Source organism: Dromiciops gliroides, chromosome 5, assembly GCF_019393635.1.
Source record: "Dromiciops gliroides isolate mDroGli1 chromosome 5, mDroGli1.pri, whole genome shotgun sequence".
Taxonomy (NCBI): Eukaryota; Metazoa; Chordata; class Mammalia; order Microbiotheria; family Microbiotheriidae; genus Dromiciops; species Dromiciops gliroides.
Window position 1 is genome coordinate 181078432 of NC_057865.1, and position 72089 is coordinate 181150520.

At 36.5% G+C, this 72089-nt stretch overlaps 1 protein-coding gene across 9 annotated transcripts; it reads right to left on the reverse strand.

Moving 5' to 3' along the window:
• Positions 1-3981: 3981 nt before the first annotated feature.
• Positions 3982-58093, reverse strand: SLCO1A2 (solute carrier organic anion transporter family member 1A2). Of its 9 annotated transcripts, none has more exons than XM_043964971.1 (15): positions 57948-58093; positions 56969-57084; positions 53069-53210; positions 51743-51875; positions 50832-50938; positions 46871-47017; positions 30476-30574; positions 28127-28336; positions 24155-24319; positions 20046-20241; positions 18220-18385; positions 16531-16703; positions 10776-10840; positions 7671-7788; positions 3982-4732 (listed from the first exon to the last, which is right to left on the reverse strand). In XM_043964971.1, the coding sequence occupies exons 2-15, from the start codon at positions 57026-57028 to the stop codon at positions 4531-4533; spliced, it is 1983 nt and encodes a 660-aa protein (XP_043820906.1). In that variant the 5' UTR covers positions 57029-57084; positions 57948-58093; the 3' UTR covers positions 3982-4530. The 9 variants fall into 9 exon arrangements, with proteins under 9 accessions (XP_043820906.1, XP_043820907.1, XP_043820909.1 ...); XM_043964972.1 differs by lacking the exon at positions 57948-58093 and adding an exon at positions 57521-57777; XM_043964974.1 differs by lacking the exon at positions 57948-58093 and adding an exon at positions 57414-57777 and having other exon boundaries at positions 20046-20091.
• Between the last annotated feature and the right edge of the window lie 13996 nt (positions 58094-72089).

Below are 72089 nucleotides of genomic sequence, written 5' to 3' on the forward strand. Positions count from 1 at the left end.
TCAGTTCAGTTCAGATAGAGATATTTTATTTATTTTACATTTTAGTTTGCTCTGTCATTTAAGTGGCAACATGTGTTAAACTTCTTCAGATGTACTGTTCTGTGTTGCCATAGATGACTTATTATTTACTATAAATGACTTAATTTCATCTTGCAATATAAAGGTTTCCTCATATGACAGGCATTCAAACTGATCAAAAGTTATCTTTTCCAGAATGGTGTTTTCATGGATTCTTCAATTCCTGGTATGTTTTTCCTATGTTCAAATCAAGACAGTGCATCCATCCTTCACCATGGATATTTTTGGACTTGTTGTGGTGAAATGCCACGTGCATGGCATTTCCTGAAGTCTTGATTACTTGGATTTGTAACATAGCTTCCAAGCTTTTGGATACGTTAAGCACATTTCAACATTTTGCTCTTTTTAAAATTCTTTTTTCTTTCCTATTATGCCCTTTAGAATTAGTCCAACACTTCACACAGCTATTGCCATCTACCTCTTCATTATCAGTGATAAGCATAAGAATCACCACCTTGTTTTTGTATAATTTAAATGCAGACTACATCTGTACTCTTTCAAGAACCAATAACAAGCCAAGTTCATAAGCATTTGTTAAATACTTATGTGCAGGTACTGTGCTAAGTTTTGAGGGGTGTGGTAGGTTGGAGGGTACAGAAAAAGCCCCCAGATTAACTCCTCTCAACCATAAACAACCTCTGCCTTTAAGGAACTCACTGTCTAATGGGGAAGACAAGATGTAAATAACTAGTTATGGATAAGATATAGAGAGAGTAAATTTGAGATAATTGAATATGATCAATATAGGGAAGTAACTACCTTTAAACAGGATCTGGAAAGGCTTCCTGTGGAAAGTGAAATTTTATTTGGGACTTGAAGAAAGCCAGGGAAGCCAGGAGAAGGAGGTCAGAAGGGAAAGAATTCCTGGCATGGGAATTCACTCCATGCTAATCACAATCATTACCTTTATAATGTAAAAATAATTATTTCTTTTTGAAAGAGACCCCAATACATTTTCACTGCTCAGACAGTCATATGAATTATTTTCATTGGTACCAATTACTTCTACACACCTGTTGCTTTCTTTTGATTGTTACAAGATGTGCAGCTGCTTTCCGCAAAGTCTGTTCCTTCCCTTGGCTTATTTATATCCCTTTCATCTGGTTCTTGCAAGGGTGCAGAAATCTCCTACTCACATTAATTTTTCCATTTATTTTCTTCTTCTTCTTCTTCTTCTTCTTCTTCTTCTTCTTCTTCTTCTTCTTCTTCAGTATACTTCTCCTTTGAACCATTTACTAAGTTGTTTCAGTCATTTAATATTTTGTATTTTTCCCACAGCCAACTCAAAAATCTTTTGTAAAGCACCAAAAAGATGGAAAGAATCTACTATGTCTGTTCTTTAGCCTGCATTTTTTTGGCCAGATTTAATATAGTCATTCATAAAAATGGATGCCCAGATAGGTAAAAACTTCTTGGGCCTATGACCTCTTGCCTGGACTATTATGATAGCTTCTTGACTCTGTTTTCTCTACTTAGCAATCTATCCTCTATAGGGTTGCCAAATTGAAATTCCTAAAACATAGATCTGATTATGTCACCATCCGAATCAAAAACCTTCAATGGCTACCTCATAGCCTCAAGGCAAATACCTCAGCCTGAAATTGAAAAGTTTCCATCATCTGGATCCCATCCACATCTCCATTCCTATTTTATATCTCTATCCTTTATTCTGGTTGACCTGTCCTGCCTGATGTTCCCTATACACAGCATTCATTCTCCCACTTCTGTGTCTTTATGAAAGCAATTTCATGTGTCTGGAAGGTATTTTTTCCCCATCTCTGGCTCATAGAATCCCTAGATTTTATAAAAACACGGATCTGATGCTGCCTCCAAAATACAGCATTTTTTCATACTTCCCCCAATTATTAGCATTCTCTCTTATGGCAACTAAGTGGCATAGTGGGTAGACCACTGACCTTGAAGTTGAGAAGAGCTACTTCAAATTTCACCTCAGACACTTTCTAACTGTGTGACCCTGGGCTAGTCACTTAATCTCAATTACCTTAAACATCTGGGGCCATCTCTAGTCATCCTGATATATATCTTCCCACTGGACCCAGGCAGCTCTGGAAGAGAGGATAAGGTATGTAACCCTGCACAGCCTTATTACACTTAAATCCAATTCACTGTAAATCATAACATCTTCCCAATGTTATAGCTCTTTTCAAGAATAAAGGACAAATAGCAACAATAAACACTCTCTTCCTCTTGAAATTATTGCTATTACCTAGTACATATGCTATATTATATTGATTAACTTGTGTATATGTTGCATACATCCAATAGGAGGCAAGTTCCTTGAAGGCAGGGACTATTTCATTTTTGTCTTTGGATTTCTATTCCCTAGTACAATGCCTTCCACATTGCCAATGAATCACTGTTTGTTGAATGAATTTGTCATGGGGCACAGAGCACCCCAGAATTTCTCTGGGGTACACCAAGGAATCTTCTCCTTGAGAATCTAAACCAGAGGACAGATAACGCCTAGAGAGATAAACTGAACCAAATCAGACTGAGCTAGCTTGGGATTCCTACCCTTCATTCTGGTCTCCCTTACCCTGGAGAGATAAATTTGGGTGTGGCTGCGGCCTTTGTGTTCTGAAGAGGGATCCCCAATTCCTCTAGTCACTACCAGTGGGGGATGGTCCTCCACTCCTCACCCAATTCCCCCAGCTACCACCAGTGGGGGATGTTCCTCCCTCACTAAAGGAACTTTTCATGGGCAGATGGTCCACCCCCATCAGTCCTCTATAAAAGTACCTTCCAGTCTCCTGTTCGAGGAGATTTGGTACCTCTGAGCCATGTGCTTTATGCCAATCTCCCCATGAAAAAGTCCAAGGATTTCTTTCATGGTTTCCCTCCCCCCACCCTTCCTTTCCCTTGCTCCTAAATAAACTATCACCTTATTCTAACTACTTTTTGTGTGCAAGAGGGTGTAATTCTTTTTGGTTGTTTTTTGTTTGTTTGTTTTGTTTTGTTTTTTTGCAGGGCAATGGGGGTTAAGTGACTTGCCCAGGGTCACATAGCTAGTAAGTGTCAAATGTCTGAGGCCAGATTTGAACTCTGAATCCAGGGCTGGTGCTTTATCCACTGCACCACCTAGCCGCTCCCTGGTGTAATTCTCTAAAGAGGAATTCCTAAGAACCCCAACCCCTAACCCTCAACCTGTACCCCATTTCCCCCATTACAAATTGAGTCTCTACCACTATCCCAGTGAGAGGCTAAGGCTACAGCTTTTAATGGTGTCAGTCTTGGTAATAGACATTCTCTCTCCTCAACAGCAGCATCTTCAACATGTATCAGCCCTTGGAAATGATAGAGGCCTCATTAGGTACTGTTTTTAAGGATGACAATTATATTCAGTGATGCAGTATAGGAAAGTAGAATAGATGCCACCTCTACGGATGGCAAAGAGAGCCAGGAGTGCCATGTGGTAAGGATACCGTAATCACTACAAAAGGTCAGTCCCTGAAAGAAACTAGAACTTAGGCCCTTAGGACTTTCTGGAATATGTAATCAAAGAGGGCAAAGTAGGTACCAGGGCAGTGGCAGTACTATCGCTATCAGCAACACCTCTGTTTTCTTCAGTAGTTACATCCCTGCTTACCTGGATCATTGGTGGTGATGGATGAGGTCTCAGTAGGTGCTAACCTTGAAGATAGAAAAAGTAGACCATCCATAGTATGACAGTAAGAGGACTAGACATTGGTTTACAAATGTGAATATTATATGTGTTTTGGGTATAATTAGAATGAACTGCATATTTTTGATTGGAAGAAGAAAACTATCAGGTACTATCTCTTATTTTTTTCTTCTGAGATAGAAACAAAGCACCATAAGATATCAAAGTATTCATTGCAGTATTTTTTTTTTGTATTGCAAAGAAATAGAAACAAAGTGGGTGACCATCAATTGAAAAATGGTTGAGAAATTGCATTATTTGAATGTAATTAAATATTATTATCCAGTTAGAAATGAGAAATTCAGAGAAATGGGAAGATTTTAAAAAGTGATGCAGAATGACATAAGTGAAATACACAACGACTACCATGATATAAATTAAAAAAAAATCACTAAAAGGAAGATGAGCTCTGAGTAATAGAAAAATCAGTAATGATTCTGGAGAAAAAATAATGAAACATATCCTCCTCTCAGCAGAGAGGAGAGGGACTATATGGGTAGAATGTTGTATACGATTCTCAGATTTGGTCATTACTTAATTTTTTGAATATCATGTTATTATAACAGAGAATTACATTTCCATTTGGGCAGTGGGTGTATTTCCAGAAGGGACTGTAATTTAAAAACAAAAAAGCACCAATAAAACATGTTAAAAAGGAAAAACATCCTAGTATATTATCATTAAATGAAAACAAAATTATGATAAATTTTGATAGTAAATAAATTGTTCAGTGTGGTCTCCCACTCTGAGAAATAGAATCTAGCTAAATATTAAAATTTTGTTTGTATTTCATCATCTTTCAAATATACAGATTGCTTGTTTATTTCTTTGTCTTCATTTTCCTTCCTTTTAACAACCATTTCCATCATATTTTCAGCTGGCTGAATATGCTTCCTCAAAATAAATACAATGAGTGAGGCTGGGACATAGCTCACTCCTCGTAAGATGGTTGACAATCCAAGATAGATAGTCCTGTGAAGAAATGTAAACCCATAAGATCTTATGCAGTTATGCAGTGCACTGAACACCCACCTATTCTCAAAAGCTGATTTGTCTATGCATGAGCATAGTATATATACTTTAAAAATATTTTGAAAAATTTTTATTTTTTTCATAGTATATATCCTTGCTGCAGTTTTGTTAATCTCTCTCTCTCTCTCTCTCTCTCTCTCTCTCTCTCTCTCTCTCTTTTTTTTTTGCGGGGCAATGGGGGTTAAGTGACTTGCCCATGGTCACACAGCTAGTAAGTGTCAAGTGTCTGAGGCTGGATTTGAACTCAGGTATTCCTGAATCCAGGGACGGTGCTTATCCACTGTGACACCTAGCCGCCCCCAATGTCTCATTTTTTCATGGGAATTATAGTTGGGAGAGATCTTAGAGATCAACTAGTCCAACACCCTCATTATACAAATGAAGAAGGGGAGGTCCAGAGAAGTGGAATGCCCTTACCAAGGTCACACTATTAGTAAGTGGCAGAACCCAGGTTTTAACCCAGGTCATCTGACTCTCCATCTTGTGCTCTATCCATTATACTACAATGCTTCTATTACTTTTGTGGATAAGGGATAATATTAGGAACTTGGTAGAATCACAAAGATAAACAAGACTTATCCCTGCTTGCAAGGAAATTACAATCTAATAATTGCACATAATGACTAACATATACATACATTTATATATTTTATATATAATTTATACACATATACATGTTTATATTTGTATATAGATACATGTTTATGTGTATTTATATGTATACACATACACACATAAATATTTTGTGGTTAATTAAAAATGCATCTGTGTCCTCTCTGAAACAGGAGGGGTATAGTGGAAAGGTCACTGGATTTTGAGTCAGAAGACCTAGATCTAAGTCCTGCATTCATTATTTATGTGACTTTGGGCAAGTCCCTTAACCTCCTATCCTCTGTAACATGAGGAAGTTGGACTCAATAACTTTTCAAATTCCCTTCTAATGCTAACGATCTCTTATACTACATCTATTTGTTTGAGTGACCCAAAACAAGACACTTGATTGAAAAGAGATAGGCCTCTATTGGTGGCATTGAGATTTGCAAACCAAAGAGAAATCAGTATGTCATGTGTCCCAAGATGGATGAGCAAAGTAGTCAGTGTCATCATGCTCAATAATTATTGCTCAATAATTACATGCTCAATAATAACTATGAAACTAGAACTAAGTAAAAACAATGCATCATTCATCATTCAACAGAGATTGGCTTACTCTTTGTCAGGGTTGTTATTAAAAAGAGCCATGCTCAAGTGTGGGCTGTATTAGATGGCCTTCTTCAGGTCATTAAGAGGCAGCTAGGTGACACAGTGGATAGAGCACTGGGATTGGAGTCAGAAAGACCTGAGTTCAAATCCTGCCTCAGACACTTAATAGCTGTGTGTCACTGGGCAAATAACATAACCTTTCTCAGCCTCTGCCTTAATTAACTCATTTATAAAATGGGAATAATAATGGTACCTGCCTCCTAGGGTTATTATAAGAATCAAATCTTATTTCTAACCTGACTATGCTACATGATCCTAGAGAAAAGATAATAATAATGATAACTTCTCTAACTTTTCCACCATGCCTGGACATCAGATACTTCCTAACCTTCCCTGGACATTTTTCAGCTTCCCCTTATGCATTGTCTTCCATCATTAGATTGTAAGTTCCTTCATGTCAGGGACAGTCATATATGTATGTGTATGTGCCTGTGCATGAACGTCTACATTCATGTGCACTTATGTATGTGTCACAGCACACACATGTGTATACGCATAGATATATGTGTGTATGCATGTATACACATATTTGTATTACCAGCACTTAACACATGATAGACACTTAATAAATGTTTATCTACTGACTGACAAATGAGATTTATATACACACATATACACATTTATTTACATGCATGTATAAATATATATATGTATACGTATATGCGTGTGCATATATATATGTATATATATACACACATACACATATATGTAGTTTTGGAAAACTTGACTTTCTAAGTGATATAAATGCTAGCTATTATTTAAACCCTAGTTATATGATTCTGTGAATTTTATGACCGTTTATGTAATATTTTATATACCTTCATTGATCATGATTTGTGATCTGGATTCCAAAAAACTATGAAATAATGCAAGTAAAGCTCTTTGCAAACCTTGAAGAACTATGTAAATGCTAGGTATTATTCTTATTTTGAAAAGAGAGAAAGAAAATGACACGACATAAATACCTATGGGAAATATTTCATTTAAAGCAATTGAAAAAATGCCATAGAAAAATTAGAGTCACTTAAAGGAAAGTTTAGATAAGACTAGTACTACTATATCTTTATTTAAATAGTTCAGGAATGCATGCTTTCACCACTATAGGTACTTGCTTCACCAATACAGATCATGTCAGCATTGCATAATAGAATGAATGCTCGATTTGGAGTGTGGAGGCCTGTGTTCAAATCCTAACTCTGCAACTTACCTACCCAAGTGACTTTGAGTAAGTTATTTTACCTTTGTGGGCCTCAGTTTCCTCATCTATTAAAATGAGGAAATTGGACTAAATCACCTCTGAAGTTCCTTCCAACACCAAATCCAGAATCCTGTGATCCTGTGTCATATTGTGCTGAACCTCCTTGAAGTTCCTCTAATTTCAGATATAAGGTCTATCATCTGACCCATAATTGAAACCTTTCCAGCTGGGAAGACCTAGTACAGTTTGTATTCCTTTGGAAGAGCTTTTAGAACACACACACACACACACACACACACACACACACACACAATTGCTTTCAAGACACAATGAGGCATTAGTGTAGGACTTTATTGAAGGTATACCTCAGTAGAGGGCCTTTTACTCAGTGATCCAGTAAATAACAGTTATTATTACCTGAAGTTCATGGAATCATATATCCTGCAGGCTCCTGACTTCCCACACCGCAAAGTTCCCCAGTGCAAACATGTGTAATCTATTAAAACTCCAAAGTAAATGGGAGCTGGAATTCCAGCTAAGAGGAAAAACAATTGGTTAATAAGATTAAATCATGTCTTATAATATTGTTTCCATGTTTTTTTCTCACCATTATAGATTAGTTTTGCAGTCTGAGGCAGTCAAACATATGGCCAGCCTCAACACTGCCCAAAACACTCCTGAATGTGCAGAACCAGATTAAAATGCAATCATGTCGGGGCAGCTAGGTGGCGCAGTGGATAAAGCACCAGCCCTGGATTCAGGAGTTCCTGAGTTCAAATCCAGCCTCAGACACTTGACACTTACTAGCTGTGTGACCCTGGGCAAGTCACTTAACCCCAACTGCCTCACTAAAAAAAAAAAATGCAATCATGTAATATTTAAGAAAATAAATAGAAATACTATAAAACAGATAATATTAATATGTGGTTTTCTAAGTCAATGTGTAGTTCAGATAGATCTTTTATGTATAGTTAGTGGCTCCCATTTCTTTTTATCTATCTATCTATCTATCTATCTATCTATCTATCTATCTATCTATCTATCTATCTATCTATCTATCTATCTATTTATTTTGTGACTCCCATTTCTATTTGAGTTTGATACCACTGGTGTAGTGGATAGAAGGTCAGCCTTAGGAAGACCTGGGTTCAAGTTCTGCCTCTGAGACAAAGTGGCTATGTGACCCTGGGCAATTTAAACTCCAGTTTTAACCTCTTAGTGTATCTCAAGCAGACTAGATGGTGCCAACCTGAACTGGTGGAGGGAGTTTCCTCATTGGGGAGTTCCTTGTTGTTGTCGAGTCATCTTTCAGTCATATGTGATGCCATATGAGGTTTTCTTGGTGAAGATACTAGAGTGGTTTGCATTTTTTTCTCCAGTGAATTACCCTATTTTATAAAGTCAATATGGTATCATAGGAAATTTTCTTTACTGGAGAATTAGGAAGATCATATTGCTTTGGGGTGTTAACCTGCTAAACCCACAAGACAGGTTTTTTTTCTAAAGGAGAAAAAATTTAACTCAAAGATGATGAGTGATTCAAATAGAAATACATTAGGATCTTTTGGCAGTGGGATAGGGGATAGAGCATTGGGAATGGAGTCAGGAAGACCCAATTCAAATTCAGGAAGACCTAATTTCAAATACACTAGCTGTATGACCCTGGGCAAATCACTTATCCTCTGTCTGCCTTAGTTTTCTCAACTGTAAACAGGAATAACAATGCCACATACCTCTCAAGATTGTCGTGAGGGTCAAATGAGATAATATTTGTAAAGCACTTAGCACCACGATGACTGGCACACAGATTTTATGATGTGTTTGGCTAATTTGATGAATAAATTTTTCTGTCTTTCCAAACCCTTTAGTAGCTGAGAGAAGGGTATGGGATAGAGAGGGGAATTTTGTTTTTAAGAGAAAAAAGGAGGGGGCAGCTAGGTGGCACAGTGGATAAAGCGCCAACCCTGGATTCAGGAGGACCTGAGTTGAAATCTGGCCTCAGACACTTGACACTTACTAGCTGTGTGACCCTGGGAAACCCTCATTGCCGAGAGAGAGAGAGAGAGAGAGAGAGAGAGAGAGAGAGAGAGAGAGAGAGAGAGAGAGAGAGAGAGAGAGAGAGAGAGAGAGAGAGAGGTATTACATGGCATACAGAAGCAAATGAACATAGTACATAGTATTTATTAAACCCAAAGGCTTCACTTGCTAGAGTAAGGACTCACTATTTGACAAAAATTTCTAGGAAAAATGGAGAGAAGTCTGGAAAAAATTAGGTATCAACTAATATTTTATATCATATACCACAATAAGTCCCAAAAGAGCATATGACTTAGACACAAAATATGGTGTCATAAAGAAATTAGGTCAAGGAAGAAAATACCTTTCATATTTATGGATAGGGGAAGATTTCATGACAAAATACAAGATAGAGATGATCACAGGAATTAAAATGGACAATTTTGATTTTATAAAATTTAAAAATTTTTGCATAAGTAAAACCAATGAAGTTAAAATTAAAAGGGAGACAGGACTTCGGCTTGGCAGCAGGGACAGGGAGAATAGGGAGAGTAGATAGATCTCATATTTTATCCACATGTTTCTCTTTACTAACTCCTAACATACTTTATTATTGTTATTATTATTATTATTTTGGGGGGGCAGGGCAATGAGGGTTAAGTGACTTGCCCAGGGTCACCCAGCTAGTAAGTATCAAGTGTCTGAGGCTAGATTTGAACTCTGGTCCTCCTGAATCCAGGGCCAGTGCTTTATCCACTGTGCCACCTGGCTGCTCCCCCCCAATATACTTTAATAAATACTTAATGCCCAAAGATTGGTGCTATATGTTTCTAATTTAAGGTGACCATTCATTAGATTTTAGATATCACAGCTAGAATTTTAGACCTTATACCTGGAAATAAATTATATGACCAACAATTGGGGAATGGCTTAATAAAATATTCCATATGAATGTTATTCTTGGGAAATAATGAATGCAGAGAAATAAAAAAGTGAAAATATGAAATGAAAGAAGTAGGAGCAAAAGAATGTTATATAAAGGTTGATTTCAAGCAACAATACAACTCATGATAAAGACAAAGGATATTGATGTTACCTTGTTAATGCCCGCAATTTCTGTTATCAAGATTAAATAAGGGGTATTTTTACATGTGTAATCACTTGAAATTACTTTTTATACTGTTTATATGAATTGTTTAAGTTAGGAATTTTATTTTCTTTTGCTTATACTATGAGTGTATTTTTTGAATGTCTTTTTCTTCTTTGTGGTTTTCCTTGCTTATTTTACCTTTTTTGTCTTTGTATGTGTACACGTTTGAATATGTGCATATGTTGATAGAAGATAAAATGAAATTATCAATTAAAAATAAAGCAACATCAACATACAGAAGGGAAGTATTTACTAAATTTTACTCTGATGAAACTAGATAATTTATATAACCTTCAGTTTTTGCTTCATTTGTATTTATATTATGTTGGAGAGGGAACAAATAACTTATTTTTTACCAAGTATCCTTGTGCATAACATGTGTAGACCCACACCAAGAGCTTTCTCATTGGGCTTGATGCTCCTGGGGGGGAAAAGAAAGAAATAAAATCATACTGTCAGTAGAAAAAAGGTTTGAAAAGACTTCCTACAAATCATTCATCTCTGTTCAGACAACTTTACACACCTGAGAAACCTGCAAGGATGATTAGTATCAACCATCTTCTAATTATTCAGGGAGTGGTTATATTGTTTGTGACTAGATTGCTATTTTTATTACTTTCATCCTTCTGTTTCCTCCTTTGTGGTCTTAATAGCTCATTTTTATTTTGTTATCACAACATTTCTCTCATGTATTCCCATTTTGCCACCCAAGTATGCTTTATTACCATTCCTGAAATATTTCAATAACCTCTAAACACATCTTCTTGTATCAAATTGACTCTTTCCTTCCTCTAAACCTTTTGTTCTTTTCACTACCACACTAATCTTTCTTATCCATAGATGTCATCATGTCAGCCCTGCAAGTCAAAAAATTTTAGTTCTCTATTATCTCCCAAGCAAAGTTAAAATTCCTTTGTTATTTAAAGTTCTCCACAATCTAGACCTCTTCACTTTTCCTACCTACCTTCTCAAATGACCTCCCTCTCTACCCTGTGTTGCTGCAGATAGGACTTTTTTTTTTTGGTGGAGCAATGAGGGTTAAGTGACTTGCCCAGGGCCACACAGCTAAGTGTCACAGTAAGTGTCAAGTGTCTGAGGCTGGATTTTAACTCAGGTCTTCCTGAATCCAAGGCTGGTGTTTTATCCACTGTGCCACTTAGCAGCCCATATATAATATATATATATGTATGTGTATATACATGTATGTATGTATGTATACACACATACATACATATACACATTACACTAAGCAGGACTTTTCACTTTTCTGTACTGTGTTTTCATTTTTTCTTAAAGTTCTGTTATTACCTTCAACCCCCAATTCTGTCCCTAAACTAGAGTTGTTTCCAGATACGCAACCACTTAAAACCTCCTTAGTATAAAAGAGAGTCTGATGATCACATTATGAACCTATAGTCTCCTACCTCTCTAAGGAGATGAGGGAGGTGTCCTGTCCTTCACTTTTCTAGCTCATTCATAGTCTTTCCTCAATCTAGTCTCTATGTCTGGAATGTTTTAACTCCACTCCTCTCCCCTTTTTACTCAATGAATTGTTTTCCTTAAAAAATATTTTTTATTTATATTTTTGTATGTACACTGCCAGATATCCTCACCTCCTCACCCCATTCCCCAGAGAACTGTTCCTTATAGCAAAAGCTTTTTGTTTTTTTAAATAAACAAAGGAAGAAGAGGAAAAAAAGATAAATAAAACTGATAAACACACTGGAAAAAATGTTATAGTGATGACACAGTTCATGGTATAGAAGAACTGCTTAATAAATGCTTTTTGATTGCTTGATTGATGTTCACAATTCCTTTGTACTTATGCATAATGGTTTTGTACTTCTCAAAAGCAATTGTCATATATTATTGTGCAATAATTATCTGTGTTCATTTCTTATTCCTCAACTAGATGGAACTCTATGAAGGGAGGATCCTCTCTTATGTACCTCTTTAGTAAACCTTTACCTAATATGTATTTAAGGGGTTAATGTATGTATCTAAGGGGTTAACAAACATTCATTCACTGGAAATGGTTTGAAAGTTAACAAAGGAAAAGATGCCAATCTTGTCACCTGGCTCCAGGCTTGCTAGGGGATTGTTTCGAAGATCAAAATTGTGTATGTTCAGAATAATAGCATTTTAGCAGCTTAAACTCTAGGAGAGTTACAGAACATAATTTTTTTGAAGTCAAACTGTGAAGGAAAGGAAGAACAAATTAAAGAATACCCAAGAAGCTACCTGAAAGGACTAATCAAGGTATTCTGATTTTAAGGGATATAAAAAACAGAATAACATTTTGGTCAAAGTGCTTTTCTCAAAATAACCTGATAGAGTTACTGCAAGTACTATTTTCTCATTTTATTTTAAGGAGAGAAGCAATTTGAATATTACTTACAAGAGAATGGTTATCAGCTCTTTCCTGTGTTGTTATTTAGTAAATAAATCACCATAGTAATCTTTGAGAATTTAGGCTATTTGAAAGGGTCATGGAAGGATTTGGATTGACTATATTCACACTAATATCATGCAAATATCAGGTTGGCTTGAGGGTGTTGCCTTAAGGAAGTTTCAAAGTTAGATGTAACCTGAAGCACTCTCTGAATAGCTAATATGGTGGTTGGGTCTGATTGAGTAACTAGTGAATGAGGCTATCTATGCAGTGTCACTACAGCCTCCTAACTGGTTTGTGGGAGAGTATTCCCAGGTGTGTCTGAGGGATTTTTCCCTTATTATTTCCTTTCCTATTCTATTTATTTATGTGCCTTTTCTTTGAGTTAATGTGTTCTCAGGGTTGATCTGACAAAAAGAAGCATGAGATGGGGATTGAACAGATGCTGACCCAAAGCATGACCTGAACCTGGGAGTAACTTTTCAGGGATTCATGTTTGAAAAGGACTCAGACTTTGTTACAGATGAGGAAACTGAGGTTTGAAGAAGATAAATAACATGGTCATGCAGCTAGAATGTAAGGGAACTAGGACTTTAAAAACTCTGAGTCCAGTTCTCTTCCTATAACACCTTCCCCTAAGAAAGTGGAAAAAGCCAAGTTATTGTTGTAAAGATGTATCTTCTTAATATCTTTGTGCTTATTAGTGCTCAGCTCAATCAGAGACCCCAGCCAGTACATTGATATATTTTATGTACATGTATTGATATATATGTATGTGTTTATATGTATGAGTTTGTGTATGTATATGTAGATGTATATGTAGATGTATCTGTATCATCTGTATATGTATATGTGTATATATGACTGCCAATAGGGTCCATGATACCAAAAACGTGAAGCACCTCTTTTCCATAAGAATCATCTCTATGTCTTCCTGATGAGCTTAAGGCCTTTACACTTTCCAGTTTATTAATGACTCCATGAGTCCATCTCTTTGATTAAACAATTAGATATCTATGCATAAACTCCAGAAGAAAAATGGCTCTCGATGAACAAAAATTCCTCAGTTTTACTTTCTTGGACCCATTTGGCAAGTAATAGTTCTTCACATTCATGGAGAATTGACTGGCTCTAGAAAGATGAAATTCTAAATGAATGGGCCATGAAACCAGCAAAATAAGACAACTTCAGTAATTAAGGCAGTTAGTGTTGGCATAATAAAAAACAACAATAATATGTTATCCTTTGACAAAGGATTTCTAGACATGGCAAATGCTCTCTTAAATGGAATTTAGATCTCTCTTTTTCCAAAGGGGAAGACTGAAGAACACTAAAGCCAATTCTCCAGAAAATGCAAAGACCAGTTCTTGAGATTTAAATCCCCTTCTTCTAAAAAGGGAAGGAAAACCAGAGAAAGACAATGCCTGTAAATATTAAAAGAAGGATTTTATTAAACTGGGAAGAAAATCTAGCATGATCATGGGTAATATTCAGCCTGTTGCCTAATAGGACACCATGCAATAGATTGCAAGAATTTTTATACAGTTTAAACAAATACAGGTAAGGAATTTGGAGGAAAAATGGGCTTTAAAAGGCCCACTTCCAAGGGGAGGGTGTGTGTGTGTGTGTGTGTGTGTGTGTGTGTGTGTGAGGAATTCTAGGTGTAACGATTGGAATAACGCCACCTGCTGGATACTTACTGTAGAGGAGTTCTGCCCATGAAGGGAAGGTCTTTGAGGGCAAGACCAGGAGTCAGGAAGTGACGCGGGCTAGTGGGAGGAGGAAGGAAGAGACTGGCGCTCAGTCTCTTTCTTTTTTCCTCTGGACTCTGGTGGAGAAGGGAGCTAGAAATGTGCTCTCCCTTTAATAGATAGAAATCTAGGCCTTTTTCTCTCTCTTTACCAAATTCTTATTCTCCTTAATAAATGCTTAAAAGTCTAACTCTTGCTAAAGCTTATAATTTATTGGCGACCACTCATTAGATATTTTAGACAGTTTAGCTAGAGTTAGACTTTTAAGCATTTATTAAGGAGAATAAGAATTTGGTAAAGAGAGAGAAAAAGGCCTAGATTTCTATCTATTAAAGGGAGAGCACATTTCTAGCTCCCTTCTCCACCAGAGTCCAGAGGAAAAAAGAAAGAGACTGAGCGCCAGTCTCTTCCTTCCTCCTCCCACTAGCCCGCGTCACTTCCTGACTCCTGGTCTTGCCCTCAAAGACCTTCCCTTCATGGGCAGAACTCCTCTACAGTAAGTATCCAGCAGGTGGCGTTATTCCAATCGTTACAGTTGGCAATTGGGGTTAAGTGACTTGCCCAGGGTCACATAGCTAGTAAGTGTTAAGTGTCTAAGGCTGGATTTGAACTCAGGTCCTCCTGACTCCAGGGCTGGTGCTCTATCCACTGCGCCACCTAGCTGCCCCTGAGGCAATTGGGGTTAAGTGACTTGCCCAGGGTCACACAGCTAGTAAGTGTTAAGTGTCTGAGGCTGGATTTGAACTCAGGTCCTCCTGAGTCCAGGGCTGGTGCTCTATCCACTGCGCCACCTAGCCGCCCCCTGTCTAAAATATCTAATGAGTGGTCGCCAATAAATTATAAGCTTTAGCAAGAGTTAGACTTTTAAGCATTTATTAAGGAGAATAAGAATTTGGTAAAGAGAGAGAAAAAGGCCTAGATTTCTATCTATTAAAGGGAGAGCACATTTCTAGCTCCCTTCTCCACCAGAGTCCAGAGGAAAAAAGAAAGAGACTGAGCGCCAGTCTCTTCCTTCCTCCTCCCACTAGCCCGCGTCACTTCCTGACTCCTGGTCTTGCCCTCAAAGACCTTCCCTTCATGGGCAGAACTCCTCTACAGTAAGTATCCAGCAGGTGGCGTTATTCCAATCGTTACATAGGGGTGGAGGATGTGACTTTTTTGGGGGGGGGGAGGGAAACAGGACAATGAAGGTTAAGTGACTTGCTGAGGGACATACAGCTAGTAAGTGTCAAGTATCTGAGGCCAGATTCAAACTCAGGCCCTCCTGAATCCAGGGCTGGTGCTTTATCCACTTCACCACCTAGCCACCCCCAAAACGGATACGTTACTCTGATGATTACTCCATGGAGATGTTCTTTGTGTTTTGTTTTGTTTTTCTTTTTCTTTTTGTTTTTCCAGGGCAATGGGGGTTAAGTGACTTGTCCAGGGTCACACAGATAGTAAGTGTCAAGTTTCTGAGGTCACATTTGAACTCAGGTCCTCCTGAACCCAGGGCCAGTGCTTTATCCACTGTGCAATTTAGCTGCCCCCTGAGGATGTGACTTTTGATACACAGAGTTTTTAGTGATAGGCGGTTCAATTCAAGGCTTGATTATACATATTTCTTTGGAAAATAAAAGGATTATTCCAAAGTTGTAGAATAGTTGAAGATAAGGCAAGGGAAATGACTGGTAAAAATGTGGGCCAAAGAAAATTAACAACTAGCTCTTAAAATTATTTCTAAGACTGAATAACACATGGATATCTTTCTTGATCATGGTAGTCAACAAACCAACCAGCAACACAGAGAATGGGCTATATGAGAACCCTGTATAATCTCGATCACTATAGGATATACAAAAGAAATAGAAGAGAGAGTCTTGCCCTCAAGGATCACTCACATAGTTACACAAAAGAATAGGGAACTTTTTAAAACAATCAATAGCCAAAAGTGATGATCTTCAATAATAAAGAGGTGACTCTTCATACCTTAGAAAGACCATGTACCCAGGTATTGCAGCTAAAGAATAAATGAAACTGCTGAGTGCTGACAATATTAGAAAGTACTGAAGCATCATAGAACAGGCTGGTCTACTCCCACATAGTCCAAGAAAGGCTGAAGCATTTCTTGAAGATTTGATGCAACTGCAGTTTTGAAAGCCCTTTTTAAAAAATCAAGGAAATAATTTAATTAGAAGTGATTTATTTATATTTTATTATATAACTAAAAAAATCTCATTAGCCGATTAGAAGGAAAAAAACAAACCAGATGGGGCAGCTAGGTGGTGCAGTGGATAGAGCACTGGCCCTGGAGTCAGGAGTACCTGAGTTCAAATCCGGCCTCAGATGATTGACACTTACTAGCTGTGTGACCCTGGGCAAGTCACTTAACTCCAATTGCCTCACCAAAAACAAACCAAACCAACCAACCAACCAAACAAAAAAACAGATAGATCAAATTGAGGACTGTTAATTCCTGTTAGTTAAGGCAAACTTCTTAAATTGTGGGTTGTGGTCCTATATGGGTCGTGAAAAATTTGGCAACAGTTGAAAGGTTATATATACCTATTTTACATACCTATATGCTCAGCGTTGCATAAAAATTTCTTGGGTGAAAAAGGGTCATGAGAGGAAAATGTTTAAGAAGCCCTGAGATCAGGGACCATTTTCCTAAGGCCTGGCTTTCTCAGGTGTTAGGCAAAACAGAAATTATCTTTATAGAACATCCTGTGGACATGTTCAGAATATACTTGTCCTATCTCAAGTATTTCAAAATCAAATTTATATATATGTATATAAACACACAAATACACACAATGCATGTACATATGTACATATGTTATATGATATATGTCTACAACAGGATATGGTCTTGGACAGATTCCAAAAATGATGCAAAGCATTTTAGAATGTTATGAAATAATTTAATAAAGGTCATACTTCTTTCCCTTAAAAATGCTTAAATATATACATATAAACATAAATACATATAACATTTATATCTATTTGGAAAAATAAGCATTTGTGAAGTCTTCACTCAAAATAGTCACATTTTACCACACACAATATGCCTGCATTTTAAAAGCATAATTAATTTTTAAGGATGACTACAACTTCTACTAGGGTAGTCTGAAAACTTTTCTCTGAACATAGATTCAGAGTCTACATTTAGTATTGTTTACACAATCACAACTTTGATTGTAAAAACAACAACAAAATGGCAGCCAATTTAATTGTCTTTGCAATGAGTTTGAATTCATTTTTCAAAAGGGGAATAAATAAAAACAACTTATCCATATAATTACATTTCTATACCCTTACATTTACTTCAGTTATATAAATATTTCAGGGTTTAATATTTAGGGTTGGCATTCTCTTTTTGCGGGGGGAGGAACCTAATTATCTGGATAATTCTCTAAATGTTACACTTTGTTTTGCTAGGGCATATTTGGTTTTAGCTGTAGTGGAATTGTTTTGATTTTGGTCCAGTAAAGAGTAGGAGGCAAAAAAGCAAATCAAGTATATAGACATTGACTATTTCTCCCTGCAAATGTATATAAAGTGTTAATTTATATTTTAAGGAAAATTTGGAAATTATAATTTATGACACCAAAATTATATCTAGGCTAAGTTTTCAAATCAAGTTCACAACTTCCATAAAGAATTTCTATTTATTACCATATTCACCCCTGTTCCAAAGTATGCTTCACAACCAGCAAGACAAGCTGACATATAAGATAAATTATTATCTCCACACACAGGGTCCCATATTTTGTCTTGACAATTGCAGTCAATGTTGCAGTCAGCCAGTACATTTCTTTCCATATACATGTTTTGTTGAATTCTGTAAATGATTTAAAATAATGAAAAGTATATCAGAATTATAAAACAATTTTAATAAAGATCATACTTCTTTCCCTTTTCCTTTAAAATGCTTAAAGCAAACATTGATGTTAGGACATCTAGCACACAGATAATAATAGCATTTCATAGTATATATTACTCGATTCTCTGTGGCTGCTTGGGGGGAAGAGTTGGTGAGAGTTTGGAAGATAGGCTCATTTCTCACCCAAGGAGAAATTCTTCATAATCTCTCTTGTGGCAAGTTGGTTATAAGGACCTAATGGAGGTGCTGGCTCCTCTACATGTCAACTTCTTCCTAGCATTTTCCTCTCCTGTTATAGACTTCTCCTTGAAGAAAATGAAGAACTGCATACCTTCACTCTTGAAGCTAGAGACAGGAATACTTAGAATCTCTTTTGTCCCAAAGTCATGAAAGCATTGTTAAGGGCTAAAATTCCAGCTGTTCTGTCTAAAATATCTAATGAGTAGTTTCCAATAAATTATAAGCTTTAGCAAGAGTTAGGCTTTTAAGCATTTATTAAGGAGAATAAGAATTTGGTAAAGAGAGAAAGAAAAGGCCTACATTCCTGTCTATTAAAGGGAGAGCACATTTTTAGCTCCGCTCTCCACCAGAGTCCAAAGGAAAGAGAGCGAGACAGAGTGCCAGTCTCTTCCTTCTTCCTCCCACTAGCCAACGTCACTTCCTGATGCCAAAGAAAAGACGCATGTTCTTGCCCTCAAAGACCTTCCTTTCATGGTGGAACTTTTCTACAGTAAGTCTCCAGCAGGTGGTGTCATTCCAATCATTACAGCATGATATTGAGTAATCTAATTTCCACCAATAAAGAGAGTCTTATGGGCTTTTGATCCCTGATTACATTCATATCTTGATAATTGATAAAATAATTTTCTTGCAGCAACCTGATAAGGGTATCATTATTACCAGTTTATAAATGGGAAATGTATATTCAGAATGGCTAAGTGATCAGCAATGTAACACAGATATTTTCAGAGATGGTACTTCAGACTATCTACTAATTCATCAGCATTCTTTTTATTATATAATTCTGTCACCTAAAATATTAATGTATTACTGTAAAAGTATTGTTGATTATTTTCAGCATTTTTATTTACTCTAAGGAACCAGACCTAAGATGGGAGAGTCAGAAGGTGGGTGGCCCTATAGTCTTGAAATCATAGAATTATGGAACTCTAAAATAATTGATGTTATTTAGTTTAACCCTCTCATTTTACAGATTACAGAAGTGATATGCTCCAGGTTATACCACTATTAAGTTGTGAAACTATTATTATTAGAGCCCATATCTTCTGACTGATAGCTCAGTCTTGTAGATTTTACAATTCAGTCTAATACACACAGAGGAACAAATACATTTTCTCTGTGTCCAAGATCACAACTTCTACCCTATTTCATTTATTGCTGATCATCTAGACTTATCTGATCAAACCATGTTAGTGTGCATAGATGGATTGAGAATGATAAAATGATGAAAAAATGCGGTAAAAATAAATAATTCAAAAAGAAAATAATCTTTTAATAGATACAAAAGGATTATTTGATTTTTGTTTATGGGAAGAAATTATGCCTCAAACCTGAATTGGTATTTTTAGGGGAAAATGTCAAATTGAAGTGAACATACCCTTCATAAGAGACAGTTAGGCCCGCAACTGGAGAATTATCACATACTGTTAAAAAACATAACATGTTCAAAAAATAGTCCAATAAAGACATACAAAATGCTATATAAGCAGCTTGCTTCATATTTATCTTGAACTTCTTCATAATAAAACCACCAGCTAAATATCCAAAGCATATTGGAGGCAAGTTATAAATACCTATAAAAACAAATAATATTTAAGTTTACAGACAGCATCTCAGGAAAGGAGCACATTTATAATCTTATAATCATTGAACCTTAGAACTCATTGTTGTTCTGCTTGCCCCAGGTAATTAGTATTTTAGGTTTAGCAAAAATTATGGATAGTTGATGTTATTTATTTCACCACCTCTATACCTACTTTAGAGAGGTATGGGCTTGAAAAAATATAGTTAAATGATTTTTTAAGATATCTTTTTTGTTCAACCTGGGAGAATCATACAATAACATTTGGTGGCAAGCATCTTGTCAACCATTAATCAATCCTGTCTTAAACTACTTTTGTACCTTTACTCCCATCCCTGATAGCTTTTAACAAAATGGCAAGTAGAGTAGGTAATATAGATATGTGCTGATTGGCTTTCTTAAAGCAGTACAAAATTTCAAAGTATAGTCATTAATTTCAACCAACTCCAGTGTGGAAAATAGAAGAGGAAACCTTGAAACAAGACTAAAATTATTTACTCTATTATACATCATAATTCACCTTCTTAAGGGAATTTTGATTTGAAATGGAATTGGATATGATTTTCAGAGCTAAGTAACTGATTTTAGTTACATCAAGGTTTGTCTCTGGGGACCAAAGTTAGAAGAATATTCATTTAAATCTCAGCTATCATGAGTATATAGAAAAAGAAAGACAAATATAAGAATTGGACATAAATTTGGACAAGTATTCATGTAATCTTTTTGTTTTGTTTTGTTTTTTTGTAGGGCAATGGGGGTTAAGTGACTTGCCCAAGGTCATACAACTAGTAAGTGTCAAGTGTCTGAGGCTGGATTGAACTCAGGTCCTCCTGAATCCAGGACTGGTGCTTTTATCCACTGCGCCACCTAGCTGCCCCTTATTCATGTAATCTTAATGAACTAGTTAGTTGTGCAGTGCCAGTGAGTCTAGGGGTTATAGATTCCTGTGTTGTTTAGTTGGGAAGTGTGTGTATGTGTCTTTGTATATATGTTTGCATATACTGGCATGCATGAACACTACCTATGGCATGTGCATATGTATGTAGAGGGAGGGTTGTAGATTAAGGTAGAAAATAGATTTAGGAACTTTTATAAGGATGTTAGGAAAATGGAGATATAAGACTTGTTTTAGGGAATACTAGACTTGATGTGAGAACAAGAAGCGGAAATGGTTCAGGAAGTAGCTATTATAGAGAGCAACCATTCACACCATCCTATGCTATTGTCTACTATAATTACCATAGTCTAAGGATATTTGGGTTACTCTTCCACCTTTCTATTACTTTAATATTTGGTCCACAGGCTTCCTTTTGTCCCATGCTCACCCTTTCATTGAGGAAGTTCAACATTTTTATTGATCAATTCTCAAACAAATCATAAAATTGATCAGACTCTCCTGATTAATCCCTGACAGCCACATGCCAGCATTGCTACACCTCACTTCCTCTTAGAATTGTACCACATCTATAATCTAGAACTTCAAAATTCTCCTGCCCAATAATAGCCTCCTATCATTTCATTTATGCCAAGCTTATTTTTTGCCCTTATCATGACATTTAATGTCTTGACCCATCCCTATTTTCTCAGTCTATCTCTTCTACTCTGGCTTCGCTTGCTCCCAAACCCAGCCTTAATTCCATGGTTGTTTAATTATTTCACTATGTCCTTTCTTAGAACTCCTTGTTCTTTTGAACTTTAACTATTACAGACCTGTAGATTTTCAGCCCTAGTTGACTTCCATCATACAATTTCTATGGCCTTGCTCCAGTACTACTGAGCATTGAAAGAGAAGATAATTAAAGTGAACTCACATAACTTATTATATATTTATATTACATAAACTCAACTAGACCCTCACTACAACTTGATAATCCTTAAACTTGATCTCTATTGACTCTCTTATTCCCCAGTGCATCTATTCTTCTCTTCTCTTCTCTTCTTCCTCATTCCAAATTTCCCTTCCCAAAACTTTTATCAAGGACTTTCATTCTTTCTCTTCCACTCTTCAGAACATTTCAGCACCATCAACAATTTTCTCTCCTCCAGGACACAAAACTTTTTTTTATCTACTCTTACTAAGGCTAGTATTCTTTTTTGTCATGGATTCTATTTTCTTCTTCTTACTCTAGATCCTGGATCCAGCAATCATGCCACTTGTATCCATCATTAGCCTTTCTGTCTTTACTTGTTTCATTTCATTCATTTAGAAACATACCTAGCCCCCATAATTGTTAAAAGTCATCCCTTGACCCATCTTTTTTTTTTTTTTTAGTGAGGCAATTGGGGTTAAGTGACTTGCCCAGGGTCATATAGCTAGTAAGTGTTAAGTGTCTGAGGCTGGATTTGAACTCAGGTACTCCTGACTCCAGGGCCGGTGCTCTATCCACCTAGCTGCCCTTGACCCATCTTTTGTGATCTAGTTACCACATTTTTCTCCTTTCTGTCACTGTTAAATTTTAAAAAATTACATGCAATGGATCCATTCCCTTTCTTATTTTTACGAACATACAAATGAAGAACATGAACCAGTAAGATAAAAATGAGATAATAAGGCGCTAATTAAAATCAGGAGAGGTTTTTTTGGTTTCAGGCATAAAGGTTACAAAATAGAAACAAAGCATGAACCTTCAAATTAGCAAGGAAAGATTGAGCAGTGTGAAGAATAGGATTAAAGGTTTGAGTGTATATCTAGGAATGAACATTTGGGAGTGCTTTTTAAAATAAATAACCCATGTCTATCTAATTTAAGCAAAGGGGTGATATGCCAGAAGTTTGCTGGCACTGTGGGATCATGTAACTGGATCTGGAGAAATTTTTGCTCAGACATTTGTTAGCTGTATGGCCTTGAGCAAGAAAATTAACCTCTTTGAGCTTTGGCTTACTCAACTTTAAAATGAATATGATGTGCTAGATGACCTGTAAGGTTCTTTCATACTTTAAAATTTTTCGTTCTATGAAATCATTCAGGCAGTGGTTTAAAGGATGAAATGGACAATGGAGATAGAGGAAGAGGAGGGAAGACATTCATTTTACAAGTACAAATGTCCCAACAGTCTTAGTGTAGTTTTCAGCTAAAGCCAGTGAGCCTCTTATCTGGGGGTTATCCTGTAAGTCAAAGCTTAAAACCACACTAAGACTTTTGGTATACCTTGTATTTATTAAAGACCTGCTAGGTGCAAAGCCCTGTGATAAGCAGAGTGGTAGATATGAATAAGAACAAGAGATAAAAGGGTAATGTGACATAAAAAGTAGCATACCACTTCAAAGGAGGAAGAGTTCAGTTCTGATCAGGTATATCAGGGGTCCTCCTGGTGGAGATGGTATTTTATCAGAACCTTTAAGGATGGGTAGAATGTCATAAGATCATAGATCTTAAAGATGATTCAGTCCCAACCCCTTACCTTTACAGTTTAGGAAACTGAAGCCTAGGGAGGTTTACCTTGTCCAAGGTCACAAAGGTAGTGTAGTGAGTAACAGGATTCAAACCCAGTCCTTAATGACTCAAATTCAACATTCTTAGCACTACTCCTCACTGTCTGTCACCAAACTTACTCCTACAGCCACCTCATTCATTTCCAGAAGAGTAAATAAGGTTATAAAGGTAAGCATAACATATACTTTCATTCCAGCATTTTGACTGAGTCCATGTTCCATTTATGAAGTCTTACTAAGAAGGAGACCTATAGGAGAGATGAAGTAGAAAGCTTGTGTTCCCTAGGACACGGCTTCTGGAGTCTTTGCTTCCTTTTTATTTCCCATTCACTTACCTGGTAGAGGTGAAATGTTGGGTACCAGAGGTGAAAATAGCCCATGAGTCTTTTATCTGGGTTTTTTTCCTGGGCTCATTTTGTTATATTTTACAATACTTTATATAAAAATCAGCTTATAGATAGAAGTTCACATACCCATTAGGAAGATTGCCTCTGAGGCAGATATGCCATATTGCTGTTCCATATACTTGGGCAGGAAAGAGAACATAATGATGAAAGCATTGAATTGCAATATACTTGTGACCAAGAATAATACATAAATTCGATTGCAAAAAAGACTTTTCATTAATGGTAAGAAATCTGAAATGAAATAAAAAATCACAACAGATTATGGACTATCTGCTTCCTTTATTGTATGATTAAATAGTAAATATAAGAGCAGGAAATTGAAATATGACCGTGTGTGTGTGTGTGTGTGTGTGTGTGTGTACTCACATGCTTTCTGATTACTCTTTCCTCCTCCTCTCTTGAAATCTATTCCTTATGGAACATGTATTTTGTCAGGTATTAGTAAAAAGGAAAAAAGCTTGGTAGGCTCTCAAGTGATAGTATTATCGAAAGTATTATTATTACAAAACCCCCTGTGCTTTAGGAATATTCTATTTTTTTTCTGTTTAAGATAATAATGTTGTAAAAGAAATCAAATCCTCAGAGGAATTTAAGAGAAATAAAAACACTAACACTGACATCTGGACATACATTTTACTGTTATTATTTTGCTGTTAACACAGTGTTAGGTAAAACAACATTACAAAGATCAGTTAAATTCTTATGGAAGAGTTTGGTCCACTCTCATTGCTGAGTCTCCCAAAGAAGGAGGAAGTGTGATTGGCATGTAAAAGGAATATGCTCTTGGCCAAGAAGGCTGCATAGAGGGTAATAGTTATTTCACAGATATCTACTAGTTCTCTAAATATTGCTTTTATCCTGCAGTATTTCATATATATATATACACCTTTACAGCCACTGCTACAAACTTCATTTCCTTTTTTTCCATGTTGTCTCTTAAATTTGAGCATTCTAGTTGATTTTTGGCTCAACTTTGCCTTGATTCTGACTTTCTATCTTGGTATGTCATTTCCACAACACTCTTTTCTCTAGGATTCTTTTCTCATGACTTCTTTCAGTAATAGTTCCCATTTGAGGAAAGCTGTTGAAAAGCTAGAGAGTGTACAGATGAAAGCACCCTAGATAATGATAGACTTTGAAATGAGGATCATAGATTGAGAGATGGAAGGGACCTCTGAAGGTAATCCCATCCTACTCTCTTATTTTACAGTTTGAGAAACTGAAGCCAAGAGAAGTTAAATGATTTGCCCGAGGTCACAGGAGTAGATAATAAGTAGAATTACAAGAATTGAATCCATATTACTTATCTCCAAAAGCAGTATTCCTTCCATTACACTATGCTCTCCTCCTTGTGAGACATTATGTACATTTGTGGAGCCAGTTGAAGGAAATGGGGATATTTATCCTAGAAAAAGGCTGTCTTTAATATTTGAAGGACCATTGCATCGGGAAAGAATTAGACTCTAGTTCTTCTTGGTCCCAGAGAGAGCAATGCATGAAAATTATAGAGAAGAATTCAGTTTCTGTGTGCTGACAGTCAAGAAAGCGATTGTTATTTTAGCTTGGATTAGAAGAAAATAAAACATAGTGTCCAGGACTAGAGAAGGGATAATTCTGCTGTCCTCTGCCCTGATCAGGATCCTAGCCTAGGCCAATTTGTAACTTGTGAGCAGTCAAAATAGCATTTAAATGATACATTGGTATCAGCACACTTAGGAGGCTTCATGTGTCAAAGATCAGTTTGGCTATTTTCCCATTAATTGTAGATTGGTAGACTTTTCCTGAAACAAGTGGATTGAGTGAAAGGCCCCTTTCCATCACTTATTTGGTGAGCCCTATGGATTATTGTCTATTATTCTTCTCAGGGTTTCAATGAGTTTACCTCCCTGATCTAGAGCCAGCAAATCTGTATTCACTCCAATTTAATTGTAGATGGGCAATCATCCAGGAAATTGTAGACTCAAGTGACAGAATTGTAGCTTCCACACCTGGTGAACTAGTTGGACTATGGGCCTGAAGAGAGGACATGGGAGCCAAATGGAATGTTTATAACCCAGAATTGAGGGAATTCAGTTTCATGGAAATTATGATTTATCAGAGAGATTGAAACATGGTTAATATGCCCAGCTCATAAATGTCTACCACTTCTTCAAATATTGCTTTCATCCTTGCCATATTTATCCATGTCACTGCTGCAAACTTCATCTCCTTCCTGTCTGTTGAATTTTGGCATCCTAGTTGAAGGGAAGATATTTTTATTCTCAGAGACACTCAAGGAGAGGGCAAGCTTGAAGTTTAGGTGGTCTTTGTAGTGCTATCCTTTCACTACCCAGAAATTAATAGATTTATTATCAGTACTTTTTTTTCAGGGCAACGAGGGTTAAGTGACCTGCCCAGGGTCTCACAACTAATAAGTGTCAAGTCTCTGAGGATGGACCTGAACTCAGGTACTCCTGAATTCAGGGCCAGTGCTTTATCCACTGTGCCACCTAGCTGTCCCTATCAATACTTTTTGACTTAATGAATGATACCACACATAAAAAATAGAAAGAGCAAGAAAATTATCATATGTTGTTGCAACTCTTCCCTTCTCTCCTCTCTTTCATTTTCTCTTAACCATCTTGGTGCCTGATATTCTTTTTTAAATTTCTATTTATTTATTTATTTGTTTATTTATTTATTATTTTTTTTTGTGTGGGGGGGGCAATGGGGGTTAAGTGACTTGCTCAGGGTTGGGGCCTGATATTCTACCACCAGAACTTTATTCTTGTTTGCTGTTAAAATGAATCTTCAGCAAGGATTGTAAGTAGATGATGTTAGGACAATTAACATGATGATCAGATTTCTTTAGTCAAGTCCCTAAGCACTTAATGTACACCTACTATGTGCCCAGAACTTTGCTATGTGTTATGAGGGAAGGTCTTTGTTGCTCATACTTTGCACAGAGGAGTGTGTTTGAGGTCATTTTAGAGTAAGTTAATTTCCTTTGAAAACTGAGTGACAGATTCCAGTCACAATCATTCCCCTTAATGCTCTGACTTATTGTGAAAGTGTAATTCATTAATTTGAGATAATAGTTTCAATGGCAGCATAGTAGGGTAGATAAAGGCCAGCACTGGAGTCAAGAAGACCCATATTCAGATCTTGCATCTAACATATATTACAACTTAGGGTGTTTCTGTGATCTCGATAACTCTCTTAGTGCTATAAATTAAATTATAGGCATTTTCATCTGTGGTGAGATTTTTCCATACCATTAGTTTCCCGCAGTGATGAAATCATGTCTGGATAAAAAAGGGAAAATATATGAACTTGGAATCTCTATTATTCAATATATTTGCACCCATTCATCAAAGAACTGAGACATTGTAAGAACCTAATTTGCTTCTGAGACATCAAGTAAAGATTAAATAATGACCAGAATTATAATTCTTTGAAAATTGGTAATTTGTGTATGGGATAATAATGACTCTATTAACCATTATATTTCTTTAAAATGAACACTCCATTTTCTAGTCATGATGCTTAACCAAGGGGAATTAGAATCAGAACTGAAGTATCTAAAGGAATTTAATTTATTCTACTTTAGTAGTTTATACAAGAGGCAGCATAGTATAGTTGCCAGGGAGCTGTTCTTGAAGTCAGGAATAATGAAATTAAAATCTTATTTCTAACACATATTGTTTGTCAGCCTGGGCAAGTCACTTAACTTCTCAGTGCCCTAGGCAATACTGTAAATTGAAGAACAGATGTTGATCTTCATTGGTTAAAGAAATTTTATCACCCAAAGTTCTATCAAGAAAACCAAAGATCTTTTAAAAATAAAAAAAAATTTTAAAAATAAAAAAAAATTCACTAAAAGAATCATTATTAAGTTGTTAAATAATTTATTGAAGAATTATTATTGATGATAATTAGCCAACTTAAAACAATATTGATAGATAAATTATATTAGATATATGTTGACATTAGGCATAAAATAAATAGAAAAAGTAAGAAATACATTTTAAATGTTTAAATTATTTTTTGTTTACTTACCTATAGTGATGTCTCTCTTTTCTGCTTTGGTTTCATTTCTCTCATTTTCTTCTATAATATCCATATTAGTTTCTAATCCTATCTTTGGAAGAGATTTGGGCAAGAAGAGAAATGGAACTCCAGAGAGCACATTCGCTCCTGCACATACTAATAAACCGAGCCACCATGCGCCAACCCACCGTGTGTCAGCAGGAGTTATGATCAGATCATCTGAAAATCAATAATTATAGTTCAAATTAACTCTGAATTCCATACTTTATATTATTTGGTAGATCTTTAGATCTAATAAAATACAAAAAGATAATTTAGGAAGTACTCATGAAACTTTTACCTTCTAATTTTTAGCTTTATATTTAAGCAATAAAATTTAGCAACAAGCTAATTTCTTCATATTCCATATCAAATAAAATGCTATATTTAATGGCATTTCAAAATGTGGAATAGAGAGAAAGTAGACAGAATGAGCAGCCATGGAGAGTTTGAGCTCTGCATCATTGGAAGGAACACCCACATCAAGGAGAAAAGAGAGCCATCTGAGTATTTGAGTACAAATTTTAAATTATTTCTGAATAATTCTAAGTTTAATTGAAGGAAAAATTCTAATTCATTAGCACCAAGTAAGAAATAACTTAGTTTTATACATCATACAACACTCAAATAATTTTTTAAGAGAACATATATTAAATATTAAATTATAAAAGATATTAATTTTATTCATTAAACTAAACAAAAAAATCTTACTTTTGCTGGACTTATTAAGGTGTAACACTAGCCCCCCTCCCAGTTTACCCTCCATTTATATCCAATTTCCAAATTCAGCTCCAGCATAAAAGCTCTCATTTTGGTAAAAAGAACTCTTTTCCCCTCTCTATTTTATGTTTGCATTTAAGCATTAACTCAAATAAGACAGACAGTTTGGATATTTGTTGACATACGATTTTATCACTTATAATAGTTTAGAAGTAAATGTGAGCATTCAGAAGAAAAATTTCCTGAGCCTGTTCCAGAGAGAAATGGAGGTGTTAAAATAAATAGGTAGCCCATAATACATTCACCTCTTTCCCAAAAGGGATGTCAGCATCTCTTCCTACTCATGTCTGAGTATCAGTACAGATTTTGTTCAGTTCATATGGCACCATCATCCCATCACGTCTAGCTTGGGAATGTTCTCACAGTTCCTCATAGCTTATGATTCCTTTCAGCAGCCACTTCCAACATCTTTCATGTTTTCTTTTTTTTTTTTCTTTTTTTTTTGTGGGGCTATGGGGGTTAAGTGACTTGCCCAGGGTCACACAGCTAGTAAGTGTCAAGTGTCTGAGGTCGGATTTGAACTCAGGTACTCCTGAATCCAGGGCCGGTGCTTTATCTACTGCGCCACCTAGCTGCCCCTCATGTTTTTTTCCTAGTGATAGTTTCCTATTTCTATTCTCCATAAGCCCTCATAACTCCAATGTCAGAAATCTGTTGGCTCAAGTGACTCTCCTTTCCTTAGTCTTTCTTCCCTTGCAGTAGTGGTCAAAGGTAAGTTATGTATAACCTTCACCAACATCTATATTAAAATTAATTCAGCACTTAAAATACAACCTACACTTTAACACTAAGAATGTAAAGTAACTAAATTCAAATGCAAAGCTAGTTTTTTTTTGAGATAAGATTCACATGGGAATACTCAGAACATCTTATATGCATGTTCTTGAAATGTATATATACATATGTATGTATGTATGTATGTATGTATGTATGTATGTATGTGAGAGCCCACCTCCTAAATATCTACTGTGGCCATGAGAAAAGTTCATCCCATCTGTCTCCTGCTATAGAATGAAGACCTCAAGATTTTAAAATAGTAAGCATTAAATGAAAGCAATGAATTAGCTGTATATGCTGAGGTTTAGTCTTCATTGTTTACTGGAAGTCTTTTCAGTTTCTTAGGAAACTGAGTCTTAAAGTATAGTGAAGCATTATGCTCTGATTGGCCAAGATGCTGAATTTTCTCAGTGAAAATCAAGAACTTGATTCAGGAAAATGCTTCTTGCTCAGACTTAGCTGAAAGAGAAAGGAAAGGAGATAGGGGGATGAAGAGTATTATCGGGAGACATCTAGCAATATATGAAGTTTTTGTTAGCAACTACATAGAGTTGAGTTGGGTTTAGGGAGATCATGCTGACCCTTTCCCTCAAGTGGGCTATACATTGAATGGCAAATAAAGTCATACCACATGTCTCAATCATGAAGCATGTAAATTGCTCAGTGTCTCTGAGGGCCATCATTACAGGAGTAAGGGGAAGTAAGAGTTAATACAGATTTTTGGGACATCTTATATTTCTAATGTGTGCACATACATATTACCTGTATTCACAGATCCAATGTCTACATACATGTTCACACAGAATGATCCTAATAAAAAGCCGATCAATGGACCAATGATAGATCCTGTTTCTAAGCACCCTAAAAACAAAAGGGAAACATAAGCTCTCTGTGGACTTACATACATGCAAACACATGTAACTATTATAATAAATTTAGTTCATATTCCAAGGATTTAAAAGAACTAAATATATTCCATGTGTCCCTACTTTTCTTTGAATTGATTATTTGTATTATAATTATCTTTGTGTGTGACATATCCCACTATTAAATAGTAATGTCCATGAGGCTAGAAATATTTTTGTCCCAGTTTTCTACTTCCATCATTGCCTAGCACAGAGCTCGGTACACAAAAAATTTGTGCTCAATGTTTTTTTCTTCAGTATCTATCTAGCTAGGAAATTTATTTCTATAATATATGCTTATAAAATAAGGAGATTTTCTCTACAAGTTTCTCACAAGAACCAGCATCATGATCTGACAGTTCTATATTGTACACTGAAACTTTAGGTGTTAGTGTTTGTTAGCTTGTTTATGGGACCAAGTTATGAAAGAACCATTGGTATAAATGAAGTTCTTTCTAATACTTTACATAACCAAACCCCTCTAATTAGGCCTACCAAGTCAATGAGTTGATTATTTATTAATGTGCCAGATAGTGTGCTAAATGCTAGAGATACTGTTGAATCTCATAATATAATAAATTCCTCAAAAAGTATAACAGCATATAGATCTAATCTATTTCCTCTAAACAATTTTTAACATTACTATGTGAAGAGATTTGAAATGAAAAAGAGAAAAGTTGAAGTAGGCAGGACCAAAGTAATAACCTCAGAAAAAATTAATGGATATAATGAATCATAAAACAAAATTTAAATTTAAAAACAAGATAACATTTATTTTGATTCACTTATTTTCAAGAAATAAGAGGATGGTAAATTGAAGAGATTCATATTATTTATTATCCTATCTTCAGTGATTCCCTTTTAAAAGAGATTATGTATAAATTTACAAAAGCACTTACTAGTTGTGTGACCATGAGCAAGTCAATTAACCCTGTTTACCTCAGTTTCCTTAGCTATAAAATGACCTGGAAAAGGAAATGGTGGAGAGTTCTCACAAAGATGATTCACTGGAGAAAGAAATGGATCTTTGCCAAGAAATCCATGGACTAAAATGATAAAAAGATGACATTGGAAGATGAGCCCCTCAGATTAGAAGGTGTCTAGTATGCTATTGGGAAAAAGCAGAGAACAACTACAAACTCCAGGGATAATGAAGTAGTTGGGCCAAGGTTCAAAGGAAGTTCAGTTATGTATGTGTCTGGTGATGACAGAAAAGTCCAGTACGGTAAAAATTAGTATTATATACGAAGTTGGAATGTAAGATCTATGAACCAAGGTAAGCTGGATGTGGTCAAACAGGAGATAGAAAGATAAAAACATCAACACGTTGGATGTCAGTGAACTTAAATGGACAGGAATGGCTGAATTTAATTCAGGCATTAACTACATACACTCTTGTGGGCAAGAATCCCTTAAAAGAAATGGGGTAGCCCTCATAATCAATAAAAAGTTGAGAAAAGCGTACTTGAATATAATCTCAAAAGTGACAGAATATCAGTTTGTATACAAGGCAAATTATTCAAACATCACAGTAATACAAGTTTATGTTCCAAACATTGATGCTAAAGTTGATCAGTTTTATGAAGACCTACAACATCTTCTCGAAATAACACCAAAAAAAGATGTCACATTCATCATAGGAGATTGAAATTCTAAGGTAGGAAATCAAAAGATAATTGGAATAACAGACCAATTTGGTCTTGGAGTTCAAAATGAAGCAGGACAAAGAGTAATAGAGTTTCGTCAAGATAAATCACTGGTCATAGCTAATACTCTTTTTTTCAACAACCCAAAAGGTGACATATGGACATTACCACATGGTCAATATAGAAATCAGATTAATTATATACTTTGTAGGCAAAGGTGGAGAAACTATACAGTCAGTTAAAACAAGACCTGAAGCTGACTGTGGCACAGATTGTGAATTTCTTATTGAAAAATGCAGACTTAGATTGAAGAAAGTAGGGAAAACCATCAGACCATATAGGTATGAGCCAAATAACACCCCTTATAATGAATGCCTGAAAGTCCTCTCTTTCACTGAATTCCCATTTCCCCCCCTGAAAGATTATATTCAGTTTTGCTGGGTACGTGATTCTTGGTTGTAATCCCAGTTTCTTTGCCCTCTGGAATATCATATTCCATGCCCTCTGATCCTTTAATGTAGAAGCTGTTAGATCTTGTTTAAACCCTATTGTGGCTCCAAAATGCTTAAATTCTTTCTGGCTGCTCACAATATTTTCTTCTTCACCTGGGCGCTCTGGAATTTGGCTATAATATTCCTGGAAGTTGTCATTTTGGGATCTCTTTCAGGAGGTGATTGGTGTATTCTTTTAATTTCTATTTTACCTTTTGCTTCTGGAATATCAGGACAATTTCCCCTATTTCTTGGAAGATGATGCCAAAGCTCTTTTTTTGACCATGGTTTCCAGGTAGTCCAATAATTTTCAAATGATCTCTTCTGGATCTATTTTCCAGGTCAGTTGTTTCTCCAAGGAGATATTTCACATTCCCTTCTATTTTTTAAAAATTCTTTTGGTTTTGATTTATTGTGTCTTGATTTCTCACAAAATCATTAGCTTCCATTTGCTCAATTCTAATTTTTAAGCAATTATTTTCTTCAGCAAGCTTTTGTACCTCCTTTTCCATATGACCAATTTGGCTTTTCAAGCTGTTGAATTTTTCTTGACTTTCCTGCATCTATCTCATTTCTCTTTCCATTTTTCCTCTACCTCTCTTACTTTATTTTCAAAGTCCCTTTTGAACAATTCTATGGCCTGAGGTCAATTCATATTTTTCTTGGAAGCTTTGGATGTAGGAGCCCTGATCTTGCTATCATCTTCTCAGGGTGCATCTCAATCTTCCTTGTCACCATAGAAACTTTCATTCCAGGAGGCCTCAGGGAAGGCCAAGAACAAGGGGAATGTGCCACACAGAAGGAAGAGCTTATGTTGGCCAATGCAGAGGAGGAGTTTTTCTATGAGAAAGCCCTTCTCAAGTTCAGCTACTCAGTGCAGGAGGAGTGTGACCTGGCTTTGGGAGGCAGGTGGTCTTTTGATGACTTGCCTATGAAGCCCCTGCAGACGGTGATGCTGATTCCTGTCATAGAGATACTGAAGGAGTACCTGTCTGTCTGATCCACTGTGTGTAGCCAGCTAGTGCTTTCTGATATATTCCCTGGAGTTTTACCGGCTGAGAAAGGACTCTTGGGGTTTGTGAAAGCCTCTATGATAGGACAGATGGTTCGGTCACCGTGGCCTTAATTTAATAGGTTCTTTAAAATCTCCTTTCTTTTTGGTCAGATGTACCTTGGACTAGTAAATTATTCACTAAGAGCTCATTACTTCAAAATAAAACAGAACACATTGGTTAGGAATTTTAAAAGCTGAGCAACAACTGTTTATTATGGTTGCTTTAAAGATGTACAAAGTGCTTTATTTGTACAAAATTTAAAAAAAAGAAACTTTCTAGGGTCAGCATTTTTTCTGTCTGCTTAATTTCTTGACTTTTAACGCCTTCCTAAAGTGGGACACTCCTACCAGGATGCACTGTCCCAAGCTTCAGGGGGACCAAGGTTGTATGATTTAAGGAGAGGCACATTTACCACTTCCCTGGCCTGTGCTCTGATCTGCAAGCAACCACAGGCCTGCTTTCCCTTTAACCCAGAACAGAATCCTGTTTCACTGTGGCTGCAAACTCTACCATGCCTGTGACCCAGACGTGAGCATGGGCAAAACAACAGAGTTTTGCCTCAGTGCCAGCAGAGACCCCTGTAATCTCCCCTTGGCCAATCACTTGACTCACTTACCCTCTGTGAGCTGAGTGCCAGAAGTAGCCATTGCCACAGCTGATTCTGAGGCTCCTGAGGCCTGTTTCTCTGGGGTTGCCTGCCTGGGGCTGGATATGTGCTGGCACAGCCTGTATGAGTCTGCACTCTATTCTTACACCAGTACAACAGACCTTTCCTGTTAACCTTCCAAGTCATCTTTGGCTGGAAAGTGATCTCACCCCATCCTTTTGTGGGTTCTGCTGCTCCAGGAATTGTCTTTTCCCCCTAGGAATTGTCTTATGGCATTATTTGAAGGTATTTGGAGGGGTCTTGGGGAGAGCTCAGGGAAGTTACTGCCTTTCCTCTGCCATTTTGGCTCTACACCCTCAGAACACTCCATATCAATATGAAGTGGAGGTGAAGAATAGATTTAAGGCTTTAGACCTGGTAGATGAGTGCTTGAAGAACTATGAACAGAGGTTCACAATATTGTACCAGAGGCATCAGCAGCAGCAACAAGAACAACAAAAAACATTCTAAAGAAAATAGAAGAGCAAGAAAGCAGAATGACTATCTGATGAAACTTTATAAATAGCTGAGGAAAGAAGGAAAGGGAAAGGGAAAGAAGAAATGGAAAGATATACCTTGCTGAATGTAGAATTCCAGAAAATAGTAAGGAGAAATAAGACAATTTTCTTAACTGAGCAATGCAAAGAAATAGAAGAAAACAATAGAATAGAAAAGACAGGCGATAAATTCAAGACAATTAGAGACATCAGTGGAATGTTTTATACAAAAATGGGCATGATAAAAGAAAAAAAGTAAGGATTTAAGAGAGGCAGAAGAGAGTAAGAAGAGGTGGCAAGAATACATATGAGAAAGATCTCAACATCACTGTTAACTACAATGGTGTGGTTATTGATGCAGAGCTAGGCATGCTGGAGAATGAAGTCAAGTGGGCCTTAGGCAGCATTGTTAACAATAAGGCTAATGGAAGTGATGGAATTCTAGCTGAACTATTTAAAATCCTAAAAGATGATGCTGTTAATGTATTATATTCAAAATGTCAGCAAATTTGGAAAACTCAGTTGTAGCCCCTGGATTGGAAAAGATCAGTGTATGTCCCAATCCTAAAGAAGGGCCATGCCAAGGAATATTCAAATTATCAAACAATTTTGCTAATTTCATATGCCAGCAAGGTTATGATTAAGACACTTTATTTTTTTTGGGGGGTCAGGGCAATGAGGGTTAAGTGACTTGCTCAGGGTCACACAGCTAGTAAGTGTCAAGTGTCTGAGGCTGGATTTGAACTCAGGTCCTCCTGAATCCAGGCTGGGTGCTTGATCCATTATGCCACCTAGCTGCCCCCCTATGCTTAAGATTCTGCAAGCTAGCCTTCAGCAATATGTGAACCAAGAATTACTGGAAGAGCAAGCTAGTTTTTGAAGAGGCTGGATTATGGAGAAAGCAAAGAGACTCCAGGAAAAAAAAATTACTTTTGTTTCATGGTCTACATTGAAGCCTTTTACTGTGTGGATCACAACAAAATATGGTAAACCCTCAAAGAGATGGCACTACCAGATCATCTTACTTGCTTCGTGGCCCACGTACAGGCTCCTCAGGAGACAACAGTTAGAACAAAACATGAAAAAAAACTGATTGGTTTAATATTGGAAAAGGAGTAAGATAAGGCCGTATATGTCACCTAATTTATTTATTTATGCAGAGTACATGATGTGAAATGCCAGGTTCGATGACTCAAAAACTGGAATTAAGGTTGCTGTGAGAAATATCATTAATCTCAGACATGCAGAAAATACCAATCTGAGGGCAGAAAGTGAAGAGGAATTAAGAAGCCTTTTGATAAAGGCAAAAGAGGACGGTGTCAAAGCTGGCTTGAAATTTTATGTCAAAAAACCCCCTGAGATCTTGGCAACTAGCCCCATCATGTTCTGGCAAATAGAGGAAGAAAAAAAATGGGAGCAGTGTCAGATTTTATATTGTTGGGCTCAAAGATCACTGCAGATGGTTGGTGAGTGCAGCAATGAAATTTAAAGGTGTTTGATACTTAGAAGGAAAGTTATGACAAATCTGGACAGTATACTGAAAAGGAGAGATATGACCTTGTCAACAAAGGTCTGTATACTCAAAGGTATGATTTTTCCAATAGCATTGTATGGCTATGAGAGTTGGACTATAAGGAAAACTGAGCGCCACAAAATCAATACTTTAGAATTGTGGTGCTGGAGAAGACTTTTGGGAGTCCATTGGACAGTAAAGAGATCAAATCAGTCAATACTTAAAGAAATTAATTCACGCTAGTCACTGAAAGGTCCAATACTGAAGTTGAAGCTTAAATACTTTGGCCCCAAAATGAGAAGATGGGAATCATTGGAAAAGACTGATTTGGGGAAAGATTGATGGCAGAAGGAAAAGTGGTTGGCAGAGGATGAGACAGTGTCATGAAAACAATGAACATGAATGTGTACAGACTTTGAGACATTATAAAGGGTAGAAAGGTCTGGTGTGCTATGGTCCATGGGATCGCAAAAGGTTAGACATAACTAAACAACAAGCAACATGAGCAGAATGGAAGGACGATGATCAGGAATATAAAGTATGAAATTGAATATGTAAATTTGAAGAGGGAAAAGAAAAGAGTATTTTAGCAAGTATAGCCTTGATTGATAGGCTGAGATCTTTGGTAATTATCAAGGGGTGTGACGTGATTAAAATGGTACCAGTGGATCTTTGATCTAATTGGTATGGGTATTCAAAAATCATTGTGGTTCAAAACCAATCCAAGTTTTCTTATCTGGTGCAATTCTTGTCTGTGATTTTCCATCTATTTATTAAGTGTCTACTATATGCCAGGCACTGTGGTAAGCACCGGGGATACAAAGAAACACAAAAAAATAGTCCCTACTCTGAAGGAGCTTACAGTCTAATGGGAAAGATAGCATGTAAACAACTATGTACAAGCAAGATATATTCAGCATAAAGTAGGGGTAGTGCTAGAAGGAAGGTCCCTAAGATGATGGATGACTGGGAAAGATTTCCTGTAAAAGTGGGATTTTGTTTGAGACCTCAAAGAAGTCAGGTAAGCCAGGAGATGAAGATGAGGAATGAGGGAAATCCAGTCCTGAGGGAGAACCAGTAAAATACAGTAAGAAGATGGGAGTGTCTTATGTAAGGAACAGCAAGAAGACTAGTGTCATTGGATTGAAAACTACTTTGAGGGGAGAAAACTGGCAAGGTAGGAAGGGAACAGGTTATGAAGGACTTTAAAAGTAAAAATGTGGATTTTGTATTTGATCCTGGAGGTGATAGGGAGCCAAAGAATTGCTTTAAGAAGGTAATTTTAATAGCTGAATGGAGCATAGGCTAGGGTACAGAGAGACTTGAAAAAAAGGAGACCAACCAGAAGACTATTGCAATAGTCCAGGTATATGATGATGAGGAAGGGCAGCTAGATGGTGCAATGGATAGCATACCAGGCCTGGAGTCAGGAAGACTCATCTTCCTGAGTTCACCCTCAGACACTTAATAGCTGTGTGACCCTGGGAAAGTTACTTAGCCCTGTTTGCCTCATCTGTAAAATGAGCTGGAGAAAGAAAATGCAAGCCACTCCAGGACCTTTGCCAAGAAAACTCCAAATGGGGTCATGAAGAGTCAGACATAACAGATGACTGCAACAACAATGGTGATGAGGGCTTATATCACTGTATTGAAAATGTCAGAGGAGAAACTGCTTTATGTATTTTCAGCATAAGTTTGGAGCTCCTGTGAATCCTTTATGCCTTCTACAATTTCTTGGAGGGACTTGGGGAAAGGCTATTTTCTACCCTCTGTATTTGGTACCTTTCATCATTGTATATGAATGGATTTACAGCTCCATACCATCATTGGGAGAATACTGATATTAAAAAGGAGGGCCTATACAATAATAGCATGTAGCTTGGATTATTTAAAAGTGATACATAATTATCAAATATGATTCAGATAAACCACTGCTTAATTAAACTCTTGTCCCAATTCACTGCTGATTTATGGTACCTATCCTTCAATTTGTCCTAAGGGCTAATTTAGTAGGCTTCCCATTCAGTTTCATGGGCAATATACATTTTTCATTTACTTTGCTTTTCCTCTGTGAATGGCTAAGCTAATTGCTTTTGAAGAATTGTGGATCTGATTGAAGAGGCCCTTCATATTCTAATGTTTTTAATTTGATTTTGAGTTTTGGCTTCGTTCTAATGAATTCTATTCATAATTAATTTAGAAACTACCCCCACATTGCTAAATAGTCTTGTTCTTTTTCTTAAGTTAAAGAAAATTTTATTTTTGATACTTTTTATTTTTGGTGCTTGACATATCAACCACCTCCCAAGTCTTTTCTTGGAAAATAAATCATGATATATGTTTTATACATTAATATAGTCAATAAATCTTTGCCTTCTTTTGTTCCTTTATTATGAACCATATTTCCCACTATATTTGCTTTCCAATGCCAATCTTTATATTGATGTAAATTAACATTAAAATATAAGTTGTTTTAATTTAGAGGGTCTTGATAGAATTTCTCTCCCTTTTTCCTTCTGTGCAATATATGTTAGTACGTGAACTATGCTTATTTTAATGCTGGCCTATTTTTTTTTTTTAGTGAGGCAATTGGGGTTAAGTGACTTGCCCAGGGTCACACAGCTAGTAAGTATTAAGTGTCTGAGACCGGATTTGAACTCAGGTACTCCTGACTCCAGGGCCGGTGCTCTATCCACTGTGCCACCTAGCTGCCCCAATGCTGGCCTATTTTAAATACCTTCTTTGGAGGCAATGGTGTTCCACCTCTCACTATCATATAGCAATACCAATAAAAATTGTTATTGAAAAGATGGGCCTTTGCTTATATGGAAAGCTTGGGATCAGTTTTGCAATTTTTGGGAAGCAATCTGATCCTTTTCTGCCTTAGTTTCAACTCAAATCAGAATGTAGTTTGGCAAAACAAAATGTTATTTTATGAACTACTTTACAGCAAGGTGTCTCTCATACACACATCAAGATCATTCAGGGCTCCCTGGAAGATGTAACAACAGAGACAATCCTGTTCAATGATCCTCTAACAATTAATATCAGGTAAGTAATGAGATAGGGAGACGTATATTCACCAAAGGTATTTGCTACTGTGATAAAGGAGATCCAATTCAAAGTCCATGCTGAGGAGAGATTCCCTGTGGATGGTGAGGTCCTTCAGATGTTTTCATTTGAAGATGACATTTTTCTAATTTCATCAATTCCCAGGATAGACTAAATGAGATAATATTTATTAAAAGTTTAGCATAGTGCCTGGAACATAGTAGGTGCTTAAGAAATGCTTTTTCCATTCCCTCATTTTGCCGCCCCCCCCCCACTAAGGACTCTGTAATTTATTTAAGGAATTTTGATGTCCTTCTGAACAGGAAAGTCCAAGTAATAAGATGAGTATCTGTTGCATATTTTTTCAACATGCATTTGGATGGACATCTTATCAACCATCTCTTTCAGAATGTATTTCTGGGAAAGGAGTATGGATAGAGAATGAATAAGCTAATCCTGATCTCTCATCATTTCTTTCTAAAGTCTTTGCATTCAGTAACCTAAAGTGAGGTTGTTCTCATCCATCTTCCCTACTGAAGCTGGAAGCCAGAAGCACATGAAGTGATTATAACACCTGAACAACTTGGAACTTGAAGAGAAATCAAATAAGACTAAAGAGACTGAAGCTATCTTCTGCTTTCTCCAACTCTACCTCACCCCTTCCACAGGGGAGGGTATTAATTTCTACCAATAAGGAGGGAATCCCACACCAATGGGCTTTGGGACTAGGGTTTCATGGAGAATAACTTCTCTAAGAAGTTGATGTCTTGAGTTCTGGAAGTGGAGCCAAGATGACAGAGTGAAACAAGGAAGCTGCTTGAGCTCTCCAAAATATCTCTCAGAAACAACATTAAATTAAACCTCTCAACATATTTTTGAGCTGCAAAACCTGCAAAAAGATGGATTGAAACAATCTTCCAATTTAAAATAATCTAGAAGCTCTTCAGGAAAGGAGTGCTTCATCTGGGTAGAAGGGTAGCATAGCTCAGTGCAGAGGGTGTCTGGACAAACCAGCAAAAGGCTTAGTCATGGCACAGATCAGCAGCTAAGGACCCTTGGTCCTAGCTCAGCAAGCTAGTGGCACAGCAGGCCAATTGTGACGTCCCCCAGCCCCAACACAGAAGGCAATCTGCAAGCTGGGGCATCTGTTACCCAACAGGCCCAGCTAGGCTGGGCCACTCCAGTACAGTTGCTCCCAGCAAAATAAGTTTGGGACAGTGCAAGCTATACCCCAGGAGCAGAACTCAACTTTAAAAGGCACAAAAGAGGTTAAAATATGAATAATAAACAGAAAAGAATCCTCACCATAGAAAAATGTTATGGCAACAGAGAGGATCAAAACAAACTCAGGGGATAGCTAGGTGGTGCAGTGGATAGAGCACCGGCCCTGTATTTAGGAGGACCTGAGTTCAAATCCAGCCTCAGACACTTAACACTTACTAGCTGTGTGACCCTAGGCAAGTCACTTAATCCCAATTGCCTCACCAAAAAAAAAAACAAAAACCCAAACAAACCTCAGAGGAGGACAACAATGTGAAATGACTGCATGTGAAACCTTAAAGAGGAAGATGAATCAGTTTCAAGACCAAAAAGCCCTCTTGGAAGAGCTCAAAAAGGATTTTATAAACCAAATAAGAGAAGTAGAAGAAAAATTGGGAAAAAGAAATGAAAGTTAAATAAGAGAGAGTCAATAGCTTAGAAAAAGGACAAACATTGACTAAGGAAAACACCTCATTAAAAATGCAAATGGCCAAATGGAAAAATAGGTGGAAAAAGTGACTGGGGAAAATAATTCCTTAAGAATTAGAATTGGGCTGATGGAAGCTAATGATTCAATGGGACAACAGGAAGAAGTAAAACAGAATCAAAAGAAAATAAAAGTAGAAGAAAATGTAAAATATCTTTTCAGAGAAATGACAGACTTAGAAAATAGATCCAGGAGGGACAACCTAAGAATAATTGGACTACCTGAGGACCACAATAAAAAAAAAGAGCCTAGATAGCATATTTAAGGACATTTTTAAGGAGAATTGCCTCAATTTCTTAGAACCAGAGGAAAAAAATTATCATTGAAAGAATCTACAGATTGCCTCCTGAAAGAGACCCCAAAAGGAAAACTCCAAGGAATACCATAGCCAAATTACAGAATTATCAAGCAAAGGAGAAAATATTACAAGCAGCTAGAAAGAAACAATTTAAACATCAAGAAACAACAATCAGAATTACAGAGGACCTGGCAGTTTCAACATAAATGATTAGAGGGCTTGGAATATGATATTCCGGAGGGCAAAGAACTGTGATTACAACCAAGAATTTACTACCCAGCAAATGAATCATAATCTTTTAGGGGAAAAGATGGGTGTTCAATGAAATAGGGAACTTGAAAACTTTGCTTTTTTTTTTTTTTTTTTTGGGCAGGGCAATGAGGGTTAAGTGACTTGCCCAGGGTCACATAGCTAGTAAGTGTCTGAGGCCACATTTGAACTCAGGTCCTCCTGAATCCAGGGCTGGTGCTTTATCTGCTGCACCACCTAGCTGCCTGAAAACTTTCTTAATAAAAAGCCCAGAACTGAATAGATCATTCAATCTGCAAATTCAAGACTCAAGAGACACAAGAAAAGGCAAAATGGGGAAAAACTAAAACATGTTATTCAATAAAGTTAAAATGTTTACATCCCTACACAGGAAGAAGATACATGTAACTCTTGAAAACTGTATCTTTATTAAGGCAGAAAGGAGGAGTACACACAGCCAGAAGGTGTGGATATAAGTTGGTTCTGATGTGATGATATTTGAAAAAAAATACCTTAAGGGATAACAAAAAGATTTATAGTGGGAGAACAGTAAAGGAAAGGCAGAATGGGATAAATTATATCACATGAAGAGGCACAAAAGACCTATTACAACAGAGGGAAAGAAGGGAGAGGTGAGCACTGTTTAGACCAAACTCTCTGATTTGACTCAAAGAGGGAATAACATGCACACTCAGTTGGGTATAGAATTTTATCTTACCCTATAGGGAAGTAAAAGGGGAAAGAAAAGGGTGGGGTACTGATAGGAAGGAGAGTAAAATTAGGAGATGAAAGGAGAAAGGGCAAAAAGGAGGTGGAGCTGATAGAACGGAGGGCAAAACTAGAAGGTGAAAGGAAATGGCAAAAAAGAAGTGGGGCTGATAGAAAGGAGGGTAGACTGAGGGAGGTGGCGGCCAGAAACAAAACACTGGTGATAAGGGACAGGAGGAAAGGAAATAGAAAAGTACAAACGAGGGAAAAAATAGGATGCAGGGAAATGAATAGTTATATCATAACTGTGAATGTGAATGGGATGAATTAACCAATAAAACAGAAACAGAAAGCAGAATGGATTAAAAACCAGAATCCTACACTATATTGTTTACAAGATACACATTTGAAGCAGGGAGATATACACAGAGTAAAGGTAAAAGGCTGGAGTAGAATATATTATGCTTCAGCTGAAATAAAAAAAAAAGCAGGGGTAGCAATCCTTATCTCAGACAAATCAAAAGCAAAAATTGACCTCATTCAAAGAGATACAGAAGGAAATTACATCTTGCTAAAAGGTACCATAGACAATGAAGTAATATCAATAATACAGAATTATGCATCAAGTGGTACAGCATCCAAATTCTCAGAGAAAAAGTTAAGTGAGTTACAGGACGAAATAGATAGCAAAACTATATTAGTGGTGGACCTCAACCTCATCCTCTCAGAACCAGATAAATCCAACCACAAAATTAATGAGAAAGAAGTTAAGGAGGTGAATAGAATTTTAGAAAAATTAAATATGATAGACCTCTGGAGAAAAATGAATGGGGATAGAAAAGAATATACCTTTTTCTCAGTGGTACATGGAACCTACAAAAAAATTGACCATATATTGGGGCATAAAAACCTCACAGTGAAATGCAGAAAGGCAAAAATGATAAATACATTCTTTTCAGATCACGATGCAATAAAAATTATGTGTAATAAAAGACCATGGAAAGATACACCAAAATTAAATGGAAACTAAATAATCTCATCCTAAAAATGAGTGGGTCAAACAACAAATCATAGAAACAATAACTTCATCTGAGAGAATAACAATAATGAGACAACATACCAAAACTTATGGGATGCAGCCAAATAAATTATTATTGTTTTTTTGCAGGGCAATGAGGGTTAAGTGACTTGCCCAGGGTCACACAGCTAGTTAAGTGTCAAGCATCTGAGACTGGATTTGAACTCAGGTCCTCCTAAATCCAGTGCTTTATCCACTGTGCCACCTAGCTGACCCCCAAAGAAATTCTTAAGGGAAATTTTATATCTCTGATAAAGACCTCCTATCTAAAATATATAAGAATTGAATCAAATATATAAGAATACAAGTCATTCCCCAATTGAGGAATAGTCATAGAATATGAACAGGCAGTTTTCAGATGAAGAAATTATAGCTATTTACAGCCATATGAAAAAATGTTCTCAATCACTACCAATTAGAAAAATGCTAATTAAAACTACTCAGAGTTACCACCTCACACATATCCAATTGGCTAATATGACAAAAAAGGAAAATGTTAAATACTGGAAAAGATGTGGGAAAATTGAAACATTAATGCACTGTTGGTGGAGCTGTGAACTGATCTAACCATTCTGGAAATCAATTTGGAATCATTCCCCCAAAGCTACAAAACTGTGCATACCCTTGACCCAACAATACCACTACTAGGTCTATATTCCAAAGATATCATAAAAAAGGGAAAAGGACACACATTTATAGCTGCTCTTTTTGTGGTGGCAAAGAATTGTAAATTGAGGGGATGTCCATCAATTGGGGAATGCCTAAACAAGTTGTGGTATGTGAATGTGATGGTATACTATTGTGCTATAAGAAATGATAAGCAGATGGAGTTCAGAAAACCTGGAAAGACCTATACAAACTGATGCTGAGTGAAAAGAGTAGAACCAAGAGAACATTGTACACAGTATCAGCATTGTGTGATGATCAACTTGATAGACAACTCTTCTCAACAATAAAATGATCCAACAATGTCAAAAGACAATGCTCTCCTCATTCAGAAAAAGAACTATGGAGTCTGAATGCATATTAAAACACACTATTTTCACTTTTGTTGTTGCTTTTTTGCTATTATTGTTTATTCTTGCATTTTTTGTTCTGATTCTTCTCTTAAAACATGACTAATGTAGAAATATGTTTAACATGATTGTAATGTATAGCCTATATCAGATTGCTTCAGGAGGGGCCAGGGAAGGGAGGATGAGAGAAAAATTCAGAACTCAAAAATATATTTACATGTAATTGGAAAAACTTTTGAAAAAAAATTTAAAAAGAAAAAAAAGAAGTCAATGTCTTTTCTCCACTTCCCATTTTTGGAGGATTTAACCAACTTATTTTAAATGTCTAGGTAAGGCTGCTTTTATTAAGTTTTTAGCTAGTGAAAAGCAATTTAGCTGCTACAGTCTTAGCAGTTTCCCCATTCCCCTCAAGATATAAGTATACTTAGGCTAATTAAAGCCAGAGACTGGGCATTAATTCTTTCCAGTCCCTTGTTTGTACCTTTAGGGATAAATTCCCTGCTTCCCTGGTCTTCATTCATATTTTTTTCACTCTTATTAGGTAATTTAGAAAATACCCTCACTTATTGGTCCTAGAGGTAATAGGACAGTCTTTCATTGGTATCATAGTGGCTCTATGTCTCAAAGATATGCAAATTTCAGCCATGAGAGGCTCTAGACCTTTAGCTGCAGAATTGTTACCCATTCTTTCCTACCTCTTGTGTGTTGCCTATCCACTATGGGCATGGAATCCACATGTCAAGACTGCCAGAGAGAGAGAGAGAGAGAGAGAGAGAGAGAGTGAGAGAGAGAGAGAGAGAGAGAGAGAGAGGGGGAGAGAGAGAGAGAGAGAAAGAGAGAGAATGAACTGGGGAGGAGGAAGAACTAGAAACAGAGAGCCTACCAAGTAGGCATCTATGGAAATCCAGAAAGGAGGTGACTATGAAGGTTTTGGAAACTGGACAAGAGTAGTGGCAGTCAACATGGTATGGAAGGACACCTTGGAACTGGTAGATATGAAAACTGTTGGTTGTGGAAGGGGTAATGAAAGAAAGGGAGAAGTAGGAGATAACTTCAAGGAAATCTTGGCTAGACTACTAGTTATGAACTGATTAGATGGTGCTGTCATTGACAGTCATCAAAAGACAGGAACTCTGTTTCCAATTGGCATTAGAAATATAGATGTCCTGTAAGCAATTATAGGTATATATGAGCAAACTGAAAGTATGCTAGGTAAGCAAAATAGATATAGATTTAGGAGTCATCTGTGTGTATGCAGACTGTCCTTCATATTCCCCCTTTTAGAATTATTAAGAAAGCATCTTTATCCTAGTCTAAAGGCTTTAGACTCATCTGAAAGTTGATTTTTTTTGGAGATAATTATTGTATTGCTTTGGTTTTTGTTTCTTTTTTCTATTTAGAATTTTTATTTTCCCAAATTACATGTAAAACAAATTTTGACATCTTTTTTTTAAAGCTTGGTGTTCCAATTTCTCTTCCTCCCTCCCTCCCTGTCCCAAGAACTCATGCAATTCAATATGTTATACACGAGTAGTCATGCAAAACATTTCTACATTGTCCAGGTTGGGAAAGAAAACAGACAAAAACAAAACTTCAGATAAAGTAAATAACAAAAAATTATGCTTCAATCTGTATTCAGATGCCATCAGTTCTTTCTCTATAGATGGATTTTATTTTTCATAAGTCTTTCACAGTTGTCTTGGATCATTGCATTGCTGAAAATAACCAAGTCAATCACAGCAGATCATTTTACAATATTGCTGTTATTTTGTATATGGTACATTTCATTCTGCATCAGTTCATGTAGGTCTTTCCAGGTTTTTTCTGATAACATCCTGCTCATCATTTTTTATGGTAAACTACATTTATATAGTACTTTAAAGAGAGATTTCCTTACAATAAACCCATGAGGTTGATTATTGCAACAACAGTAATAGATAACATTTATGTAGTACCTTATATTTGACAAAGAATTTTCTTCACAATAACCCAGCAAAGTACTATATAAGTTTCATCATCATCATCATCATCACCACCACCAATAAATCCTCATTAATCAATCCTCATCTTAATCTAATCATCAATCCATCCATCTATCAATCAATCATTCAATCATCATCATCATCATCTTACATTGCTCCTGCCTCTGCTTTAATTTTTCACAGTTACTTTTGTTAACTGTTTCCCTCCATCTTATTCCCTCCCCATGATATTTACTCTATTTTCTATCTTCTGAAAGTTGATTTTGAAAATTTACCAATATATAAAGGAGAATTTTCAGTTTTGGCAAAGTCTTCTATATAGGAAATACCCAAAGGTTTGATGGGAGTTTCACCAATTCCACGTATTATATTTCCTACTAGGACATACAGCCACATTGATGATTTGACTTCATTTGTACACTCTGCAAACCAAAAGTAAAAAGAAGAACCTTTGTTAGAATTTTTGACATTAAAGTTTTAAAAGTGACTACGATGTTTCTAAATTATAAATTTCATCAATAAAAGATCTCAAGATTTATTCCATATTACTGCAAGCCAGCTGTTACTAATGTATCAGTGAAAGAAATGGGTCATTTCCCCAATTGAGAAATGGTCAAAGGGTATGAACAGGCAGTTTTCTGATGAAGAAATCAAAGCTATCTATTTCCATATGAAAAATGCTCTAAATAACTATTGATTAGAGAGATGCAAATTAAAACAACTCTGAGGCACCACCTGACATTTATCAGATTGGCTAATATGACAAAAAAAGAAAATAATAAATGTTGGAAAAGCTGTGGAAAAATTGGAACACTAATGCATTGTTGGTGGAGCTGTGAACTGATCCAACCATTCTGGAGAGCAGTTTGGAACTATGCCCAAAGGGCTATAAAGCTTTGCATACCCTTTGACCCAACAATACCACTATTAGGATTTTTCCCCCCAAAGAGATCATAAAAAGGGGAAAGGACCCACATGTACAAAAATGTTTATAGCTGCTCTTTTTGTGGTGGCAAGGAATTGGAAATTGAGGGGATACCCATCAATTGGGCAATGGCTGAACAAGTTGTGGTATATGAATGTAATGGAATACTATTGAGCTGTAAGAAATGATGATGTTAAGGGTTAAAATTCTAGCTAGTCTGTCTAAAATATTTAATGAGTGGTCGCCAATAAATTATAAGCTTTAGCAAGAGTTAGACTTTTAAGCGTTTATTAAGGAGAATAAGAATTTGGTAAAGAGAGAGAAAGGCCTAGATCCCTATCTATTAAAGGGAGAGCACATTTCTAGCTCCGCTCTCCACCAGAGTCCAAAGGAAAGAGCGCGAGACTGAGCGCCAATCTCTTCCTTCCTCCTCCCACTAGCCCGCGTCACTTCCTGACTCCTGGTCTTGCCCTCAAAGACCTTCGCTTCATGGGCAGAACTCTTCTACAGTAAGTCTCCAGCAGGTGGCGTCATTCCAATCGTTACAATGAGCAGGTGGATTTCAGAGAAGCCTGGAAGGACTTGCATGAACTGATGATGAGTAGGATGAGCAGAACCAGGAGAACATTGTACACAGTATCAACAACATTGTGTGTTGATAGACTGTGATAAACTTGATTCTTCTCAGCAATAGAATGGTCCAAGATAGTTCCAAAGGACTCATGATGGAAAATGCTCTCCAAATCCAGAAAAAAAAAGAACTGTAGAATCTGGATGCAGATCAAACCATACTATTTCTATTGTTTTTGTTTTTGTTTTTTTGAGGTTTTTCCTTTTTGCTCTGATTCTTCACTTATTACATGACTAATGCAGAAATATGCTTAATGTGATTGTACATATATAACCTATATCAGATTACTTGCTGTCTTGAGGAGTGGGGTAGGGAGGGTAGGGAGGGAAAAAAATTTGAAACAAGAAATCTTATAAAAACAAACATTGAAAACTATCTCTACATGTAACTGGAAAATAATAAAATAATTATATGGAAAAAACAAAGAAATGGGTCATTATGCCACAGCATCTAGAACTTAAAAAAACCACATTTAAGAAACAATGTGTTTGTGTAGGGGAGTGAGGGAAGGGAGACAGTCTCCATTAGTACTATTTACACATTTATAACAATTAAAATGAGAGGCTGCATGGCCTGGTGGAGAGAAAATTGGTCTTAGAATTTGCCTCAATTTTCCTCTCTCTCTGTCTCTGTCTGTCTGTCCTTCTCAGTCTTCCACTCACACTCTGATTTTGTGACTTCAGCCAAGTTGTTTAATCTCTCAGTATTCCAGATAACTCTTTAAGATTATAATTTGCAGAGAAGTTAATAATCTGCAGAGGAAATCCTTCATTGGGAGCTCCCCATGCCGAAGACCACAGGACTGCTTAAAATCATCATCATTGTCATCATCATCATCATCACGGCATTTTATTTTAAAATTATTTAAAAACCATTACTGCAATTTTAAAAGTCTTTTTACAAAGTCCACAATTTTGTATAAGTTGAAAATGAGCTAATTGAGTTGTAGCTCAATTGTCCTCTATAACACAGTTTGTCGTTTGTCTTTACTGATTCTTAGTAAATAATAGTAGAAAAATGCCACTTTCTTTTTCTTTCCTTTTTTTTTTTTGCAGGACAATGAGGGTTAAGTGACTTGCCCAGGGTCACACAGCTGGTAAATGTCAAGTGTCTGAGGTGGGATTTGAACTCAGGTCCCCCTGAATCCACTGTGTCACCTTAGCTGCCCCCCCAAATGCCACTTTTACTTATAATTTTTGTCAGTTCCTTTTCACTCCTCTCAATGAATCCAGCCAAAGATGGTGAGAGAAGTGATATTGAACTGAATGCTAATTGGAATGCAATAGGGTGAATGACACCTCATTCTCTCATCCTCAGAAGCCCACTTGGTTTGGTGTCTGCTAAGGTACATAATTATAGAGTACAACTAGCCAAAGGGATTCCTTTAGATGTTCACCTGGCCCTAAATTAAGCTCAGCCTAGAGAGAATAAGATCAGTTTCAGGATTGTTGTGAGGATTCAGATCTACTCTAAGGTGGGTATATTGATTTCTGGTTATGACACAGGAAAACCCTTCACTTTAAAGTGAACCTAAAACTGAGGAATGACCAAAGAAATATGTTTCAGGAAGAACTACCAAAATGAAGAAAACCTTGTTGATCTTTCTAATATAGACCTATACCCCCAAAGCCAACCTAGAAATCAGATCAAGGGGGAATTTCGGGCTGCCATTGACCTTTTTTTTTCCAGTTCTTACAGGGTAGCATCCCTTGCCCATGGTATTATGCTCCATTTTGGTAAGCAAGTCTTTTGTAAGTCCTTGGTCATTAGCAGCTCTTGTCCCCATGGAAGTAAAGATCATGATGGATTCAGTTACTCCAGCTTTGAAAATTTTCTGTTAGAGCATAGACTATGGAGGGGCAGAGAACAGTATTCCTGGTCATTGGGGATGGCAGTGGACTCAAGGAAGCATTGCTACTGACTGAAAAGGAGAAGCCATTTTCAGGAGAAGCAGCAGGAAGAGAAAAAGGAGAAAAGTCATGAAGTAAAATGGATTATTCTGTACCTTCTTGATTCCTCCTTTTGTGACAGTTAAAGAATAAAATTCAAATCCCTTGAATCTTTAAATCTTTGTCTCCTGGACAACACTAACTCATCTATTTTCATGACATCATGAATTGAGTCAGGATTCTCTAGTCCTTATTCTAATATGCCTTGGTCTTCATAAAATTATTTTGAACCATATTTAGAACAAGTTTAGGGAGTAAAGTTGCTTTTCTTAATTCATTCAGCAATAAGATATTAATAGTTATCTTCAATAATTCTTTTTCTCTTTTTCCAAGAAAAAGGAATAGCTTGTGTACATTTGCCATGTAAGGGACCCAGAATTTCATTGGTATAGGCAATTCTCTGGGAGGAAACTGCCTCTGCCAATGAAGATCAGCAACTACTCTGCAACTCTCATAATCCCAGATTACTGCCTGGGGGCACTTTGAGGTTAAGTGAGTTTCCCCTGATCACAAAGCCAGTCTATATCAGAGATAAGACTGGAAGCCAGGTCTTCCTGATGCAAGTGCTGCCTCTCTACATTGTGTTGCTTCTGAAAATTCACCTCATTCACTAAATAACACATTTTAATTCAAGACCCTTGTTTCATTCAAAGGGTCCAGAGTACTATTAAATTACATCAGCAATGATCCAAGAACACAGACAATCCAAGAACACAAGAGAAATAGACCACCTGGTGGATCTTCTGTTGGTGTGAAAATCTGAGTTTCCTTTCTTATGCACAGAAAATTGTTCAAGGAAGAGTTGGCTGTCTTTGAAACTGTTGTCTCATATTCATATCTATTTGAAAAAAATGAAAAAGTCCATTTTAAGATACTAATAAGGGCAGTATGAACACTGGCCAGATTAATATCATTAGTAGATACACTTAGGACAAATCTTACCCAAATCCAATAAGGTACAGTGAGTAAAACTTTCCCTATTGCTTATCATCATGATAATAAATTATATCAATGAAGGAGACCTTCTGATTAATGTAAATTTACATTCGCCCTTTCCACTTAACTTTCACTACAAAAGGTTCTGGATTATCTACTTTGTGTATTGTCCATATCATATTTTTTCATGCCTTACTTTATATTATTACTTAATATGCTTCTAGATCACTTTATCTATTATTATCTCATGCATTTTCATTCAATAGATAAAGAGTGAAATGACTTAAGTAGAGTTAAGTAGGAAGCTAAATCCACCAGGAAGAAAAAAAATGATGCCTTCCTTGTAGACAACACAACATCGTATTCTAGGGGTCCTGGAAATGTGAAAGAACTACCTGGTTTCACTCTTAAAAATCTGGAAAAGCAAAATAATTCATGTCCTAGATTTTAAAAATCATCAACCCCATAAGGGAAAATGAAGTCTAATCATAATTTTATAAATGAGAGAATTATATGACCTTGAAAGCTGAAGCGAGAGGGCCAAGGTCATTTTGCAAGGTCATGAAAGAGAAATCATTCTTTCTGAGTCTCATTCCAGTGCTCTTTTTTTGTACTATAAAACTTTGCTTTTTCGAAAAGAAATCACAAACTTCATTTCTTGCAGGTACAAAATACATCAGGAATCATCAGACATTGAAATACTTACGGATCCATTAAGAAATGAGGTAATGACTGCAAAAAGCACCCAATTCCCATGGTCATACACCCAATAGCAATCAACATAGGTCTATGCATTTTTGTTCCAAAGTAACTCACAAATACCATCAGCAAGAGATTCCCTAGGAAAGAGAACACTTGTTTTCATTTTTAAAGGTGAAGTGTGAAGTAAAATTAGAGTTTCAGTTTGGGAAAACCTTTTGGAAAGAGAAATCTGAAACAAAATAATGCCTTTGGAAACCCTAAATACTCTGAAATAATGTTGAAAAATCTATCAACAAGAATTGATTAAGCTATTACTATATGCTAGACACTGTGCTAAGGGCTAGGGAGTGAAGTGAAAAACAACCTATGCTCTTAACAAACTTACATTTGAATTGGGGAGATGACATAGAACTGTGCCTGGCACATAACGTATTTATTGATTGATTGATGTAAATATGGAAGATATAATACACAGAGTAGATGGAAAGTAATCAGAGAAGAAAGGCCCTAGTAACTGGGGCAACTGGGAAAGGTGTCCTGCAGAGGACAAGATTTGAGGGGGGGGCTTGAAGTAAGGTAAAGGTAGGTTTGGTGGACCTGTTTTTTTGTTTTTTGTTGTTTTTTGCAGGGCAATGAGGGTTAAGTGACTTGCCCAGGTTCACATAGCTAAGAAGTATCAAATGTCTGAGGTCCGATTTGAACTCAGGTCCTCCTGAATCCAGGGCCAGTGCTTTATCCACTGCACCACCTAGCTGCCCTAATTTTTTTTTTGGGGGGGCAGGGCAGTGAGGGTCAAGTGACTTGCCCAGGGTCACACAGCTAGTAAATGTCAAGTGTCTGAGGCTGGATTTGAACTCAGGTCCTCCTGACTCTAGGGCCAGTGCTTTATCCACTGTGCCACCTAGCTGCCCCTGGTGGACCTGGTTTTTAGTCTTGGCTCTGTTACTATATATAACTAGGTGAATCACTTGTGACAAGTAATTTAATCTCACTTAAGCAAATCTCTTTCTCTTGTATGTTATGAAAGTAAAAGCAAAAACAAAAACAAAGAAACTTTCCAACTACTTCACCTCATTGTTTTAAGGGCTTAATATGATACAGTTTGATTTCTAAATAATTTGTAGAATTTTTTTGCAAAGTTTTTTAAAGTGTAATAAAAGTATAAAGATTTTTAATACCAGGCTAATCTCTAATGAGGTATCCTCTGCCTGACATAGTTAGAGAGAACATTGACCTTAAACCTACCTCCCAAAGCAGATCTAAAGGCAGATATATGATAAAGAGCTAAAGAAACTTTATGTTCACTCTAACAATAAACACACATAATTACCAATTTCAAAACTTCCATTAATAAGTCCAACCAGAGTTGTTGAGAGATTGAATTGTCTCTCTAGTTGTGTGAGGATGGAATTTATAAAAGATCCAGATAATGTTTTGGAGATATATGCACACATCAATGCCAACAGAAACATCTGGGGGAAAAGAATAAGGGGAAAATAAGTGTCACTTTCATTATAAATAGTACCAAGGCTTTTTATGTAATGGATTTTATATTTTAGATTTAAATAAAGTAAATTTCCTTGGAATGAATTCTATTTCCCCACTAACTGATATTATAATTTTATTATAATATTATAATATATTATAATTTCTTAGGATCTGTGAAAATGGTCACCACCATCATGGATTACAGTATAAACCACTTCTGTTGATTTCAGTTTTTTTATTTCATGTTTCACTGGCTAGTTTTGTTTTGTTTTGTTTTTACCAAATTCCAAAACTTAGCTAATTTTCACAATAAGACATTTGTGAGAAAGAAGAAAAGCAGGTCTGGGAGGTCTCTACTCTTGGGGTTTGTGGGCCTCAGGTGAGACCTTGGGGCTTCTGTCCACTGCTAGTAGCATCTTGGCTCTTTTCCTATGCTCTGCTTTCTTCTGATATAAATACTTTCTTGGAAAAGGGAAGGCATGTTGCATATAGATATGTCTTGAGTCATCATTTAAGTGATCCAAGGAAGTAATTTCCTTGTCTTTCTACTTGGTGTTAAAATAAAAGCTAGGGAAAGCAAGTGCATTCCCCATTAGAATGTAAGCTCCAGGGGCAGCTAGGTGGCACAGTGGATAGAGCACCGGCCCTGGATTCAGGAGTACCTGAGTTCAAATCCGGATTCAGACAGTTAACACTTACTAGCTATGTGACCCTGGGCAAGTCACTTAACCCCAATTGCCTCACTAAAAAAAAAAAAAAGAATGTAAGCTCCTTTTGAATAAAGATTGCTTCATTCATTATATTTGTATCTTGACATATAGCAGGTGCTAAATAAATACTTGTTTATTAATTGATAACTCCCAAGAGAAGCCTGAAGTACTGAGGGAAAAGGGAGGTGGAACATGAACAAACAGAAACATTAAGTGCTGAAAAAAAATCCTAGTGAAATAAAACGTAGAGAGACACTGAGTATAGAGATGGTCGAGTTTTCAGCATCAGAGCCTTTTGGTCAAATGCTCTGTAATTTTGTCTTGCTCTTCTCTGTCAGCTGATGGCAACATGAAATAGGAGGAACAGTTCTCAGCATCTCTAGTTAGCAATAGCAAAGATAGACTATTCACTCTCTGATATGAAAATAGTAGTAGTAGTAGTAGTAATAATAATAATAATAATAATAGTTAATAATGTTCAATCACTTCAGCTATGTCTGAATCTTTGTAATTCCATGTGGGATTTTCTTGGCAAAGATACCATAAGCTGTTTGCCATTTCCTTCTCCAGCACATTTTATAGATGAGGAACCAAAGCAAACAGGGTGAAGTGATTTGCCCAGGGTCACACAGGTGGTAAAAGTCTGAAATCAGAATTGAACTCAGGAAGATGAGTCTTTCTGACTTCAGGCCTGGCACTCTATCCACTATGTCACCTAGTGGCCCTCTATTATTATTAATTAATTTTATAGTTATGATATAATATAATTATAATATTATAGGATTATCATATCAATATAACAACAACTAGCATTTGTACAGCACTTATTATGTACCAGGCACTGAGCTAAGTGCTTTACAAATATTATATTATATGACCCTCACAGCAACCTTGTGATATAGGTCTTATTATTATCCCCATTTTACAGTTGAGTAAACTGAGGCAAGCAGAAGTTAAATGACTTGTCTAGTGTCTCACAGTTAGCAAGTGTTTAACATGGGATTTGAACTCAGGTTTTTCTGACTCCAGGTATAGCACTAGATCCTGTACAATCTATCTACCTAGCTAATAGGCCTTTTCTCTCCTTGTAACAATCACTGCTTAAGGAAGAGAAAGCTCATTGTTTCATATGGCTGCCATAATAGACTATCCTTAGTATTTAATAATTAACAATTCAATTTTATCTCATGTTTAATAATCACTTCTGGGGGCAGCTAGGTGGTGCAGTGGATAGAGCACCGGCCCTGGAGTCAGGAGTACCTGAGTTCAAATCCGGCCTCAGACACTTAACACTTTACTAGTTGTGTGACCCTGGGCAAGTCACTTAACCCCAATTGCCTCACTAAAAAAAAAAATCACTTCCGGAAGCATTTTTAATCTCTCTGTTTCAGTATAGCATTTTTTTAAAAAAGCATAGGTGGATTAAATGGACCCCTGGATCAATTTTCTATTCAACTGCAAATTCATCAAAAGAAATCACATTGTCCTGCACTTATTTGGAAACTTGGGCCATGCAAACAAGAAAACTAGCTAAATTGGCCCACAAGTTATATTTATATTTCAGCAAATCTGTAAACCCAGAGCTGTAAGTCCTCTCTTTAGTGACTCAAATCACAATACATTCATGACTTGTGGTTCTTCTCCATGTCTCAAATATCCTTCTTGACTAACCTATTTGGATAATATAGTTGTACACCATTTAGAGTACCACCAACCCATACAGATTTCCGCAAATGGTATTATTGAAATATTCTAAGTGAGGGGTAATAGATATATTTTCAGTGTGTTTATTGCTATGTTTTATGTGATGAAAAGTCCCTGGAAACTCATTAAGCTTTAAAGCTGTCCTTAGTAACTTGGCTTCATGTTCTCAATCAGCTGAGCTGTGATAATCTGACATATTTTAACAGATAATGATTTATTTCTCTACTTTGCCACAGATCAGAAACTTTTATTTACATTAGTGACCAAAGTAGATAATTTGGCATGAAATGAGTAGTGTAATATTGAATTTAAGATCACTTTCAAAGAATAAATAGATTTTCCTGGAGATTCGCCAAAGTGTTTTAAAATTTCACAAAATATTATATATATAATATCTATATATTAGAGGCATATAATATATAGATATAGAAACCTTCACATACAAAACAGAATGATGAGAAAAACATGTCACTTTTGGTGTAGTTATTTTTACATTTAAGTCAAATGTATTTTCTTGCCTAACTTATCTGTATATTTATCTTAATTTTCTACTTCTCTTTGTATGATAGATCTTTTTTAACCTGCACCTGAAGGATAGCAAGCAATCAATCATTTCAGAAAAGAGTATGATGATAACAGTGTCAGGGTAGAAACCATTTCTACTCAATGGCTATTAATTCAGAAAAATATCTGAATAATTCCAGTAAAAAAGAAAAGTTGATTTGAACTAAATATGGTTAGGAATGTGGGGAAAAGTGTTTGCAAAATGCCAAGGCTACTATGGAAAAAAAATATCAAAAGAATAGACCTTTTAATGGTAAAAATGAACATACTGGCAAATCTGGACAAAGCACTCATACTGAATTGTTGTGGAGAATTGTAACTGTATTAACAATATTCTACTGTCCCATGTTGATATTCTTCTAGAACAAAACAAACAAACAAACCCAATCCAAAAACCCACACTGGAACAAAATGTGTACCTGATTGTCTCAAGTGCAACATATTAAAAATGAATCCAGCATTTTTACAGAATAATGATTCTCCCACAAAATCATACATTTGCTTATACATTTTTTGAAAATTCCCATACTTTTCAGATGGTTCCCCACTCCAACTATTTTTGACAAAAATCCTTGCTATAATAGTGCCACACAGAGGCACCAAATTTACAAATTAATGTCTTGTTCCTTCGAAACAACCTATTCTCCATTGACCATATGGTTTGTAACTTCTATTAGATAACCAACTAAATAAAGGCAATTTCACAGAGAGTCTCTAAATTGCTACACATACATGCTCAGATACACATTTAATAGATTCCATACCTTTATCTTGGAAATACACTTTAATTGGTGGGTTGCAATCTGTTTGTCAGTTTCCCTCATGTTCTTCCAAGTGCACCTGAATATTTATTTATTTCTTGACAATTCTTAACGCTGACCTTTTAAAAAACAACAAACAAAAAGTAATTTAAACTAATGAAGACATTCAAAGACATTATTCATTCTAGGAATTCTCAGAGGTTGAATCATTTGATCTAAATCACTTGAATATGCTGCAAAAAAAAAAAAAAGTAGTTTTAATGCAATTCCAGATAATGATGCTGTTAAGGAAGACTTGTTCATATATAAACTTTTCTATTGAAAAATGATCAAGTTAAAGGCAGTGTTGATTATTTCTAATGACATTAAGAATGCTGACTAACTTGCCAGAACCCAATTATTAAAAAACAAAAAACAACTAAACCCAAAGGTTTGAAAATAGTAGAACCTGATCTTAAAGGAAGCTCTTGATATCTTCAGTCAAAACAAATAGAACTGAATGTGAACTTTGTGGACAGAGATTTGAAAACAACCAATCAAACAAAAACTTAACACCTTGTTCTTAGGAGCTAAAGGTATTAAACTATGTTTTTTTTTTTTTCCTCCTGAAAGCTGCTTCAGTATTCTTAGTAAGCTTTAACAATCTGGATTTGGTTAGTATCCAAATTCAAGTTCTTTGAGTTCCAGGGCTTCTTTGGAATCTAAGGAAAGGGGCAAATGAATTCTGGGGAAATTTGGATGCAAGCAAACAATGGAACATGGAATGTTAATAATCAGACTAGGCTGAGTAAAATTGTAAAGCAATATTTAGATCGAAGAAAAGAAAACCTTTCAAATTACAAGTCAGGAGAAAGGGATTATGGGAAGGCCAAATTATACTGGTGGAGAATAATGGTACAAAAAGAGGAGTGGGAAGGAAGGGGAAGGAGCCTGATCTTTCTGAAAAAAAAAATGTCCAAAGGGAACATAATAAGGAACCTACCTTCAAGAGATTTATGTCATCCACATCAAGTTTGCTCTGAAATATCTTTCTGATCTACATCTAGATTTATTTATCCTGTACCATGTAGTTTAGCCTTGAAAGAATCAGCTCATGAAAATATTCATGTGTGTGTATACTTCAATGAAAATCCTAGCAGTGTTCAGTTCAACAGATCCCTCTTCAAAGTCTTTGCTTATGAATCTAGGGCACTGGAATGGGCCAAAGCCAATGTTTTTCACTTTGACAATATTTCTTTGAGTAGCTCTATTCAAAGTAGCCAGAATACTAACTTAACAGAACACAGTTTTAATTTATCTAAATGCACTGAGTGAAGCCTATTAAAAGTGTGATTCTGAATGGCTTTAGTATAATCAACCTTAACTGCTTTTGCTCTTTGAATTTGATAACTGCCCAATTCCGGTTCTTACATCAATGAAGGTTAGTTAATTCACTAAATACTTACTGAGGACTTACTCATTCCTTCCTTCCTTTCGTTGCAATAAACATTTTCGTTTCAATAAACATTTATTAGGCATTTTTGGGTGCTGGGGGGAGTTATAAAAATAAATAAAACTTTCTCCTCTTCCTCAAAAAGTTTATAATCTTGGAAGAACAGACAGTAATTATAGCTTAATGTGGAGTCATGGGGAAAAAAAGAAAGAATCATTTAAATAGTGTTGGTGTAATGGGTGTCCAGAGCATGTGCAGACCCCATCAGGTATAGAAGGAGTCTCCATGTCGATGATTCTATTTTAGCAAACTGATTCAGGCTCCTCCATGTTTTTGACTCCTCCCTGTTTAAAAAATTTACTGTTCAAGGTAAATAGACAAGGAAGCATTTTGAACATAATATCCATGTTCTTAATAAATTCCCAATAGTCCTCTGGGGAAGCAGAAATAGATACTATCTTAGCAAGCTAATTGCGTCTTCCCATGAACCAGATGAGTTATGGCCCCTTCCCCATGTCATGGGGTGCAGAGCACCCCAGAAATTCTCTGGGGCACATCAAGGAACCTTCTCCTTGAGAAACTAAACCAGAGGACAGATAACACCTAGAGAGATAAACTGAACCAAATCGGACTGAGCTAGCTTGGGATTCCTACCCTTCATTCTGGTCTCCCTTACCCTGGGGAGATAAATTTGGGTGTGGCTGCGGCCTTTGTGTCCTGAAGAGAGGTCTGTAGCCACCCCTCACCCAATTCCTCTAGTCACTACCAGTGGGGGATGGTCCTCCACTCCTCACCCAATTCCCCCAGCTACCACCAGTGGGGGATGTTCCTCCCTCACTAAAGGAACTTTTCATGGGCAGATGGTCCACCTCCATCAGTCCTCTATAAAAGTACCTTCCAGTCTCCTGTTCGAGGAGATTTGGTACCTCTGAGCCATGTGCTTTGTGCCAATCTCCCCATGAGAAGTCCAAGGATTTCTTTCGTGGTTTCCCTCCCCCCACCCTTCCCTTCCCTTGGCCCTAAATAAACTACCACCTTATTCTAACTACTTTTATATGCAAGAGGGTGTAATTCTTTAAAGAGGAATTCCTAAAAACCCCATCCCCTACCCCAACCCGTACCCCACTTCCCCCCATATCACCCGTATCAGTCAGTGAAGCTTATGTTCTGCTGTGAACACACCAGATAGGAGATGGGAATCGACTGCTCCCTCATTCTTTTTAAGTTCCCAGTTGCCTCTTTCTCACAGTGTGAGCATCAGGCAAGCTGAGTTACTTCTAGAACCTCCTAGTGATCTATCATAGCCACAGATAGTCTATTAGTTGTGTTTAGGCTAGTAGAACTAAGGAGAGAGAGAGAGCTTCACTAGCACTCTTGGTTAGGTGGACAGGCCTCACTTTGTCCCTTTCTACTTTTTTTCTATCCTTTCACATCTGAAGGTCTTGTTGTAAGAAATGGAAGATGGAAGAAGATGATGGAAGAAGTTATGTGGTGGCTAAACACTGTCTGATAGAGTCACACAAATGTAAAATGCTTTCAAGAGCATTTTTCCTTATCTACACTTTTCTTGCATATTGTCTCTATTTTTATTTGAGTAGAATTCCTGACTCTCTCCTGATCAATATCTTAGTTGAATGTGTATGAGAAAAATTACATTGAATTGTTTCCATTCATCTCAGATTGAATTGCTTTCTAATACACATTGCTTTCTTTTTCATTAGACCTTTCTAATTACAAGTGCTTAAAGACATTGCACTATAATTCATAAACAATTTAAAGGGTTTTCAAGAGCAATTTGACTATAAGAGATTTTAGCCATACATAATGCTTTTAGAACTTAACTCATAAACATTTTTAGAGGTTCTGCTCAAACAACCACTCCCTGGGATTCCACCACCTCCTGAAGGAGACTATTTCTCCTATTCCTATTGACTAATTTAAATTGTATGAAAGTTTTCCTTACATTAAACTTGTTTGTTTCTTTACAGCCTAGTTTTGCTCTTTGAGGTCGAGCTTTCATTTATATAGTGCTTTAAGTTTCCATAGCTCCCTACAGATGTTACCTCATTTAATTCTCACAATCACCCTGTGAGGTAGGAATTATTGTAATCCTATTATTGCACATGAAGAGAGTAAGATTGAAAGAGGTTAAATGACTTGTTTAGGGCCACAGAACTAGCAAATGTCTGAGGTAATATTTGAATTCAGATCCTCCTGCATCCAGGCTCAGTCCTCTATCTGCTTCATCACCTAGATGCTTCTAGGCAAACTCTTTTTGGATATAAGTTATGTTATTTATTTCCCTGTCCCTGATGTCTACTAATCTGACAAATTGAATCTGTCTCTCATTTGACAATCTTTCAAATATTTTAGTTCTCATGTCACCACTAAGTCTTCTTGTCTAGGCTAAGCATCACCAGTTCCTTCCACCCAACCTCATATTACATATTTCCAAATACAAATACACTGATCATCCTGGTTGCTCTTTTCTTAATATGTTCCAAATTATTCATTTCCTTTTAAAAAGGTGGTGATGAGAACTGAACAGTGCTCCAAATATGGCTTGGCCATGGCAAAATATTGTGGAATTAATACTTTCTACTTTGTTAGCTCTGACTCCTTCAAGCCTCTCAATAAACTCCAGTTGCTCCCTACTTGAAGGATCAAATATAAAAGCCCTCTGTTTGGCATTAAAAGCCCTTCTTAACCCACCCTGTCTCTACTTTCCAGTATTATTTTTGTGGTGCAATAAGGGTTAAGTGACTTGCTCAGGGTCACACAGCTAGTAAGTGTCAAGTGTCTGAGGCTGAATTTGAACTCAGGTCCTCCAGAATCCAGGGCTGGTGCTTTATCCACTGTACCACCTAGCTGCTTCTCCCCCCTTTTCTTATAACCCTAAGCCTTAACTTACACTTGAGATGTAATGACACTGTAATGGCCTTCTTGCTAGTCCTTACATGGTACATTCCATCTACACATGAAGGGCATTTTTGATGAATATTCTTCACCCTTGGAAAGCTCTTTCATCATTTCTGCCTCTTGGCTTTCCTGCCTTCCTTCTAGTTCTAACTAAAATTCCACCTTCTATAAGAAACCTTTCCTGATCTCTCTTAATGCTAGTGTCTGCCCCCTGTTGATTTTCTCCAATTGACTGTGTATCTATCTTGTTTGTACATTGTTATTTGAGTATTGTCTCCTCTATTAGTCTGTGTATATATCTTTTATTTGTATGTTGTTATTTGCATGTTATCTTCTCTATTAGACTGCATATTACTTGAGAGCAAGAGGTTGTTTTTGCCTTTCATTGTATCCCTAGTGCTTAACACAGAGCCTGGCACTTAATAGCTGCTTAATAAATATTTATTGACTGATTGATTGACATTTTGGATACATTTTTAGTACAGCCTAGGATGATGTTGATTTTTCTGGCTTCTATGTTACCTTTTTGGTTACTGTGTTTGTAATAATAATGTTGATGATAGCTCACCTTTATACAGAGTACCCTAAAGTTCCCAAATATCTTATTTCTAATCTTCACAACATCCCTGCAATGTGGCTACTATTATTTACATTTTACAAATGAGAATAAGGTTTCAGAGACTCCATAATCATATAGTTGTTTACATGTTGTCTCCCTATTAGAATGCAAGCTTCTTGAAGGGAGGTGCTATGTTTTGATCTTTCATTGTATCCCTGGTACTTAGTATAGTACAGAGTAAGGGCTTAAATGTTTGTTGCTAGTTCATTAGGTAGATAAGGGACATATTATATTAGCTATTGTCCTATAATACAGTTCAACATCCACCTGCCAACCTTTTAAAGGGAGAGGGGAGAGAAATACAGTAATGTAGTCTAGTTGGAAAGGGTGGAAAATCTCTCATGGGCAAAGACCTGATATCAAAGAGATGATTACTGTGAAGAGAATGAGAGGAATAAAAATATAGCTTCAACTCCTACCATCATTTTATATAAATAAATAAATAAATATTTTATTTCCAGTTCCAAATTCACATCTTCCCTTCACCCTTCTGATTCATCTATTGAGAAAGCAGAAAATAGGGTGCACATTATACATCTGAGATAATGAAAAACATATTTACACATTAGCCATGTTCCCCATCCTCCCTCACCCCCACCAGAAAAGAAAGAAAATAAAGGAAAAAAAATATGCTTCAATGTTATTTAGCTTTTGATCATTTTTGATTATTGACTCCCTTAATCTACTCTCCCTTTTGTCCCCCTTCTCTCTTTGAATCAGTTAAGATGAGAGTTGGGTTCAAGTTTTATCCACTTCCTTCCTGCATTTCTGCTTCCATTGTAAAAACTCATCCTTTCATGCCTCTTTTGTGTGACCTGATTTCCCCCATTTTTCCTCTCCTTCCTTTTCTTAGTGCATTTTTTCATGCTTCTCTTTAGCCTTGTGTTTGAATGTCAAATTTTTTATTTAGCTTTGGTCTTTTCATTAGGAATGCTTGAAAGTTCCCTACTTTGTTAAATGACCAATTTTCCTTGGATATCAGTTTTGCCATGTAGGTTATTTTTGGTTGTAATCCTAGATCCTTTGCCTTCCAGAATACAATACCCCAAGCCCTCCAGTTCTTTACAGTGGTAGCTGCTAAATCTTGTGTGATCCTAACCATGATTCCATGGTCTTTGAATTATTTCTTTCTGGCTGCTTGTAGCATTTTCTCTTTTATTCAAGAGCTCTGGAATTTTGCTATAATATTCCTAGGAGTTTTCATCTTGGGATCTCTTTTTTCTTCTTTTTTTCTTTTTTTGGTGAGGTAATTGGGGTTAAGTGACTTGCCCAGGGTCACACAGCCAGTAAGTGTTAAGTGTCTGAGGCTGGATTTTGTAACGATTGGAATGATGCCACCTGCTGGATACTTACTGTAGAAGAGTTCTGCCCATGAAGCGAAGGTCTTTGAGGGCAAGACCAGGAGTCTTTTTCTTTGGCGGGAGGAAGTGACGCGGGCTAGTGGGAGGAGGAAGGAAGAGACTGGCGCTCAGTCTGGGGCTCTTTCCTTTGGACTCTGGTGGAGAGCAGAGCTAGAAATGTGCTCTCCCTTTAATAGATAGGAATCTAGGCCTTTCTCTCTCTCTTTACCAAATTCTTATTCTCCTTAATAAACGCTTAAAAGTCTAACTCTTGCTAAAGCTTATAATTTATTGGCGACCACTCATTAGATATTTTAGACAGTTTAGCTAGAATTTTAGCCCTTAACAGATGGCTGACCACGAAGAGGAAAGCTAAACCTCAGTCTTCTTCTGATCTTCTGGTTGGGTAAGAAATTTCCCCTCCCTCTCCCTTTAACTGCTAAGTACTGGTGTACTGGCTGTGTTTTCCTTTAAATTTTTTCGAATGGACCTTTTAAACTCCCTAATTATCTTATTTTTGATTTTAGTCTGTTTAACCAGACAAATGGGAGATAAGATCATGTTAATGCTTTGTTTTTGTGGATTTTCTATTTTTCTTTTTATTTTTGTTAAAAGAACCAGCAACTTACTCCCACAAAGAAATATCTCCCCCTCTCCCAACCATGCTTTTTCAGAGAAACCTGAAGAGATTCCTGCAGCTTTTCCCAGTTCTAACAGTAATTGTTGCTTTAATTTTGCATGCCTGGAGGCAATGACCCACCCTCTAGAAGCTTTTATTCCCCTAGCACCTGGAGGCAAAGTGGGGGAAGAGGAATCCAGGCCTCAGTTCAAAATCAAGTCTGATTCAAATTGCTCTGGTCCCTCCCCTCCTCTCCAGACCCCACCCTCTACTCCTCCTATGGCCAAGCCCATAGCTTCCCCTGCCTGGGAAGTCCAGAGATCTGATGCGCATGCTCAACTTTTTCTACCTGCATTTGCAGCTTCAGGCTCAGCCCTTCCCGGGCCTGGCTGTGCTTCTGAGACAACCTTAGAAAACCCTTTAAATTCCAGATATACTCGTTTTGTTCATAATTTTGCTAACCTGCTTTTGTCTTTAATTAGTAATCTTATAAAGCATTTGTATGGTGACAGGACTGACAGACAATATAGAGGGGTTAAAGAAGAAAAACTTAAGCTGAATAAGAATGACAATCATCCACATAGTTCAAGACTCCGCCTCTTTTGCCATGGAAGGGTATATATTTTACAGAAATGTAGAAGTAAGCAGCAAGGTATTGATATGAGTATTGGGGATTTTAGATATCGGAATCAAAAGTGTTCTAACTTTACTCAGAGTATTAATGTCAGTTCAGAGGTTACATAGGATTTCTATGCCATTACATATACATTTTGAAATTAATGGTATGGGTTTATTTTCATAGAGATTTTCATGCTTTTGAGATTGTGTCATACTTAGTTTCTAAAACAAGGAGAATATTTGTAAAAGCTTTTTATAGTCATGTGATCAAGTTTATATTTTATAATACTCTTATTAATATTAAATTCATGCTCATTTAGATTTCCTTAGTTTGAATTTCACTGTTTTTTATTGTTCCATGTGTATTTTCTTCTATTCATTTATCTAATTTTAAAAAATTGAGAGATGGTTTTGATTTCATAATACAATGTTAATTCTAGGAGTATTGTGCTCCCATATTCTGAGTTGTTTGTTTTTGTTATTTTTTCTCAACTGATTATTTGATCAAACTCTTTAAAGCATTTCCCTGGCAAATTGGTTGCCATGGCAAGTGTAAATTGATTCTAGAAGTATTATTTTTGATAAGCATATTCCAAAAAAAAAAAAAAGAGGGGAACATTTGTAAAAGTTTTCTTTTTTCAAAAAAAAAAGTTTTCTTTGAGATTCTGTTGTGCTTTAACTTATATTTAAATATGTTCTGATTTTTCACAAAAGTGATTGTATACTAAGTAAAAAAAAAGGGGGTATTATTTGAAATTGTTGCATAAATATATATTGTGTCAAGTCAAGTCAAGATGTGTCAAGTCAAGATGTATTCACATTTTTTGCAATCATTTATTATCCTCAATTTTTAAATCCATATGAGACTTGGATTATGGGAACTTATCATTTAAGACACTAATTGCCTTTATTCTGAGTTATCAGATGCCAGTTGGCCAAGACGCCATCCAATCACAAGAGGAATACATGCAAGAGCAGACACTGAACTGTCACATGAGGGGAGACATGCATGAAGTCAAGGTATGGCCGAGGGAACGGCTTTTGACTAATGTTGAGGTTGGATTCTCTTGGTTTAATATTTTATTTTATTTTTCCCCACAATATTGTACAGATGGCTGGAAGTATTCATCCCACCCATCTCACTTCTACACCTGGCTTCTATGCTCCCTCCTATATGCCTGATGCCATGGACATCTCAATCCCATGCATCTGATTAAGTCTGACTCAGTTTCCTCCAATATGTTCGGTGGCATGGACATATATTCCATCCACCTATTTTAAGCCTGGCATACTGTATGGGCAGTACATATTGCTCAAGTGTGGGAATGCTCATATCCCATCATTTCTCTGTTCTTTTATGGTAACCCCCATAATTATCTCAGGTGTCATGATAAATACAGTGTTGAATTTGGCCTTGACACCTGTTACCAATTATATTAGATTTTTTTAATTTCTCATAATGGCATGAGGATGATTAGGCAGATGATGCAAAAAGTGATGAAACAAAGATAAAAATTATTTTGAAAAATTAATATCACAGCAATTGTCTTCTCAATTACCCTCCATAAGGGGGGGGGACTATAGTAATATTATATAATATATAATAGTAATATTATAATTTTAAAGAATGTTTCAATTTTTGTTTTATTATATGTTTCATGTGTAACAACTAAGTAAGATTATGAATTCCCTTAGACATGTTTTTGAGAACTTTCATTGTTTGATTTGATTATTGACAAAGCTATTTTAAAGTTGTGTTAAGCTCAATTTTGTAGGAAATTTTCCTGGCTGATTACCAGCATCCACACATCAACCCCTGAAAAGACTTCCATTCCACGACTACACCTAGAGGACATCTGAGAAAAGACTTTCAGAGACTTTAAATGAACAGTTTTGTTTTGTTTTTTTTCTCTTTTCTTTTTCTGTTATAATATACACCATCTGTAATATGTATTCTCTGCAGAGGCCCTCCCTTTGCAAGACTAATGTCAAAGCATCGGTTCATGAGGACAAAAAAAAATCGCCCCTCTGGACAAAACTTTCCTCTCTTCCTTTTCTATATTGTTGTTCACATATTATTAGTTAGCAATAGTTATTATATTGTTTTTACTGTTCCGTCAAGGAAACATTTTGTTTCTTGAGGAACAACGGGGGGACTGTAACGATTGGAATGACGCCACCTGCTGGATACTTACTGTAGAAGAGTTCTGCCCATGAAGCGAAGGTCTTTGAGGGCAAGACCAGGAGTCTTTTTCTTTGGCGGGAGGAAGTGACGCGGGCTAGTGGGAGGAGGAAGGAAGAGACTGGCGCTCAGTCTGGGGCTCTTTCCTTTGGACTCTGGTGGAGAGCAGAGCTAGAAATGTGCTCTCCCTTTAATAGATAGGAATCTAGGCCTTTCTCTCTCTCTTTACCAAATTCTTATTCTCCTTAATAAACGCTTAAAAGTCTAACTCTTGCTAAAGCTTATAATTTATTGGCGACCACTCATTAGATATTTTAGACAGTTTAGCTAGAATTTTAGCCCTTAACAATTTGAACTCAGGTCCTCCTGAATCCAGGGCTGGTGCTCTATCCACTGCGCCACCTAGTTGCCCCCGGGATCTCTTTTAGTAACTGACTGGTGGACTCTTTAAACTTCTACTTTGCTCTCTGGTTCTAAGATATCTGGGCAGTTTTCATTTATAATTTCTTTAGACATGTTGTCTAGGTTCTTTTTGTAAAATCATATCTTTCAAGTAGTTCAATAATTCTTAAATTGTTTCTCCTCAATCTGTTTTCCAGGTCAGTTGCTTTTCTTATGAGATATTTCACATTTTCTTCTATTTTTTTGGTTTTTTGACTTTGTTTTGTTGTGTCTTGATGTCTCATATGGAGTCATTAGTTTCCACTTGGTAAATTGTAATGTTTAAAAAGTTATCTTCAGTGAGGTTTTGTACTTCTTTAATCAATTGGTCAATTCTGTTTTTTAGGAGTTATTTTCTTCAGTATTTTGGCCTCTTTTGTCAAGCTGTTAATTTGCTTCTTATAATTTTATTTCATTGCTTTCATTTCTTTCCCCATTTTTTTCCTTCACTGCTTTTATTTGATTTTAAACAATCCCTTTTTTTACCCCTTAAAAACTTCTTCTTTAGCTATTCTTGTTGGGCTTGTGTTTAATCTGAATGTTTTTTCCCCTTTAAGGCTTTGCATGCAGTGTTTTAAAGTCATCATCTTCTGAGTTCATGTCTTTAGCTTTCCTGTCACCATATTCGCTTTTTATGATCAGGTTCTTTTTTGGTTGTTTTCTCATTTTTTCCAGCCTATTTCTTGACCTTGGAATTTATGTTAGAGGTGGGTACTGCTCACCCCTGGGGAGGCAGGGATGACTTGCTTGAGCTTCAATATTTTATGTCTTGCTTTCACATTTAGGTCTGGAGGCCTATAATATTTTGGTGCTTTCAAAGTACAATCCATAGAGTGTTCTGATCACTGCCCTATTGGTCTGTATTCTGGTCCTTACCCAGGTAGGGGTCCTGCTCCCTTGTGAACTTGGAACTCCTTTCTTCCCTGGAACTGGCTAATGGGTAAAGATACTTAATTCTGTGTCTACTGCAAGCACAGGGGGTCTATGGAATCTATTTCTGACCAGGTGTTCAATTCCCTTACTTTCCCTGTGTGCTGGGCACTCCTGGTGCCATCCCACTGCTGCTATTATTGCTGCTGCTGCAGCCTCCAAGACAGCATTCCACTTCCTTCCTGCTGCACTCTTGGCCAGCACCCATCCTAGTATACATAGACTTCTCCTTCTGACTTTTTAAGCTGCCCTGGTCTGGAAAAAATGGTTTAGTATTTGACTTGATGTGCATTTTAAAGTTGTTTAGAGGACCATGTTTGTCAGACTATTGAATATGGAATAAAAATAATAAGAATGGATGTCTACTCTTTGTGGATTATTTGGGAAGTTATCTGTTTCCTTTTCAAGGATAAGTGTTCACATTAGACTAATCTCCTTAACCTTATTTATTTGGGGGCTAAGACATACTTTTAGACAAATATTTATCATTTCAACTTGGATTGGTTTAAAATTGGATTCCACTAGGGGGAGCCCAGTTTAAAAAAGAAAAATTTGAAAATTTTTTAGAGCCATTACCCAAGGATTAATATCAATTAAGATGGTAAACAAAGGGGGCAGCTGGTGGCACAGTGGATAAAGCACCGGCCCTGGATTCAGGAGGACCTGAGTTCAAATCCGTCCTCAGACAATTGACACTAGCTGTGTGACCCTGGGCAAGTCACTTAATCCCCATTGTCCCACCAAAAAAAAAAGATAGTAAACAAGAAAATATGTTCACCAAAAGTGTTAGTGACATTTTAGCTACCCTGTGTAGAGCCAAGACAAAAAGGTTTCTCTATTGATGGTGGGGTTTTCCAGACAAACCTATTTGCTTAAATAAGTTATAATTGTATTGGGTTCTGAAGGACTAGAAAGTCTTCATTGTTGTTCAGTTGTTTTATTGTGACCAACTTTTTTGCAGCCCTATTTAGGATTTTATTGGCGAAGATACTGGAACAGTTTGCCATTTCCTCCTCTAGATCATCTAACAGATGCAGAGTTGTGTGACTTGGAAATGCATAAGAATTATACAGAATTTAGATAATGTTGCATTGTAGATAGTTCTCAAAGACTGGATCCAAAGATTACCTCTGACAAATAACTTACTACATGATTCTGGATGAGTAATTTACCTCTCTCACTGCTCTAGACAACTTTCTTAAGACTACAAGTTACAGAGATGACGCTCTGCAATGATAGAGGGAGTTTCCTATGCCAAATGAAATTATAACTTCAGTACCTACCAATTCCTTTTTAACCATCTGAACTAGAAACACAAAGTAGATTAAAAGTGTATATAATTCAAATTGTGGAAATTAGTTTGACAGCCAGGCTATAGAATTATTTCATCAATATGTGTCTTTTGGGCTTGTACTGCAGAGGGACCATGAGCTAGGCTCCAAAGAATTGTAGGAAGCAATTGGCTGCATTGCTTTAGGGAAATAGTTCAGTGTTTTAATTATTTCCAACCTGACTTCTGACTCAAAAGGCAGTCTTTTGAATACCAGTCTTCTTGCAATGTTATATTATATCCCTGAAAGTCATGGAGCCCACAATATTGAAAGCATTAAAATTGCTAATGACTCAAAGAAAAGTGAAAAGATTCACGTTGAGCCTATATATGCAAACTGTCAAACTGCCAAGTTCCTTAAGAGGAGGACATAGGAGAGGATTCTACTTTGTCCAGCCCCAAGATTTCTCTCCTTGTACAGCATATAGAAAACCATATCCGAAGCCCATCTTCGAGAGAGCAGTGGAAAGCCACATGGGTACACCTGAGATGATTTCCTTTCTCCAGCTTTAGGTGGCACCAGAGAGTAATAAATTACCTAGCTTTTCACATAGCATCAAGATTTAGCTCTCATCCAGCGAGCTTCCAGCAGAAACTCCTGCTTTTCTCTAACCAATCAGCAAAGTAATGCCTGTCTTTCAATCAGCAAAAGTAGCTGAAGACTTTACCTATCCAAGGTGACAGTCCTTTGTCTCCCCACTCCCTGCCTTTTGACATTATATGCTTTAAGGACCAGATCAGATACTACTTTCTCTATGAAAATTAGCCATATTCCTCCACAAGGAGAGAGATTACCATTTTCTGGACTGTTATACATCTTTTGCTTGTATCCCTTATACATATATATCATGTTTAATTTTACATTTTAATTATGTTTGCATATTTTACTTTTCCTGCTAAATTGAAAGCTATATCAGCGATTAGGACAGTAATCTGCATCTGACATATGCATGCTTGCTGAATTGAACAAGGTGTCCTAAGATAGTTTGACCATAGTTCAAGGATTTATGATTTCATCAGTGTGAGCAATTTCACTGTTGATCACAACTTCTCTGTGACTCAATAGCTATTGCTTTGAACAACAACAACAAAAAGCATCATCAAAAAAGTCCCTCTGGTTTCAGCTATGTTTGTTCATTGTTGCAAAATGAACATTCAGTTGGTTTCCAGGTCTTCTACATGTGGTTGTATCTGGCAGAGATTGTGCTTTGCTGTGATAACCTTTACTCTACGTACTATGATAACACACCAGCATAAGACTTTAGTAAAGGTTGGATTGGTCATAAAAAAGAACAAATTACATAGTATATGTTAAATTACAGCAATAGCAAATTACCTTACTACTAATTCCAACTTATCCCTTTCTGCTATAGTATCCAAAGTTCAAAAGTGCTGAAGAGGCTGGGGCTGGGGATTAGTGATGTGAAGTCCAAATTATATCTGAAATTTCTACAGTTGGCTTCAAGGAGTATTGTAGCAAATATTACAACTGAAGGAAAGAGTCATACAGTCCTTTTGGCCCTTCCATATGTATCACTATCCCTAAAACAAATTTCTATTCAAAGAGGACGTAATTCATCCTAAAGACATGTCAAGTGTGAGACATTTAAATGACATTTTTCACTAGCAATATCATTCTATAACACTATATTTTGATTTTTAATGTATTAATTTATTATTTATTTTAACCTTTTACTTTTTATATTTTGAGCTCCAAATCCTCTCTTTCTTTCCCACATTCTCCACTACCCACCAAGAAAGCAAACAATATGATATAAATTATACATGTGAAATCATGCAAAACATATTTCTATATTTCAAAAAAATCAAAAATAAGGTGAGAAAATGATACTTTAATTAGCACTCAGAGTTTATTAGCTCTCTCATTGGAGGTAGATAGGACTTTGTTTTCATTATTATCCTTCTGGAATTGTCTAGATCAGGTCATTGTATTCATCAGAGTGGCCAAGTCTTTCACAGTAGGTCATCATTACAACATTGCATTATTGGGCACAACGAAAAGCTGGAAGATCCAGCTTTTCTCACTCCACTTTGTATCAGTTCATATACATCTTGCCATGTTTTTCTGAAACCACTCTCCTTATCCTTTCTTATAGTACTCCATCACAATTATATGGCACAAGTTGTTCAGTCATTCCCAAATTGATGAGCATCCCAACAATTTCTGATTCTTTATTACCACAAAAAGAGCTATTATAATTATTTTTGTACATAAAGGTCCTTTTCATTTTCCTTTGATCTCTTTGGGATATAGACCTACTAATGGTATTACTGGGGCAACTACGTGGTGCAGTGGATACAGAGCTCCAGACATGAAGTCAGGAAGACCTGAGTTCAGATCTGGATCTTTGCCTAGAAAACCCAAAATGGGGTTATGAAAAGTCTGAAATTACTGGAGAACAATAGTGGTATTGCTGGGTCAAAGCAGATGCACTGTTTTTAATCCTTTTGGCACAAGTTCTAAATTGTTCTCTAGAATAGTTAGACCCATTGACTACTACACCAGCAGTTCACGAGTGTCCCTATTTTCCCTTCATTGTCTCCAATATTTATCATTTCTGATAGGCTTGAGGCAGTGCTTCAGAGTTGTTTTATTTTGCATTTATCTAATTTAGAGCATTTTAAAAGTATGACTATAGATAGCTTTATTTTCTTCTGAAATTTTCTTGTTTA

Excerpts from the sequence above, each read along its gene's own strand:
- SLCO1A2 (XM_043964971.1), bottom strand. The coding sequence starts at position 57,028 with ATGAGGGAAACTGACAAACAGATTGCAACCCACCAATTAAAGTGTATT. Across the intron at positions 53,211-56,968 it reads AGTGTATTTCCAAGATAAAG|ATGTTTCTGTTGGCATTGAT; the intron begins GTATGGAATCTA and ends CTTTTCCCCCAG. Across the intron at positions 10,841-16,530 it reads GGGTACATGGTCTTTCTAAG|GAGCATCAAGCCCAATGAGA; the intron begins GTATGAAGAGTC and ends TTTCCCCCCCAG.